This window comes from Marmota monax, unplaced genomic scaffold, assembly GCF_021218885.2.
Source record: "Marmota monax isolate L192 unplaced genomic scaffold, Marmota_monax_Labrador192_F-V1.1 WCK01_AAM20220418_F8-fsc00132, whole genome shotgun sequence".
In the NCBI taxonomy this organism is placed as follows: domain Eukaryota; kingdom Metazoa; phylum Chordata; class Mammalia; order Rodentia; family Sciuridae; genus Marmota; species Marmota monax.
This window is the reverse complement of record NW_026695199.1, coordinates 4,809,771-4,881,859: the sequence shown is the minus strand read 5'-3', so window position 1 is coordinate 4,881,859 and position 72,089 is coordinate 4,809,771. Positions and strand designations below refer to the sequence as shown.

The following is a 72,089-nucleotide window of genomic DNA, read 5'->3' as shown; positions in this document are numbered from 1 at the left end:
TTGAAACAATTTATCATGTAGCTCAGTGCTCACTGTCACAGTCAATTAAACATCTGGCCATTTTCTTACTATGTGAATGGGTAAAGAGACAAGGTCACACTTTAAAATCAGCTTACAGTTTAGAGTGTACCTTGCAGTTGTTCTCCCAGAACAACTTCTCTTAGAAATAAGGTCAGTTGGTAGATGTGTCTTCAGGAGACAAGGTGATGGATTCTTCTCTAATTGTTCTATTCCTAGGGAATTTTAGTTTGGTATTTGTAAATATTAGAGTCTTCAAGTAGCATAGATATCCTCGTTTTCCGAGACAATTTTTCAAGACATTTTTGAGAAGCATATCATGTAACACAATGCTGTGTCAATTACAGGAATTTCTCTGTATTCCAAGAGGCAATTTTGTGTAATAGTTCAGTGTTCAATTTAAGACTATCCTTCCTGTGTTGAAATACATACTATCACACATTTATTGTGAGATATTTCAAAAATATCTAAATCTCCATGCTTCGTTCCCCTTCTCTAAATTGAGGGATAGGAGTGCCCACATTCATAATTTAAAGTTTTATTAAATCTCTTCCTTCAGCTCTCTTTTCCAACAAATCTTAAAATCCTATGCATCCTTTCTTTGTTAGTCATAATATTAATTATATCCAACCTAACCTCTTAATTACCTTCTAGTTCTACATAATCTTTCCATTTTCTGCATAGAAAGGTCCATCCACACAAAATTGCACCTGATTACACATTGAAAACAATAATAGTTTCTTTTGTTTGCAATGAATTCATTTGTTTGTTTGTTTGTTTTTGTGGGATGTTATGTAGTGGGGATTGAACTTAGGGGCACTTGACCACTGAGCCACATCCCCAGCCCAATTTTGTATTTTATGTAGAGACAGGGTCTCACTGAGTTGATTAGCTCCTCACTTTTGCTGAGACTGGCTTTGAATTCTGTATCCTCCTGCCTCAGCCTCAAGAGCTGCTAGGATTACAGGAATGCACCACCCTGCCCAGCTGCAATAATTTCTCATATAGGTTAAAAGTCTCTCAGTTGCCATTATGACATTCTCTTCACGTATTCTGTATGATACATATTTGTGTTTAAATTTGTTTACTTCCATGTTTACTGTCTGTTCCCATATCTTCTTTTAATCCTCATCCTGAAAGACACATAATACAATGTAAATTTTAGCAGAGCAGGTAAGTGACTGGTTTTCTTCACCAAGGGATTCCAGTAGAACAGAGTGAACAGCACATGATTAGCACTAAGAAGAACCGTGTTATGTCAATAAAAATAGGATCGGCAGAAGCAAGATGCCCAGTTAAATCACAACTTTATATAAAAAAAATGATCTTATTTACTTAAATATCTCCTATGCAATAATGGTCACTTTTCAGAATTTTCAATTTAATGGAGTTTCTTGTATGTTTTCTGAAAACATTAACAATAGATGTATAAAATTCCACCAGAAATTTTATTATACTTCTTATATGGTTACAGTCACTTTATCCAGCACAGACAAATGAAAAATTGTAATTTTTCATAATTCACTCTTCCAAAATGCCCATGAAATGAACTTCCTTTTGTTATTTCTGTGAAGTCTTCCCCATATCTGTTTTTCCAAGTCTCTCCCTCAGGTTTACTATAAAAATTTTTTCCCTTCTCTATCTTACAATCATTTTGAAATCAATCTCTTTAAATGAGCCCTTTATACCCAGAAATATGAATGCTAAGAAGACACAAAGATAGCACAATAATCTCCTTTCAGGCTCCAGAGGGCCAGAGTTTACCCTCATCTTTTATTTGAACAATTGTTTTCTCTCAGGCAGCCCTACCCAGCTTGCCTCAAATTCGAACCCTGCTTCATACCAATGATCCTTGACTCTTGTCTGTGAGGACAAGTTGCATGGAGTACTGCATATGTGGCATACTTTAAAGGCATATGAGTGGCAAACCACTCCCTTTGTGCTAGGTGCAGCAGCAAACTGCTTACCCCATAGACACAGCCCTGGGCATGAGTCCACGTATTGTAGTCCCTGAACTTGCTCCACAGCCCGCTCCTTGATTGGTCACTACAAGGACAATTGGCAAGAAATTGCATTAGTGGTTGTCTGTAATGTGCTTAGACACTGCCCGAGTGTATATACACGGTAACTGAGCAATAAAATCAGACTTGCTTATTGCTTGGTCTCTGGAGGTCTTGATTAGTGACTCAGCAGCCACACTCTCCACTACCCTCTTCCATGGACCTCCTCTCTGGATGAAAGAGATCCCATGCAGTGGTGCAAACATGGACCTAAGGTAAGCCTATATGAAAGGGTGTGGCCCCTCACAGAGTGGTGAGGAAGGGGACATAGGGAACCTACCAAGTTCCGCCAAAGACATGCAGCTGCAAGTGCTACACACTCTCTTAGATTCTAGAGATTTAACCCTGAATAAGAGAGAAGCCCAGTGGTTCTAGGATGTAATAATAAACACTAGCCCTTGGAATGCTGCTCATGTTTTTGATCCCAGGATATGGGACAAGATAATGGCAAATACAGCAAGCTGAAATGAGACAGGGATATACTTTAACCACTACATTTTTTTTTCTATTGTGACAGCCATTTAGCAAAGTTTAGGGGGTCCTGCAACAGGCCCTTTTCATATAATGATGGCCCTGAGGGAAGATGAGGCTCTGAGAGACAAGGGGAAAAAGTGGGAGTGAGAATCTACTTTGAAGCAAGCAACCACAACAGGTGCAGGAGGGAGAGAGACAGGAACTGGTACCCCTAGACTTCATGGTGCAGGAAGAGGTGACCACAAATTGCACAAGTGCGCCTTCTACTGACAGGCAAAAATTATATCTTTCCCTAAGTCCATGGCAAGTACCTCCTTATGGGGCAATGCCAAAGCCAGCAAGGGACTATGACAGCTTAGAAATGACCAGACTGCCAGACAGACCCAAGCCATAGTCTTTCAGAAACCCATTCCAATAGTCCAGAGATCCTTTTGAAGATCTATGTATGATAATGGATAAAAAATAAAGTAAGGGAAGACAAGTCTTCCTGGTCAACATGGCCCCTGCACCACAGCACCCTGCCACTTGGTATCCACATGCATTGGGTACCCTGATGGAGTTAAAGAAGGAAGTAAAAGAGGATGGGCCCTGGGGGCTGTTTAAAGAGCAAATGCTCTAATCACCCAGTCTTGAACTTAATTGCCCTCAAGATTGGAAAGACCTAGCCAGAGCTGCTCTTGAGTCTGCAACATGTTTGAAGTGGAAGGCATTCTTCTATGATGAATGTGGACAGCAGAGATATCATAACCACATCACAAATGTTAACCTCCCAGCTGAATGCTTGCAGTGAGAAGTAATCTTCATTTCCCATGCAGGAAAAGCTACAGGCCCACCAAATTATTTTGATCAGGTGTGCCTCTGTGCTCAGAGCCTGGAGGAAGTTACCAGCTGGAGCATGTACAGTGTCTATACAGGGTGTAAGGCAGAAAGCCATTGAAGACTTGCCACAGTTTATTGACAATATAAAGAAGGAAGTGGAAGGGAATGTGTCTCATGAAGGAGCTAGGTAAGCTCTAGCCAAGGGATTGACATGGGAAGAATTAAATGAGGAACATAAAGCAGCAGTGGCACCAGTACAAAAGGGCACACTGGATGACTTGATTTTGGCCATCCAGGATAGAAAGACACAGGAAACTCAAGCCTCTCTGCTGACCCCAACTATGGCAGTTGCAGAAAAGCAGGACTAAAGAGGCTTGCGGATATCTAGTCAGAGACTATAAAAAACATGTACTTTTTTTTTTCCCACTGGCCCTTTATAACCTGCTGGAGTGAATCCCTGAGTGTTAAAATATAAGCTTTATGGCAAATGAATGTCACTTATTATGTACCTTTTGGAAATATAAATTTATTCATGTAGTCATTGATACCTATTTAGGCTGTGTAATGTCCACAGCCTTCACAGGAGAAACCACAAAAAAATGTAATCTCCCATATACTTAAATGTTTTGGAATTATAGATGTTCCTATGTCTATTAAAACTGAAAATGGGCCAGCCTATACTAGCAAGACATTTCAAGCAGTTTGCAATAGTTGGCATATATAGCACTTGACTGGGATCCCCTATAACCCTCAGGCTCAAGGCATCCTAGAAGAACACACAAGGAATTAAAGACTATGCTACAAAACAGAGGGGGGGGAGGGACTATAACAAGTCTCCTTGTGATGCCTTGAACAAAACCTTATTTGCTTTAAATTTTCTTTCAGTGTCAAAATTTTCCACAGAAAGAGCAGTTCATAAACATTGGGACGCCCTCATGGGGCCCTACCATTTACCTATGGACTCATGGAAGGATCTCATAACAAATGCATGGGGTGGTCCACGGCCCCTTCTAACCATGGATCAAGGGTTTGCTTATGTTAACAGGAGCCTCACCCTATCTGAGTGCCTGCCAGAAAAGTCAAACCCTGGACCCCGAGAACCACTAACCACAAAGATGAAGGAACTAACTCTGGAGGAGAAACATCTCAAGCAAAGGACTCAACAACACAAATAGACCTCACATAAAGTAACCTGGAGTCATCTTAAAGGTCTTGTTGAACATACCACCAGATTGGCCTCTTTGCCTGGTGGCAACCTCATCCCAGGGCTTATGATGGTGGCCCTATTGGGTGTAATACTAACTGCTAACAGTGAAGCCTCCCATCAGGTAAATTGGGCTTTGGTCACTAGGCCAGTCCCTTTAGCAGTTGCTAATTGGGAAGGTGCCCTACCTAAGCTCTTTCCCAATGATTCCAACCTTATTGATCCTGAGTTATCCGTCCAGGAGTTAACTGTACCCTGGAATACCAGCATTTCCATACCTACTCTGCCTATTTGTTTCTCCATAGTAGATAATGAAACCTGTAATCCAGATAGTCCCTTCTGTTTTGTTCTTGCCAATGAAACTATTGTAGATAACTATAGTAAGTCGTATGTTGGGCTATCTCTCACTGACCTTAGAGTTAGAGTTAATACTACCTATAGCTATAGACTCCCTCATGGCAAATGCAAGAAACCCTTGCTGCCAACATTCCCAACAACACTTTTGGAAAGCCTCTCTCAGATGATAGCATCCCATGGAATCAATGTTTCACAGTCATACCTTTTCTCCTTGATAAGAGGAATTTCTCCAGGGAAGAATAACATCTATGTGCCTGGACAGGTGCAGCACGCTGGAATGTAACTGATATGCCCCCAAAAACACATGGGCTACTGCAGTACCTGCTACACTGTACAAGCCATTACCAACCGTTTTGCAGGAAAGCAGTATAGCATGATGGATATCATGCCAATATTGCTGGCTGCTAGACTTATCAAATGGGCAGCAGCTGGCTAGATGAATGGGTTTATATTGAGTACAGACCCTGACCATGGATTGCCTCCATGCCAAATTATACCCATACCCACTATACACAAGCTTGTGTTATACCATCCTTTGCTATACTGATAATCAATGATACTAATGTCATAAATATTACTCATACAGAGATCCCTTGTAGAGTCAATTCATCCTGATGACCCAAAAATTGTATAACCCCTGCTATGAAAGTGAAACATATATTTATCCTTGCAGTGCCCCTAGCAATCTGCCTCCAGTGAACTTGTCCAGAGAGTGGAGGAGTCCATGGGACATGGAGATGAATAATCTTCTGAATAAGACCTACACTGGACAAGGTGTGCAGTTAGCCTCATCATTGCTGGGATTATTGCCCTGGTAACCACCATCGCCTCCACAGCCACTGCCGCTGCTTTGCTCACTCAGTGTATCCACTCAGACTGTAAACTATTTGTCTACTGCCATGGCAGAAGCTTTGTCCCATTCAAAATGACTTAAATACTGTCCTGAGCTACTATTTTAGTTATTCAGCAGGAACTAGAGCTCCACCAGTAACAACTAGATGTTCTGTTTATGTTGCAAAGGCTCACTTGTGACCCTGAATTCTATTCAATTTGTGTCACCCAATATGTTGTATCTGAAAAGGTAGCCTTCCTCTTCTCCAGTTTTTCTCAGTATATTAAGGGTGCTTGGAATACTAAATATGTTATGATTATGCATAACCTTACTAAGGCAACTTTCAAAATCTATGAGACTAAGGTGTTTATCTTAACAACCTCCTCTTTCTTCTGGGGATTAACTGAACATTGGGAAAACCTGATAGTCAATTAACTAATCCTTATAATGCTATTACCCTGGCCCTACTGTTTATACTAATGATATATTTTTTTCTTGTGTTGTGAGATGCTTATGAAACCATGTAAAAGCCACCAAATAAAAAACAGCAATGCTGGCTGAGGTCCTTGCAGCACAGTCAGTGTTGGGAGATGTGAGGAAAAGTAAAATATAAAAAGAATTACCTTTTCCCTCACCTCATATTTTAAATCAGTGCAATTTTAATGACAAGAAAACTAAACCTAAAGGACAGAAGAAAAATGCATGAAGCAAAAATGAGAAAAACATCAATAAGATAAAGTTTCTGTAATTACTGTAGTAACATTAATCTTAATGTTAGAATACATTATACTGATAATCAGTGATACTGATGTCATAAATATTACTCATACAGAGAATAAATCACATCTAATAAGCTTAGGCTAGGAATTTAGTGTTAGAACACTTGCCTAACATGAACGAGGCCCTCAGTTTGACAATCCCCAGTACTGCAAAAATAAGAATCAATAAAAGGTTAAAAAAACAAACAAATAAATAAAACTTGTGAAAGCTTTCAAAATCAAAATGGAGTTGTTCATGTCAGGACCAACAACAACAAAAGCTGGGAAGTTATGAAAGAGGTGATGTCATGCACCTTTGCCTGATAGTAACAACTATCACAAATACTGTAGAACCACAACCATGAATAAAAGATACCACAGCAAACTTTTGCATTATGTATATATAGAAAGTACAAATACAGATACATAAGTGAAAGAAAAATCAGTAGATTAGAGAATGGAGAATAAAAGGAAGGAAGAGAGGAGGGAAAGTGGGGAACAGAGAATGGAATAAGTAAAATTCCATTGATACCACCTGTTTCACTCTGCCTGCTTAGAATTGCTTTAGCTATTCTGGGTCTCTTATTTTTCCAGATGAATTTCATGATTGTTTTTTCTGTTTCTGTGAGGAATGCTGTTGGGATTTTGATCGGAATTACACTGAATCTGTAAAGTGCTTTTGGTAATTTGGCCATTTTAATAATATTAATTCTGCCTATCCATGAGCAAGGTATATCTTTACATCTTCTAAAGTCTTCTTCTATTTCTTTCTTTAGGTTCTGTAGTTTTCATTGTATAGATCTTTCACCTCTTTTGTTCAATTGATTCACAAGTATTTTATTTTTTTGAAGATATTGTGAATGGGGTGGTTGTCCTCATTTCCATTTCAGAAGATTTGTCACTGATATACAGGAATGCCTTTGATTTATGGGTGTTGATTTTATATCCTGCCACTTTGCTGAATTCATTTACTAGTTCTAGATGTTTCTTGGTAGAAATTTTGGGTCTGCTAGGTATAGGATCATGTCATCAGCAAATAGTGCTAATATAAGTTCTTATTTTTCTATAGTTATACCTTTAATTTCTTTCATCTGTCTAATCGCTCTGGCTAGTGCTTCCAGAACTATGTTGAATAGAAGTGGTGAGAGAAGGCATCCCTTTCTTGTTCCAAACTTTAGAGGGAATGCCTTCAATTTTTCTCAGTTTAGAATGATGCTGGCCTGAGCTTAGCATAGATAGCTTTTACAATGTTGAGATAAGTTCCTGTTATCCCTAGTTTTTCTAGTGTTTTGAACATAACATTTTGTCAAATGTTTTTTATGCCTCTATCAAGATGATCATATAGTTCTTATTTTTAAGCCTATTGATGTGGTGAATTACATTTATTGATTTCCGTATATTGAACCAGCCTTGCATCCCAGGGATGAATCCCACTTGATCATGGTGCATGATCTTTTTAATATGTTTTTGTATCCTATTTGCCAGAATTTTATTGAGGATTTTTGGATCTATGTTCATTAGAGATATTAGTCTGTAGTTTTCTTTCTTTGAAGTGTCTTTGTCTGGTTTTGGAATCAGGGTGATGTTGGCCTCTTAGAGTAAATTTGGAAGTACTCCCTCTTTTTTCTATTTCCTGAAATATCTTGAAAAGTATTGGTATTAGTTCTTCTTTAAAGGTTTTGTAAAACTCTGCTATATATCCATCCATCCCTGGGCTTTCCTTGGTTGGTAATCTTTTGATGGCTTCTTCTATTTCCTCACTTGATACTGGTCTGTTTAAGTTGTGTATATCCTCCTGACTCAATCTGGGCAGATCATATGACTTAAGAAATTTATTGATGCCTTCACTATCTTCTATTTTATTGGAGTATAAAGTTCCAAAATAATTTCTAATTATCTTCTGTATTTCTGTAGTGTCTGTTATGATATTGCCTTTTTCATCCCTCATGCTAGTAATTTGAGTTCTCTCTCTTCTTCTCTTCATTAGCATGGCTAAGCGTCTGTTGATCTTATTTAGTTTTTCAAAGAAACATCTTTTAGTTTTGACAAATTTTTCAATTGTTTCTTTTATTTCGATTTCATTGATTTCAGCTCTGATTTTAATTATTTCTTGCCTTCTACTGAATTTGCTGTTGATTTGCTCTTCTTTTTCTAGGGCTTTGAGATGTAGTGTGAGATCATTTATTTGTGGCACTTGATCATGGTGCATGATCTTTTTGATATGTTTTTGTATTCAATTTGCCAGAATTCTATTGAGAATTTTTTAATGCAGCCATTATGAAGTCAAACAACAACAAGTACTGGCAAGGATGCAGGGAAAAAGATACACTCATACCTTGCTGGTGGTACTGCAAATTGGTGCAGCCAATTTGGAAAGCAGTATGGAGGTTTCTTGGAAAGCTGAGAATGGAATCACCATTTGACCCAGCTATTCCCCTTCTTGTACTATACCCAAAAGACCTAAAAACAGCATACTACAGGGACACAGCCACATCAATGTTTATAGCAGCACAATTCACAATAGCTAGACTGTGGAACCAAACTAGATGCCCTTCAATGGATAGAAAAAAAATGTGGCATTTATACACAATGGAATATTACTCAGCACTAAAAAATAACAAGATCATAGAATTTGCAGGGAAATGGATGGCATTAGAGCAGATTATACTAAGTGAAGTTAGCCAATCTCTAAAACAAAGGCTGAATGTCTTCTCTGATATAAGGGGGGTGACTCAAAATGGGAGAGCATGAGAAGAAGATTACCACTAAATAGGGAAGAGAGGTGGGAGGGAAAGGGAGGGAGAAGGGGAATCGCACAGAAGATTGAAGGAGACCCTCATCGTTATAGAGATTACGTGTATGATGATGTGAGGGGAAAAAAATAAAAAGAAGTGTGTCACATTAGATTGGGTAGAGAGAAGTGATGGGAGGGGAGGGGAGGAGAAGGGGGGATAGGAAGGAAAGCAGAATAAAATAGACACTAGTATTGCTGTATGCATATATGTGACTGTATGACCAATGTGATTCTGCAACCTGTTCACTCAGAAATAGGAGAAATTATACCCCATTTGATTCAAATGTATGATATGTCAAGATCACTGTACTGTCATGTGTAACTAATTAAAACAAATAAAAAAATAAATGAATAAAAATTCCATGTATGTATGATTTTGTGAAAATGAACACAATTTCTATGTATAACTAATGCTTTAATTTAAAGAAACTATATGTGATTTCATAAGAAAGAAAGAAGAAAGAAAGAAAGAAAGAAAGAAAGAAAGAAAGAAAGAAAGAAAGAAAGAAAAAGAAAAGACTTTTGCAAGAATACCTGTCAATGACTATTCAACTTGGGATTGTGTCACCCTAGTTGTTGCTCATTGAGGACACTATAATTATGGTTTCAAAATAACTTTTGTAATCTTACTTATTTTGCCTTTTAAAGGTTTCCCTTTACCCTGTGATTTTTTAAAAATGCTTATGGTTTTCTGTGGTGATCATATTTCACATTAAATTGGTCTCTGCTTACTCTCAAATAAATGTTTGTATTTTACAGAGTCTCTAATTATTGTTTAGGTTAAAAGTCTCTATATGAAGGTGTAGAAAACACAGAAGGGGAAGGTTAGAATGTACTTAAACATGCTAATGTATCTGTCTATTTATCAAATCACTTTTAATATTGATAAAATAAAATAACATTTGAATGGGTGCTGCAAAATTTAAGGGTCAACATTAAATGTATAGAAATATTACTTGCACTTTACAGATAGAAAAAGGAAATATAAACTCTTTAAAAAATAGAAGACCACAGGAAATGGAAAAATAGAATAAATGAGTTTTATAAAACTGCTATAAGCCATGTTTTGTCATTATAGTTCCTAGGTAGGCAATACAACAAATAATAACACAAAATACAACAGCAAAGAGGATAGGTGAATAAGGGATCGGTATCTATTGGGACAGTGAAACTAGCTTTTTCTTTTTGATGCGATTATAAAGTAGCAAAATGTAAAGGGTAAATTGAATGGGAAAAGACATTATGATCTAATCATCTTGAATGATTGTTACAAACTTATAAACTTTCTTAAGTCATAGAGGAACTTAGTAAGAAAAAGATAAAGATGTATACCTGTAAGGATAGTTGTGGAATGATAAAATATTCTGTCAGTGTGTTAATTTCTAGGCTTTTAAAAACAATATTTTAACATTTACCCCCTATTCTTTAAATAAAAAATCATTGGTAAGTATTAGATCTTTCCTTAAAGTATCATCTCTCTTGGGTAGGCCAACCCCAAGCCCTAATTTATGGTTAGGATTACTTCTGGAATTAACAAGTTATACCTTAATAATTTACTGAGCTAGACTGTGGTTCACAAGTTATTCATGGATACACAACTTTTACAAGTTGACTCAAAGTATCAACATAGTTTTTCACATATTCAGCATGCTTTAATTTCATTTGGATGCAAAACTTTTTATTTTTAATTTTTTTCTTAATAAGGTATTCAATATTAGAACTGTGTGACAAGGTTTGTCTTTGTATTTGGTTCTGGGAGACTGGTAGTGCTGCTTATACATTCAACATCAGCATCACTTCTCTTCTCTAGGACATGAGAAATGCTTACTTTCTTTCACCTAAAGTCATTTCCCAGTAGACTGTGTGTGGAGTTTAAAATATAATTATCCATACATGCTTAATTACACAAAATTGAACTATATGAAAATATTTCATCAGTCTGTAAAACATTTGGCATTTCTCTAATCCCAGTTGCTAGAAAATCTGAGGGAGGTGAATTGCACGTTCAATGCCAACTTTGGCAGTTTAGCAAAAACAAAAAGTAAAAAGAGTTGGGAATGTAGATCAGTGGAAGAGCACTGCTTGCCATGCACAAGGCCCTGTATTCAATCTCCAGTATAGATGGATAAATGATAGATATATGATACATACATAGATAGTTGGATATATAGATGAGAGATAGATAGATAGATATCAACCACAATTACAATTAGGGAAAGACCTGATTAGATATTTCTCAAAAGAAAATATACAAATGGCCAATAAGTAACACTCATCATTGAAAATCATCGGGAAACTGCAAATTATACCAAAATTAGATATCAATCATCTCACCTCAGTAAGACTGTGCTTTATCAAAAGACCACAAAAAAAATTGCTGGCAAGAATGCAGAGAAAAGGAATGCTTATACTCCATTTCCAAGAATGGAAATTGGTATAGTATTGGAAAACATTATGGAAATTCCCAAAAAAGGAAAGAAAAATCCAGAAACAGTAATATCACTTGATCCAGCAATTTCACTACTGGTATATATTCAAATGAAAGGAAATTCGTATGTCAAAAAAAAAAATCTATACTCCCATATTTCTCACATCACTATTCACAATAGCCAAAATATGAAATAAAACTAAGTTCCCATCAATGGATAAATAAGTATAGGAAATGTGTTTTGTAAACACAATCAAATATTACTTGTCCACAAGAAATTGTGATGTCCTGCCTTTTGCACCAACATAAACAGAACTGGAGCACATTATATTAAGTGAAATAAAGCAAACACAAAAAAACAAATACCATATGTTCTCATTTGTAGAAGCACAAAAGATTAATCTCACAGAAGTAGAAAAAGGTAGGAAGAAGGGGAAAGAATAATGGTAAAAAGAGAGAGGTGTGGCTATACTTGAGTCATAATTCTAATGTTCTTTTACATAGTAGAATAAGTAACATTGACAACAGTTAATTGCATATTTTATATAGCTAGTAGAGAAGATTTTGAATGTTTCAACAAGAAATGACTAATGTTTCAGGTGATGGATCTGTTGTTACTCTGATCTGACAATTAAATATTATATATGAATTGAAATATCATAATTTACCCCATAAATATGCACAATTATTATGTGTCAATTAATTTTTTTAAACTTTACATGCTTCAAAAAAACTAATATGTAGGAAACAGAAATGAAATCAAGACTTTTTTTCATAAAAGACTCATAACCTATAATACTAGGAGTCAACTATTTCTAAGAAAACACAATGTGGGGTAACATTTTTAAATCAAATTAAAAAGTCATCTTGCTATTGAAATTTTATATTTAGGAATCACAAGAAGAAATAACCCACACATCATCAAATTTGTTTATGGGATATTTTCTTTGGAACTCGATGGCTAACAGTCAGTGAAAACACTCTTACAATTAATGTTATAAAGTACTAAACCATGCTGTTCTTGTCAAATTGACTTTCTTAAAGTTCAGAAATTTGAAAAGCACTTTGAAATGAAGTAAAATATATGTGAACTTGTACAAACACTGTGTAAATAATTTGCAAAAATACATAGAATTTCAAGGTAAATAATTTTAATGTTAAATCTCTGTACTTCTGTGACATTTGACTTTCCACAATAATAAATTGCAATTAACCATGTGGCTTAAAACTAATTTGTAAAACAAACATTGATTTAACATAGCTAGCTATAAGATTTGATATCAAATTAACAGTTTGTTAGACTCATTCAGAATACTTCCTGGACCAGGAAGTATGACACTTGTTTCATATTTAAAATCTCTATGGTGCAGGTGGCAAAGATTTTCTTCCATTCTGTAGTCCGTCTATTCACATTCTTGTTTTCTTTGCTATGAGGACACTTTTTACTTTGACACCACCCATTTATTGAATCTGGATTTTTCTTCTTATGCTTTAGGAGACTTGTGGAAGAATTCAGGTTCTAAGCTGACATGATGGAGGGTTGGACCTAAATTTTCTTCAACTAGGCACAGTGTCTCTGGTGTAATGCCTATGGTCTTGATCCACTAGGAGTTGAGTTTTGTGTAAGGTGAGAGATATGGTTCAATTTCATTCTGCTGCATATGGATTTCCAGTTTTCCCAGTACCACTTGAGAAGAGGCTATCTTTTCCACAATGCATGTTTATGGTGCCTTTGTCTAGTATGAGATAACTGTATTTATGTGGGTTTGTCGCTGTGTCAGATAGAGCATCAATCTCCAAGATATACAAAAAACCAAACATCCCAATGAATAAATGGGCAAAGGAACTGAACACACACTTTAAAGGAAAAAAAATACATTTGGTCAACAAACACATGAAAAATGTTGAACATCTCTAGAAACTGAAGACATGCAAATTAAAACTATATTGAGATTCCATCTCACTCCAGTCAGAATAGTAATTATCAAGAATGCAAGTAACAATGTTGGCAAGGATGTGGGAGAAAAGGTTCACTCATACATTGCTGGTGGGACTGCAAATTGGTGGGACTGCAAATTGGTGCGACCACTCCAGAAAGCACTATAAATATTACTCAGAAAACTTGGAATGGATGGCACTAGAGCAGATTATGCTAAGTGAAGCTAGCCAATCCCTAAAAAACAAATGCCATATGTCTTCTTTGATATAATGAGAGCAACTAAGAACAGAGCAGGGAGGAAGAGCAGGAGGAAAAGATTAACATTAAACAGAGACATGAGGTGGGAGGGAAAAGGAGAGAAAAGGGATATTGCATGGAAATGGAAGGAGACCCTCATTGTTATACAAAATTACATATAAGAGGTTGTGAGGGGAATGGGAAAATAAACAAGGAGAGAAATGAATTACAGTAGATGGGGTAGAGAGAGAAGATGGGAGGGGAAGGGAAGGGGGATAGTAGGGGATAGAAAAGGTAGCAGAATACAACAGTCACTAATATGGCATTATGTAAAAATGTGGATGTGTAACTGATGTGATTCTGCAATCTGTATTTGGGGTAAAAATGGGAGTTCATAACCCACTTGAATCTAATGTATGAAATATGATATGTCAAGAGCTTTGTAATGTTTTGAACAACCAATAAAAAAAAACTTAAAAAAAACTTGGAATAAAACCACCATTTGACCTGCCTATATCACTCTTTATTATAAACCCAAAGTACTTAAAATTAGCATACTGCAGTGATGCAGCCACATTAATGTTTATAGCAGCTCGACTAACAATAGAAATCTAGGGAACCAAGCAAAGTGCCCTTCAACAGATGAGTGGATAAAGAAAATGTAGCATATATACACAATGAAATATTACTCAGCCATAAAGAAAAATGGAATTATGGCATTTGCCATTAAATGGATGGAACTGCAGACTATCATCCTAAGTGAAATAAACAAATCCCCACACACCAAAGGCTAAATGTTATAATATACAATGTTAACACAAAACAAGCTGGGGGAGGAAAGAAAAGAAGTTCATTGGAATGAAGGGGAGGGAGGAGAGATGGGAATAGGAAAGACAATAGAATGAATTAGAGACAACTTTCCTATGTTCATATAGGAATACATGACCAGTGAAACTCCACATCATGTGCAACCCACAATAATGGGATCTTAATTAGAATAAGTTATACTCCATGTATGTCAAAATACATTCTATCATTATGTATATCTATAAAAAAACAAATAAAAAATACAAAAAGTATGAATAAATATATTATTAAATTTCTATATAGTAAAAACTAATGTCACACATTTTTGTGAAATTACTTAGCATTTAATATTAATATGTAATGAATTTTATAGTAAGTTAGTGACCTTTGTTAATGACTTCAAAAAATTGTGGTGATTGACATATGATTTCAAATACTCTGACAATCTTAACAAGCTATGTTCCCTCTGGGTGACCTCTCTGGCTGAATTTCAGCAAGCCTTATAGCTCCCTGAACAAAGACAATACAGTAGAAGTGACATAGTTTATTTTCAAAAACTATTAGAAAAGACAACACATTCTCTCTCTCTCTCTCTCTCTCTCTCTCTCTCTCTCTCTCTCTCTCTCTCTCTCTCTCTCTCTCTCTCTCTCTTATCCCTGTGTCCTTTTTCTATCTCTTCCTTTCTCTCTTATGAATCTGAATCAGTACAGAAGCCTCCAAGATAAACTTTTAGTGGAGAGAGAGAATTGTCCCACTTGTTCCAACCCAAAAAGTCAGTTTGACTTTTTTTGACATTGACTAGAGAAGTGGATGAATGACCTTCCATGATTATATACCCGCCACCACAGGACCACATCCATCTAAGAAAGCCTGTGTAAAAACCACCTTGCTGAGTGCACTCAACACACCAAATTATGAAAGAAGATACCAAAACAAATGTTGCTGTTCTAGTCCTCTACATTTGAGAGCAATTTGTTAAACAGTGATAGATAACTGGAACATTAAATTGACATATTTTTAATTTTACTAATGTAATACTCTTTCAGTTAATACAGAGGTATATAAAGGAGAGACTAAAAATGTAACACTTTGAAACTAAATATTACACAGGAAATGGAGTCAGTATAACAGAGGCAAATGGTTCATATTCTGTACCTAGTAGCTTTTGTACTAGTCCCTACAAAGTGATATAAAGAGACAACGTATATTAGACATTCTTAGGAGTGTAGCAAAGAGAATAAGTAGAGGGATAGGGCTTATTTCCAGATTGTTAAATGCCCTAAACTTGATTGCAGTGATGGTTTTACAATTCTGAGATTGTACTATGTACCACTGAGCTTTATGTTTATTGCTGCATTGTATGATATGTGATTTACATGAAAACAAAGTTGACACTTCCCCCCCAAAAAAATCATTGAAGGAAGTTATCCTTAAATGTTGATTCACCAGGATTATGACTATATTTCTGCTTCTGTACAAAGAAGCTGCAAACAAAAGTAATATGTCACATGCCACTGTTCTTGACATTATTCGAAAACATCAAGTATAACATAAGAGACATATACATGTAAGGTCATCAACTCTTAACTACAGGAAAGAACACAGAAAGGAATTATGGCACATTTTCATTAGGACATGAGGTCATCTACCATTTGCTTTTCCCACTTGGCAGTCAGACACTCTGTCTATTAGTGTATGTATTTACTTAGGTGGGTACAAGTTATATTTTAACTAATGATTTCTGCTTGGATATCAACAAGAGCAGAGGGAATCCAGTGTGAAAGGAAGCCTTGCATCTCACCAGGATGTCTACAAAAATGACTGCAGTTCTACTCCTGTTACAGCTGAGTAGTCACTTTAGTTCTGGAAGTTGTGGGAAGGTGCTTGTGTGGCCAATGGAATACAGCCATTGGATCAACATAAAGACAATATTGGATGAACTAGTTCAGAAAGGTCACGAAGTGACTGTTCTGATATCCTCAGCTTCCGTTTCTTTTTATGTTGAAGAAGGATCTGCTATTAAATTTGAGACTTACCCTTCAGCAATGTCTAAAACTGACATGGAAGATTTTTACATTGAAGCAATCAGGAAGCTGATTTATGAGCTGCCAAAACAATCAATTTGGACATACTTTTCACTGTTGCAAGAACTGCTATGGGAAGGTTTTGAAAACTTTTTGACACTCTGTCAAGAGGTAGTTTTTAACAAGAATCTTATGACAAAACTACGTGAATCCAAGTTTGATGTCATTCTTGCAGATGCATTTGGTCCCTGTGGTGAGCTGCTAGCTGAGCTATTTGAAATACCACTTGTGTATACTCTTCGCTTTTTGTATGGCTACACGTATGAAAAATATAGTGCAGGACTTTCATTCCCTCCTTCCTATGTGCCTATTCTTATGTCAGAATTAAGTGATCAAATGACATTCATGGAGCGGATAAAAAATATGCTGTATGTGCTGTATTTTGATTTTTGGTTCCAAACATTTGATGAGAAGAAGTGGAATCAGTTTTACAGTGAAATTTTAGGTAAGTCCTATTTTCTAATGGCAATAAAAATTCCAAAATTAGTCATGTCTCTGAGGGTGAGCCTGCGGGAGTATGAAGTCAGAGAAGTTAATCTTTTAAATGTATGGTGATAAAATAAAAAATATTTTATCACAATAATACATCAAACTCAAAACACTATGGAAAAGCTTCAGTTGTAAAGTTAGTTTGAAATGTTTGGATACAGCAGGAAGTCACACACACAAAATAAGCCACTGGGGACTTCCCTAGGAAGTCAAACACATTTATTACCCTTTTAGTATCCATTAAATTTCATCTTCAAAACAATAATTTTTAATGTTACTCAATGTCTTCATGAGTCTAGAATGTAGTTGGATGACTCCTACAAATATTTCTAGAACAATTATCTATGTAGCTTTGAGTAAATCAGCTCTGTATCTGTAGATTAGTTTCCACATTTATAAATTCAAATATTCTGTCACTTAATTCATCTCTCACATTGTGCCTTTCATGTATGTCCACATAAATATGAGCAACATATATGTTTTTTATATATGCACATATGCACACACACACATTAGCTTTATTAAATCACAGAAACTCTTAAACATGTTTGGCTTCATTATTAAAAGGTTTTTCAGATATTTACCAGACATATTCATTTCCACATGATAGCTTTCTAATGTCCTATAGCTTTTGTATTCCTTTTCCTGTTCAGGACGACCCACTACATTACTAGAGACAATGTCAAAAGCAGATATCTGGCTCATTAGAACCTACTGGGATTTGGAATTTCCTCGCCCAACCCTACCAAATGTTGATTTCGTTGGAGGACTCCACTGCAGACCTGCCAAACCTCTGCCTAAGGTAAACCTATTCCCATTTAGTTGGTTCTGTTGTCCTTGCATTTTCACCAAGAATGATTCTCTGTTCTCACTCAGAATGTCTCATTCACTGTGGAAAAAAAAAAAGTTATAGGAAATGGGACAAAGAGATCTGTAGATAGAAATTCTTACATATCTATGCATATTCACATAACTATGTGAATTTTATTTTTTTAATAGTAGAAAAGCAAAACCTAGGGACTTTTGAGAGCTACACAAAGCTTCAGTTAAATTGAGGTCTTTATTTCTCAACATACAAGACAATATCAGTCATTAATTCAAAGAAATGCCTAGCATGTACCATAGGAAAATTCTTTATATGCAGAGAAACAAAGAAACACAGTCTCTTCTCCCAAATACCTTACATTCTACATTGAAAGACAGACTGTGAACACGACAGAGAAATTTTGTGAGAAATATTATAATAGGGAAGGACCACAGGCATTTCCTGTCTACCCAAGGCTATCAGGGAACCTCAGGAAAACTCCCTGTGGCAAAGTGGGTCACCACACTTTAGTTGTCTTAAAGTAAAAGACAGAGAGATATACTGCAGAGTTATCAATGACCATAAATTTTGCATATTTGAAGAATAAATATTAACTTGTACTACTTGTATCTGTAGGATGCTCTTAGCTTTTAATTATAAAATAATTCGGTAAGTATTTAGAATAATACTGCTTATGAAAAACCATAAGAATCTGATGTATTTTTTTTTAACAAATATTGCACTTTTATCATTCCAACAAACTGGAAGGATAATAAAAAGAGACACAGAGAAAAGATGCAGAGGCAGAATGGCCAAGTTGCCAGCTTTATTTATATCAATAGGTTACATTAGGTCACTGGCATCAGTAATACATTATTGTTCATTGTGTCATTAGGCAGGATACAGAGTTAGCAACATTATGCAGCTTTTTTCTCAGTTACACACTATAGTTGCAGTGTACAATGTTAGCAGCTTTGTATAGCTCTCAAGAAAATCCATTGTTTAAAGTTACTATTATGTGGGCAGGTTCAGGCAGCAGAGTTTGGTGAAACATTGTGGTTGTTTAACAAGAGAATTTCTTTATTCCCATGAGCTATGTGCCTAAGATGAAAATTGAGAATGGTAAGACTCTACCACAGAGACTCCTCATGCAGGTCATTGATACAGCAGCTAGGCATTCTGTGTCTTTGCACAGAAACTTCCTAGCCACCAAGCATGCCAAAGTCATAAAGCCATCAGAGACCCAATCCTGTAAGGAATAATAATAAAGAGGAGACAGAGTCAAAGTGCAGAAGCAGGGAAGGTGGAAGATTGGCTCTTTGTCCAAGTGGCCACATTTATTTATACCAATAGGTTACATCAGGTCATTAGTACCATAACCACATTATTGTTTAGAGTATCAGTAAGGTTGCTTATTCTGCAGTAACATTTCACAATTGCAATAAGCAGTGTTAGGAGCTTTGTGCAGTTCTCAAGAAAAGCCACTGTCTGAATGTTAGGCGGGCAGCTCCAAGGGCACAGAAGCTTGATGAAACGTTGTAGTTATCTATCAAACAAGTTTTTCTATTCCCAGGAGTATGTGCCTGCAATCAAGGTTGAGGCTTGATGAGGGTCTAACACAGAGGTCTCAGGGCATTGCCACACAAGCTGGACATAGCATATAAATTAGCTGTATTATTAAATCCTCAGAAAAATTATTGGGCATTCTAAGGGTGGGAAGCAGAGTGCCTGCTATCCCACTTCCCCCTTGTGCTTTCTCACCATGGGAATGCTGCTCTTTACATTTTCAGGGCCAGAATCCCTATACAATCCCAAACACAGAGCTGTTACATTAAACAGCAATCATTTATTTCACTATTAAGCGATCACTTAAGAGATTTTTTTGTCTACTCTTTTATTAGCAGTATGATTGTATGTGATCTCATTGAATATTTAAAATCCAAATATAGGTACTTAAAGCCAAACTTTGAGCCTACATGTTGCAATTCAATTTCAAAAGCACACCTAAGAGTAATGGAAGTTCTGGGTAGTTCAATCCTATTTTAAAAAGATTTCTCCATTTGTGTTAAATGGAAATGACAGTGTCAATACAGAAGGAAAGAGAGGATATCCAGAAAAAGAATGAGAAAGATGAAGTTCAGCCTAAGTGCAGGGTGACGGTCAGTGGATGAAAGATTACTAAGAACAAACATCAGAAGTCAAGGAAATTTTGGCCAAAACAATAATTCTTGCTGAAGATAGAACATAGTACTCAGATATCACAACTGACAAATTTCCTGATGTGCAATTTAAGTGCTTTTAGTGATGGCACAGATATCAAGGTCACAGTTGAGATGATTTCTTAGAACAAAGCATGAAACCACCCAGCTTCAATTTGTGGGAAATCTTTAGAGAGTCACACACACACAAAAAAAAAAAAAAACAGTCACAATTTTGTTCCTGGTAGCCTACACCAGGAAGATAGCAGAAACAATGAATACTTTAGTTTGATGAGGAACCTAGAATTGAAAATTTAGTGAGGATGGACACAACATGACACTGTCCAATTTACAGGTTAAAATAACACAAAATAGTGTGTCATGGTATTCCTCTGTGACATGAAATTTACCTACAACCACTCAACTCCATTTCTGAAAAATGATAGGTAAAGTAAAGTAATTCTTCCTGGCCAAATATGTTTAATTTCATTGTATTGCGTGGATTATTTTCACCAATGAAGCAAGAATGGAAATTGATCATAATGCTTTGGAGGTTTCCTTTGCCAGATCTTTCCAAAAGAAATCTCAGATAGACTTCTAAAAGCCTCCTGAGGCTGGGAAACCTGGGAAGCCAAGTTAGGAAACAGAGTTAAACGTCTAATGGCAAGAGCATCTAGTATGTTGTTTCCAAATTCTGTAGAGATTAGAAAAAGGGAAGCCAATAAATGATTAATTTCTATAAAAAAATGTAAATTACAAATTTGTTATTTGGAAAAATTCTGTACGGGAAAAGAAAAAACGGTGCCTTGAATCATGAAAACAAAACATCAAATTCCAGCAAAATCTCAAACTTAATGTCAAAAATATTATAATCCTTCTTTATCAGATCATTCATTTCCATGTCTACTTTAGGCAGGTTCATCAAACTGCAGTAGTTAAAGATGTGATGAAAGTCCATTTGACAAGCAAATGTTTTAGTGACACGTTTTCTTATAGGACTGTTATATCATTCAATAATTCCTTATATTTCTTAACAGACACAAATATAATTATGCTTAAAAGCCACATGTAAAAATTAAATGAATGCATACTTAAGTGTTTTAGTCTTATGTAGAAATGGGCTACACATCTAATAAACAAATATCCCTTAATTTAACTTAGTATATAACTAAGGTATCAAATTAACAAAAAGATTTTGGAAACTGGTTTTAGGAAAACATACTTTTCACACTTAACAGCAAAAATACTAGACCTCATCTCAAATTATTTCCTTGATAACTAATTGCAACCATAGGTGACTGGTAAACCCAGGTGGAATAAAAATATAAGCTCATTTTATACTTATGATGATAACTGAGTCACACATCTGTTTTTAGTAAACCAATAACATCAAACTAGTCATATTTTCCAAAGACTTACTAAGCCATGTGAATATTGAAAGTATTTGATTTTTTCTACATTTCTGGTAATTTTAGGTATGTTTAATTTATGTAAGTGCTCATTTATATCACAGTGGGTAGGAATAGAAAGCCATTCAGAGATTTTATATATTCCATTAGGCATATCATCTAGAGCTGAGAAAATATCAAATATATGTAACATGTAACACATACACACATACATACACACATACAGGCATAAACATGCAGACACACAGATCTCCAGCTTCCATTCTAAAATTTTAGGCATGAATCGGGCAACACTGTAATACAAAACTTACTGCTATTATCTCCATATAATATTTCATCTAAATTGTGTTTCTGATAAAATGCAAAAAGGTGAGATTATATATTCAATATGGAGTAAAGATTCTTGGAATTAAAATATGTGTGAAGAAGGCTTTTAAGGGAGTCTTCATTTTAGGTGAGGGAGACAAGACATCTTGTGTCCCTCTAAATGTCTTTGAAGCCCATCTAAGTGGACAACATATTCAGTTTATGTCTAATTAGCCTTTTCCCTTTCAACCTCAAGTAGTTGCTTTTGGAGGATCCTGAGTTCCTTGAGAGCCCTTGCTTGAGGCAGAGGAACAAGTGACTGTCAATGCAGGAACAGAGGCGCTAAAGAGGGAAGTGAAAAGTGCAGCTCTGGGCGGGGGATATGGCTCAAGTGGTAGCATGCTCGCCTGGCATGCGTGCGGTCCGGGTTCGATCCTCAGCACCACATACAAACAAAGATGTTGTGTCCGCCGAAAACTAAAAAATAAATATTAAAAATTAAAAAAAAAGTGCAGCTCTGTGCACAGGCAGAGGGAAGAGATAGGACCTAGAAGGAGACATAGCAAAGGGTGCAAGGGACCTGAGGAGAACAATGACATGTTAAAGGAAGAAGAAACAGGAGATGGAAAGGGAGAGTCCACCAAGGAGCATGTTTGGGGATATCTAAAGTTTCCCTAAGTAACCTTAAAGATCCAAAATATCTGTTCTGAAATTATACCAACAAGAAAGCAGAGACAGTTGTCAGAACACAAAGTTGTCAGGGGCTTGAAAAGAGCTTTCATTTGATTGATGTGTTCCCATGGGAAAATTAATAAATAGGCCTCAGGACTAGCCAAGCAAAAAGGAATTTTAGAGCCCAGATGTCAGGGAATTATCTCCACTCCAGAGAGACAGCCAGTAAGGTACCCAGCTATCTTTCCATCAAAGATGCCTGTCACTGTAAACAGCTTTTGCTTGCCTAGAACTCTAATCTTGCCACTCAAAACTGAGACTCCTAGGAGACTAGCGTAGCCTCCAATTTCTTGGACTTTAGATCAGCTTACAGAGAATAGTGAGGTTCTTGAAAAACATGATCTGCCCTTACCAATGTCAGCAGATGTTTCTTCAGGACAAAGTTTCAGGAGTTTTACTCCCCAATAGGTAGCCAATCAACCAGTGAGAAGTGAAGGCACAGGCTTTAAAGATGCACATTTACAATCCTGAATGAAAGATTAAGCAGTTTAGAAATGAATATGACCTTCTCTGGGGTTAAAGAAAAAAAATTTAATGATAAACATTAAATACAGTAAGGCGAACTGCATTTTGCATCTACACAGTAAGTGTAGACACCACTGCAATTGAATTTTGTAGAAAAGGGAGATAAATTAAGTTCAGTTATGAACACAAGGAAAAAGATAGATTTAGAGAAAAGGTTTAAGGTGAGGGTCAGTGGATAGAAAGTTATTAAGATAAAACATAAGGGGCTGCAGGGATTCTGGCCAAACTAATCTAACAAGATAGTTGCTGAAGGCAGGTCAGTGGGATATCTGGGGAAGGAGGAGTTTGAGAGACCTGAAAATATCTTAAATCAGATATAAAATATTAGATATAAGTGTTGGCAGATTCTAGTTAAGCTAATTTAACAAGACTCAAATTTAGAAGATTCGGGACAATGCAAAGAAGAATACCCAAATACTAAATGCAAAGAGGAAACACAAAAGCCAGCTTTTATAGGAGATGCAATTTTAGATAGGACAACAAGCATTTGGTCAAGGAGAAAAAAAAATTCTCACTAGTCTATAGTGATTATTTCATTTCTTGCTAGAACACACACACACACACACATATACATACACACACGTGTACACACACAGAGAGAGACAGAGAGATGCATACACATGCATATATGCATAATAAAGGGAATGTATTTCATATAAGAAATCTCCAACTAAACTAAGTGATTAAGTTTTTTAAAAAGAAGGATAACATGGGCTGGGGATGTAGCTCACTGGTAAAGCACTTGATTGGCATGTATAAGGCCCTAGATTCAACTTCTGGCAACACACACAGTTACACACACACACACACACACACACATGCCAATACTGAATGGTTTTACCAGTTCCACTTCTGGCTAGATTGTAGAAGAATTGATTGAAGGATCTTCACAAGGTTTTGGCCCAAGGTCAATCACAAAACTCCATTCCTGGAAATGAAGAGATGCAAATTACCTAGGTATATGTTAATGAATTTTTGATAAAATGTTCATAAATATCACTAAACCTTAAAAAAAATAGGGAATTGGGATAGATGCTACAATATTAAGAAAACATTACACTAAGTAATATGTCTGTCCAAAAAAAAGAAAGAAATTACTATGAATCCACTTACATGAATACCTGACTAGCCAATTTCAGAGAAGCAGAAAGTAGAAGTAAGGTAGACAATGAACCAGGGGAGGAGGAAACCAGGAGTTCTTGCTTAACTTATATAGATTTCCTGTGTAAAAATAAAAATGTTCTGGATGTTGTTCACATAAAAAATGTGAAATATATGCATGTGTAATACAGAATTTTATACCATTAGAAATTGTTATAACTATATATTATATTGTATATATTATAACTTAATTTTTAATACAGCCCAACATAATTTCCTTAAATTCTTATTTATTTCCTTAAATGGTTGTACAAACCTTACAATACTCCGTGTTCTGTATTTTCTCTTTTGTGATGGAACAAATTCTTTCCTTTACAGGAAATGGAAGACTTTGTCCAGAGCTCTGGAGAGTATGGTGTTGTGGTGTTTTCTCTGGGGTCAATGGTCAATAACATGACCGAAGAAAGGGCCAATGTGATTGCATCAGCCCTTGCCCAGATTCCACAAAAGGTTAGATAAAGTGCCCTAATGGTAGATAACTACTAAATATATAAACAAAAATATATACAGCAAATTCTGAAATAGCACAAAGGATATTTTTGATTAATAATACATTAACATTGTGCTCAGGATGAAATACATTATTCAGGTGCAGTATGAACTTGGTATCAAAAGAGTGTTACATGCAGATACACAGTAATCTCCAAATTCTGATCTTTCATTTCCTTGTTTTGCTTGCAGAACTCCTGAGGACACTGTGCACACTACAGATATCAGAAGCATGGAGTTAAATATTAGTCATTTATTGCATCAGTGCAATAGCAATAGCAGGCAATAAAAAGTCTGAATAGCATCATACAGCATCATCATCCTATATAATCCTGGCCTTGATACTCCCCCTAAATGTTAGAAGGGGCCTAGTTATGATGATTTTTTGTGCTGCTAGTTAGAGAAAGGAAGGCCAGGCTCACCAACCCTGAGTGCAGGTATCCATCAAAACAAGGAGACTTAGTTTGTCATGGTGGACATGGCCCTATTATGGATTTCTCAAGAAGGAAGGTATAAGAGAAAAGGTGGAGATGGAATCCTGTGAATTAGAAACTGTGACCCTACAAGGACAAAACACTAGTAACCCATGGAGAAAGTGGTTATACTAATCTTCGCATATCAGGACAAAGGTTAATATTAAATTTAGTAGATAAGAACTAGTATAAAATACAAATTTCTAAAACAAAATGAATATAAATAGTAATTTTTACACATTATGCTCTAGATCTATAATTATCAATTTCTTAAATATTTGTATTTGATATTGATAAACTCATTTGTCTAAGCTACTACTTATATGAAGCTACTATTTATATGACCTTGATTAAATATAAAAATGAATGCAGGAAAATTATGTCTCTATTTATATACCATTTCAATAGTTATTATTATTTATTGTTTCTTGATCTCATTTCTTTATCTTGCATAGGATAGGTATTTAAGTATGTGATTTCTTTCTTAATTGCATTCAAATTTTAATATCCTATAATTTGAAATTTAACTCAACTAATAAGAGGCTTGCTTTACCCTAACAGGTCATATGGAGATATGATGGCAAGAAACCAGCTACCTTAGGACCCAATACTCGACTTTACAGATGGATTCCTCAGAATGACCTTCTTGGTAAAACTCAGAATAAATCTCAAAAACATGAGTCATAGCCAATTAGAAAAATAATAATTAAAAATGTTTTGAAAATTTATTAAGAAAATTTCAAAATAATCTGACTTTTAAAGTTCTCTATTAAGTCCTAGGAGAAAGTGAATAAAGAACAACTGTGGGCATTTTATTATACAAAGTCATATTGTTGGTGGTCGTAGTCCAAGTATCCTTATTTTAGGGGTATTACCTCTCACAAAGAATTTTTTGGTCACTTCCTGGATTGTCCCTTATCTCCTATTTCTACAATTTTACACCTACCATTTGACATACAATAGTGCTATCTGAAATGCTGATAAAAAACAGCCCTCTCTCTGTTATTACAACTGACTCTGCATGTTCCATATCCTAAAAAAAAATCCATAATCTTTAGAAAAAAATTAGGAAAAGGATGGAATTTAATCCTTATTTATAGGACACTGTAAAATATAAAATTTCACATAGTAATAGGAAACCCATTTAGAAGACAATCTTTATACATATATACAGTTTGCAACTGTTCTAGTACAGTTGGGTTGTAAAAAGTGCTATAATGACAAACCACATTTACAAAGAGTTTTAGCAGAAAAACAGTAAGACAAATTTATTCCAAACACACTACACAATAAAATTTATGCCTCAGCTGTATAGCATATAAGTTAAAAGTCCCAGGAGTGCTGTCCTGAACTTGGAAGGTACAGCCTTCAGAGGCAGTTTCTGGCACAACATTCTGATCATCCTCTTTCTCTACTGAAAAACACTTCTCAATCAAGTTTAAGATCTTAATCATGAAGTTGTACTTCCTAATGAAGTATAGCCAATCCTACCTCTGGTTTCATAACCACCAACAACCCACTCCCTGCTGCATTGGACACCCTTCATAGCATGCTCAGGGACATCATTGTTGTTTTAATTGAACACATATATCCAGGTCCCCTCTTATGTTTGCACAGGTTGGTTGTTCTACCCAGCATGTCCTCCTTCCGTTTGTCTAGGTAGCAAACTTGTTTTCATTTTTCAGATCTCAGGTAACATACCAACTCTTCCCTGTAATCTTCACTTACCTCGCCAGTGGACACAGGTGCCTCTTGCCCCAAGAATTGAAAGTAATTGTGATATGAATTCATCATTATAAGAGATATATCAAGAACTATGTAATGTTTTGAACAACCAACAATAAAAAATAAAAAAATAAAAATAAAAAAGAATCTATTACCTAGAAAACAATTTATCTTTATTGCTTTACATTACATATTTGACAATTTATTTCTGACATGAATAATTTCCCTTCATTTGTTTCAATCCTAGGTCATCCAAAAACCAAAGCTTTTATAACTCATGGTGGAACCAATGGCATCTATGAGGCCATCTATCATGGGATCCCTCTGGTGGGCATTCCCTTGTTTGCGGATCAACCTGATAATGTCATGCACATGAAAGCCAAAGGAGCAGCTCTTAGACTGAATTTTATTACAATGTCAAGTATGGATTTACTCAGTGCGTTGAATACAGTCATTAATGAACCTTCGTAAGTATAACAAATTTTTCAGTAAAGTAATATTTATATTTAGGTACCTTTGAAAATGAGAAAAGATTTATTCCTCTTTGAGTCTAATGTTAATAACTAAAATTATTGAACTCTTTGAAATGTGCTTTTATTCTCAACCAATCATATTTACATTGCAAATTAGCCTTACAAATTTACTTAATTAGCAGTACTAGTTATTAGTAAAATAATGTGATACTAAAAATTTTTTACTATAAAGCTAAATATAAAGAAGACAGTTTTTGCTAATATGACAAGAGAACAGAGGGACAATGCAGTTGAGAAATAATATATTTCCATTTGATACCTAAAATTTCCAAAACTACCAACATTTTTTAAAAATTATATATACTTATTTGGTATGGCAGAATAATTTGATACATGTATATAATATGCAATGACCTGATCAGGGAAATTTTTATTTCCATATTTTTAAATATTCATAATGTTTTCTGCTAGGAACTGTCAAACTCTTCTCCTCTAATTCTTTATAATATATATAAAAAATTATAAACAATAGTAAACCTATTGTGCTACATACCAGTAGCACTTATTCCTTCTATCTAACTGTAGCGTGTTCTGTGTTTTTCAACTTCTCTTTAGACCCCCTTGCTCCTACAATTCCCAGCCTCTAATTACTCCTTTTCAATAATGTACTTCTATTAAGTCAGCTTTTTAGACTCCACATGAGAATGAGAAAATGCAGTATTTTTCTTTTGGTGCCAGTATATATGATTTAGCATAATTACTTCCACTTCCATCCTTGTAAGTAGAAATGACAATATTTCATTCTTTTTCATGGCTGAATAAAATCCAGCTGTGTGTATTTGTGTGTGTGTGTGTGTGTGTGTATTACCATGTTTGCTTTAGCCATCATCCAATAATGAACACCTCAGTAGATTTATAGCTTGACTATTGTGAATAGTGATGCAGGTAAACATGGAATTTCAGGGCCTCTTTGATAAACTGATTTCGTTTTCATTGTGTTAGTATACAGTAATGCGAAAGCTGAATCCTATGGTAGTTCTATTTGCATTATTTGAGGAAACTCCATGTTCTTTTTTTCCATAGTGGCTATACAAATTTGCATTCCTCTCAGTGGACTATAAGAGGTCCCCATCCTCTTGTACCTCACCAGCATTTGTTATTTTTTCACTTTTAGATTATGACCATTCTATTCAATGAAATTATCTCTCATTTTTGTTTTTGTTCTTATTGTTGCTGCTACTCTTTTTGGCATGCTGAAGATGGGTGTTTTTCAAAGTTTGAGTAGAAAACTACAAAAGAGTTCTGAATTCAACCTTGTGGATTGATTGTTGTTTGATTTACATCTCACTCCATGATTAGTAAAGTTGAGCACTTTGTCATATACAGTATCTTCTTTTGAAATCAAAATGTCTATTCTGATCATTTTCTGTTATTTACAGCAATAATTTGGATTTTGCTGCTGAGGTTTTAGAATTCCTCACATATTCTAGATATTCATCTTTTCTTACATTAATTATTTACAAGTATTACCTCCCAATTGTGCATGTTTTCTGTTTACTCTCTTGGTGTTAACTTTGCAGTGCAAAAGCTTCTCAATTTAACATAATCCTAATTGTCTATTTTTCCTTTTGTTGTATGTACTTTTGGAATCTCATGTAAAAAAAAAAAAGTCATTGACTATACTGATTTCTTCAAGTGTTTCCCCTCTACTGAAAAATATAAACTTTTCCCCAAAATTGATTTTTACTTTAACCGATTCTATTATATATAATTTGTATACCATATATTTCTTGTTTGAGCTGTAAAAGTCAAATAATTTGGGTTATGTTCACATAGTTCAGAATTCTTCTTCAAGAGATAATTTTATAACATTTTTGTTGTGCCAAAAAAGAAATTTCATATATCTTTCAAGTAAATCTCTGTTAACCTCCAGCTCTTCTCCACAACTAATATAGATTCAGTCTCTAAAAACTAGCCTCAGATGCACATTTCATACAAATAGAACCAGACATACAATTGCAGCCAGCTCCAACTGGGTTGTTTCACTTACTATATTGTTTTTTTTTTTAATTTTGTCCATGTTTAAACAAGTAACTATGTGATTTCTACTTATTACTGAATAATATTCTTTGGTGTGGATGGATATAACACATTTTATTTAACCATTTATTACATCATGGGCATTTGGGATTTTTTTCTAATTTCAAATATTTGAACATGGCTTGTTTTGTGTGGAAAAAGTTTTTTTTTTTTTCATTTCTTTTGTGTAGTGCCAAAGAGTGGCATTACTCCCTCACATGAGAATTTCATGTTAGTAATTAAATTCTCTTCTGTTTGCCAAATAATTGGCAAGATTTTACATTCCTAGAAGTAGTATAGGAGACTTCTAACTTTTCCACACCATTGCTAAAAGATGCTATCATCTGTCTTCTTTTTATAATGCCAATCCTAGTGGTTATGAACTGACAACTAATTGTGTCCTTGATTTGCACCCTACAGGTTGTTTAAAATGATGAATTGTTGTTCACATGCATACTAGATAGTCATGTTTATTCCCTGTACAAATAATTATCCAAGTCTTTAAATCCTTTGTTAATTAGGTTACTTGTCTTAATATTGAATTATCAGTAGTCTTTATTATAGAGACACGTTTATATTGAGATATTTGATTTGCATATATTTTCTTCTATTCTGAATGGATGAGTTCATCATTTTTATAATGGCGTACTTTGGAAAGCAAATAATTTCAATGTTTATAAAATATCTTTTATAATCAAATTTTCTCTTGATACAACAAAAATTGTTCTGTAAAATGTATAGTGCTTAGATTTCTACCATCAAGTCAGCATTGATCATGACTACCAATACTCATTATTTACGGAAGGTATGACCTATCGGAATACTTTGACAATGTATTACCAAAAAAAAAAATTGTTACAATTTTGAATGCTAAAATACTTTAAAATTAGATGAGAAGGAATAAAAAAACATAATGCAAGTAGGAAAAATGGTAACAAAAATATGGAATAAGTTGGTAGATTTATATAGTACTATATCAATATCTATCATAATTATTAATCACATCATTAAAAGATAATCAGATTGGATTTTAAAAACCCATCATATACTATTTTTCTGAGATATGTTTAACTTAATTACATAGAAATTATATGAGAAAAGACATAAAATATTTTAAGTGTCAATCAAGGTGTTGCAGCTGGGCATGGTGGTGCAAGCCTGTAACTCAGCGATTTCTGAAGCAGAGACATGATTGTGACCTCAAGGCAAGCCTCAGCAACTTAAAGAGACCCTGTCTCAAAGTAAAATATAAGAAGGATTAGAGTAGTGGAGGGCCCCTGAGTTCAATAATCACTAACACAAAATAAATAAATAAGCTCTTGTAGCTATATTACTATCAGAGAGTAGACAAAACTAAATATGAAAAGAATATTTCTTAATTTAGAAGTCATTCAATATAAAATAAACCTATTAATGAAATTTTACATAAAAATATAAAATGTAAATGCACAGGTCTATAGTCATAAAAGTTTTTAAAAACTTTTATCAATAACACAGATAATGATGGAAAATAATATTCATATTTGAAGAATCTGATATATTTGGGTATGCCATAAAACTGGTTTCATAAATTACAAATGATTTGAATCTAAAGAATATATTTTCCAGTCATATTGCAATTAAATCAGAAAAAAATTAAAGAAAATATTAACTAAAAAACCTCTACGTTTTGAAAATTAAGAAATATATGTCTAAGTAATTCATATTGCACAAAGAAATCACAATCATATTTTCATTTTTATATCAACAATACCACTCCCAGGCATATAAGCAATAGAATATATGAATATTTAAAATACTATGTATATTAATTAATATTGTCAAAATGGCCATACTACCAAAAGCATTATACAGATTTAATGCAATTCAAATTAAACTCCCAATGACATTCTTCATAGAAATATAAAAAGCAATCACTAAGTTTATTTGGGAAAATAAGAGATCCAGAATAGCCAAAGCAATCCTTAGCAAGAATAGTGAAGCAAGAGGAATCCAAATACCACATCTTAAACTATACTATAAAGATATAGTAACAAAAAGGCATGGTATTGGCACCAAAATAGACATGTAGACCAATGGTACAGATAGAAGACACAGAAACAAACCCACATAAATAAAGTTATCTCATTCAAGACAAAAGTGCCAAAAACAAACATTGGAAAATAGATAGCCTCTCCAACAAATGGTGCTAGGAAAACTGTAAATATATATGGAGTAAACTAAAACTAAATCCCTCCCACCATGCACAAAACTCAACTCAAAGTGGATGAAGTACCTCAGAATTAGATCAGAGACCCTGTGTTTTACAGAAGAAAAAGTAGGCCCAAATCATCAAGTCAGATTAGGCCTTGACATCTTTAACAAATCTCCTAAAGTGCAAGAAATAAAATTAAGAACCAATAAATAGGATGGATTAAAATGGAAAATCTTCTTCTCCATGAAAAGAAACAATTAATGAGTGAAGAGAGAGCCTATATTTTGGGAGCAAATTTTTGCCACACTCAAGATGGATAGAGCACCAATATCCAGGATATATAAAGAGCTCAAAAAACTTAACACCAACAAACAAACAACACAATCAATAAATGAGCTAGGGAGCTGAACAGACACTTCTCAGAAGAAGATATACAATCGATCAACAAATACATAAAAAATGTTCAACATATCTAGGAATTAGAGAAATGCGAAGCAAAACTACTCTAAGATTTAATCTCATGCCAGTCAGAATGGCAGTTATCAAGAATACAAGCAACAATAAGGGTTGGCAAGGATGTAAGAGAAAAGGCACACTCACACTTTGCTGGTGGGACTGCAAGTCTGTGCGACCAATCTGGAAAGCAGTATGGAAATTCCTTGGAAAACTTGAAGTGGAACCACCATTTGACTCAGCTATCCCCTTCCTTGGTCTATAACCAAAGAACTTAAAAACAGCATACTACAGTGGTGAAGCCACTTCAACGTTTATAGCAGCACATTTCACAATAACCAAACTGTGGAAACAACTTAGATGCCCTTCAATAGATGAATGGATAACAAAACTATGGAATATTATACACAATGGAATATTACTTAGAATTTAAAAAGAATGAAATTTTGGCATTTGCAGGTAAATGAATGGAGTTTGAGAATATCAAGATAAGCAAAATAAACAAATCCCCAAAAAATAGGCGCTGAAAGTTTTCTCTGATAATGATTGCTAATGCATAATAGATGGGGCATGGGATGAGTGCAGGAATTTGGGATGAGGCAAAGGAGAGGGGACAGGAAGAATCAGGGCAGAAAAGTTGGTGGACTGAGATGGACATTGTGGGCTTCAGGAGAAAACTGAAAACATAAAATTATGTCTGTAACATAATATGCACAGGAAGAATGATAGGAGAGAACATTTCCAGTATATGACTTTCTGTGGTCCAGTTGTGCTAGACCCAGTCTGATTTTCTCTTAAAATTGGGAGCCATCTTGCCACAAAGCCATGAAAAGATAATTTCGGCTTTACTGTAAATTACTGCAAATTCTAAACTAGCTTGGAATGCCTGCCCTTACCTTGAACTCATCCATGCCTGGCTCTCTCTGACCAGATAGCAGCCCTCTCTGAAACTTCAGGGACACCTCACAAATCTTGGCTTTCCCTGGCCAGATAAGGACCCTCTGAGAGTCTCTAATGACCTTCATAAATTCTGACAACGGGGACAGCAAAAATATAAACTAGCCTTTGTGTTATGCTCCTCAGAGTTTTGTTATCTATAACCTCCCTTTTGTAACTTTCTGGGCTATAAACCTAGGCTGCAAGAAATCTGCAGGGCTGTCTTATTCCCACGGTTTTTGGTGGGAGAGGCAGCCCAGCTGGTCGAAATAATAAGCTTGCTTTAATTTGATTTTAATTGGAGTCAGTGGTCTTTTCTGGTGTCCTAATCTAACAGTAATCCAAAGAGTATATCTGGATGTTATTCTAAATATGATTATGAGTGAAAATCTTTGAGCCAGTGTATAACCTGACATGGATACTAGATAGAAATTAGACAGTAGAGAGCAATAAAGAAGATTAAAAACAGAGAGACTGATTAAAAGTCATTTCACCCACTATGACAATTTCTCTTCAAAGACGTCAAGGTGATCATTTCAATTGCAATTAACTATCTTATTTATAGTGCTTAGAATGGCTTATTATCATTTTATCTGGGGCAAATGATTTATTTTTCTAATCAACCTTCCATTTTCTCTTTGAAAAATATTTGCCCAAAAGAAAATTCCAAATTAAAAGTTAAACTTTCTATGATGATCAAACATCTTTAACAACAACAACAGTCTATGGCTATTCTTTGCATTTGTGTGTAGTACTGAGAATTGAACTCAGGTGCATTGGTCATGATAGGCAAATTTTCTACCTCTGAGCTACATCCTCAGCCCACTTTGTTGAATTTTGAGACAATGTCTTGCTAAGTTGCCCAGACTTAGCATTGAACGTATTATTCTGCTTCAGCCTCCCAAAGAGCTGGGATACAGGCCTGTGTCACCAACCTGGCTCTTCTGTGGCTACCTAAGGCACTTGTTTAGATTCAGTTTTATGAACATTTCTAAAAGCCTTACATAGACTTAATATACTTATGCAAATTAAGCTGCTTTAAATGTTGGTGTCTTATGGTTTGTCCTTTAGATATAAAGAGAATGCTATGAGGCTATCAAGAATTCACCATGATCAGCCAGTGAAGCCTCTGGACCAAGCTGTCTTCTGGATCGAGTTTGTCATGCGCCACAAAGGAGCTAAACACCTCCGGGTTGCTGCCCATGACCTCTCCTGGTTCCAGTACTACTCTTTGGATGTGCTTGGGTTCCTGCTGGCCTGTGTGGCAACTGTGATATTTGTCATCACCAAATGCTGTCTGTTTTGTTGCCAGAAGTTTGCTAAAACAGGAAAGAAGAAGAAAAGGGCGTAGTTGTATTTAGACCCAAAGCTGGGAGTCCTGTCAGATGGACCTCCTCCAGTTCAATTTCACAAGAAGAGATTGTGAACCAGGCTCCTTCTTCTGCTTACAAAATCACTTTTCAAAATTTATCTCATCAAGACACAGCCCAGTTTTCCAAGATATACTGCTTGTTTAAGAGTTAGAACTATTTCAGGACAAAGGGAGATGGGAAAAAAATAATAATAATAAAATGATATAAGTGTCTATTGAAAATTACTGCTGGAATTTACAAGTTGTACAATATTAATTTACTGAGCTGGCCTGTGGTTCATAACTCATTCATGGATACAAGAACTTTCAAAAGTATACTCATAGTGTCAACATAGATTTGCAAACACTCAGCATGGTTTAATTTCACTTGGGTGTAGAGTTTTGTAGTGTTAACTTTTTCTGAATACGGTATTCAATACTTAAAATTGTGCATCAAGATTCACCCTTCTCTTTTGTTTTGGGAGACTGGTAGTGCTGGCTTGTACATCCAGCCTTAGCATCATTTCTCTTCAGGACCTGATAAGACTTTTATCTTCTTCTTGCTAAAGTCATTTCCAAGAAAGGTATGTCAAATAAGAAATATACTGTTTCCTACCTACACATTTATTCTGTTTTCTTTTAACCACATAAAAGTAATGATCTGGTTACACTGATTCTCATATTCAGTCTTTGGAAAGAGATGTAAGATATCAATTATAGGTTATGATAATATAGAACTGATAGTAGAATTAGTAAAAATACTTAACTGCTTTTTCATTTCTTCCCAATGTTTTTCCAAAACAAGACACAGGATACAAGTCCATTATGAGATACTTGATTTGCAAATATGTTTCCATTGCAGAATGAAAGACTCACCTACTATGAAATCACAGATTAATTTCTTCATAGTGCACTTTGAATCATGTAAATATTTAATTTTAGTTAAATAGTTCTTTAATTACCAAGATTTCCCTAATTCTAATGGAAGTGACAAAGTTAAGTACATTGTGCCATTTATATCTATATTCAAGTCAACATTCATTACAACTATTACACTAATCTCACTGTATAAGAAAGTCATCTCCTAAAGGAACACTTTAACAATGCATGAACAAAAAATAGTAATAAATTTCAGTGGAAAAGTACTTTAAAATTCAAGAAAACAATAGAATGGAATATATAATTCAGGTGAGAAAAACAGTAAGGGAATATAAAATAAAATGGTGAAATCAACTCTGAAGATATTAAAGATTACATTAATTATAAAAACTGGAATTACTATCAGACGAAGAATGTAAGACCATATTTTTTAAAACTAACTATCTACCCTGTTTATAAGACATGCTGAATTTAAGTATACAGGAAGGCCGTGCGTGAAAAAGTAAGAAAAGTTCTACTGAAACCATAACTAAAATAAGTAATTTTACCTCCAATAATACTACCATTATTTTCCAAAATAACAACTAAAATTAAATATTAATATTTTTACAATATTATTTGAAGTCATTTTAAAGTATACCATACTCAATTTTATGCACCTACTAAATAAACTTCAAATTAAAGAAGTCTAAATGAACAAAAAAAAGAATACACAGAATCTATTGACATAATAAAATGATATTGAATACCTTTACAATAAGACACAAATTATTTTAAAAATTAATAAATATGGGCTAGGATTATAGCTCAGTGATATAGTGCTTGCCTCACATCATGAGACCCTAGGTTCAATCCTCAGCATCACATAAAAATAAATAAATAAATGGTATAAAAAATTAATAAATATAAGTGCACATTAGACTGATAGAATGTAATAAATGTAACCTAAGTGATGAATGTATATTTATAACAACAAAACAGTAGATTTGAAAAGGTAGAAATCATAAATAATATACTGTGCAGATACACAGGATTTAAGTGAGGAAACAAAAAATATTTAACTAAAATAACCACATCTGGATATTAATCTAAATACATGAGGATCCATGTGGAAACTTTGGTCACACTAGTATCCAAAGCTGACATGTATTTAATCAAAAATGATCTTTCTGGCAAAAGGTAGAATAGAAGAGAAGAAACATAATTGTTAAAAGTCATTTCACCCACCCTGACAAAATGCCTCCTCAAAAAGGTCAAGATGATCATTTTCAAATAGCATTTAAACATTTCACTTACCACTCTGAGAATGGTTTACTACGACTTGATCTCTAGAAAAGATTAAGCTTCCCACTTGACATTCCATTTTAACTTTGGAAATATTTATGCACCAGAAATCTCCAACTTAAAGAGATTGTACTACTTTGAATTCACTCTTTTCAAGCACAATTTTTGTTTTCATTACATTTGAACTTGAAATGAAAGTAAAGAAATAAATAAACCTCCAACTTAGGAGCCAAGTTGTCCAAGTTCAAAGAACAATACTTTTAAGGCTGTTCTATGGCACTTATTTGACCCACTTTTGTAAACTCAAAGAACATTTTAGAGACTTGAAAAGTTCGACCAAATAACTGGCTTTAAAAATTGGTGTCTTATGATTTTCCTTTAGAGATAAAGAGAATTCTGTTAGATTATCAATAATTCACCATAAGCATCCAGTTGAGCTATCATCTGGATCAAGTTTGTCATGTGCCACAAAGAAACTAAACACCTTTGGTTGTTGCTCATGACCTCTCTTGGTTCCAGTACTACTCTTTAGATGTAGTTGTGTTTCTGCTGGCCTGTGTGGCAAATGTGATGTTCATCATCACTAAATTCTGTCTGTTTTGTTGCCAAAAGTTTGCTAAACCAGGCAAGAAGCAAAAAAAAGGAGAAGTTTATTCAGCCTGAACCTGGGAGTCCTAACAGATGGACTTCTTCTAGTGTATTCCAGCAAAAAGCTGTTACAATGCTAGACTCCCTACTGTTGTGAGAAATTTTCACAACTTACCATAATTAACTCAAAGTTTCTTTTCCAGAATTTTGATTCCTGGTTAAGGAGTATAAATGTTTCAGGTCAAAGAAAAATCAAACATTGGAGAAGAATAAGCTATATGAACCTATGTAGAAATTTAATAGTGTAATTTATTATTCATACTGATAAAACTATTGAGCTTAATTATAATTATTCTTTGTGATAAGACTAGAAAGGATTTACTCAGAGTATCAATATGGTTTCTCAAATTCTTGGCCTACTCTAACTTAATTTTAGTAAAGAATTTTGTACATTTAACTTTCTTAAAGAAAACACTCAATAATTTCAATTGTGTAAAAAGACTAAATCCTTCGATTGGATTTCAGAAACCAGTATTTCTGCTGTATTTTACTATAAACCCAGCCTCAGCATAACTTCTCTCCTGAGCATCTGGAAGTATGTTTGCCAAGTTTCAGCTAAGTCACTTCTCAATAGAATGTGTATGGAATTAGAAACATAAAGATTTTTATCTGCTTTCTATGGTTGAGCTATTGAAGAAAATATTTGGTTTTGTTAGCTCATTGTTATTTATTCTTAATCCTTCAAATAAATTCAGCTGGTTGCCCACTCTCATAATCATACTTTGGACATAGATACTAGGTCTCAATTATAGGTTGTGTTAATACAAAACAGGAACAGGAAAGAAACTTGCTCTCACCTCAAATAGGACACAATGCTACCTACATTTGTTACAGTTATATTGTGAAATGTACTAAATTTTGTAGACAGTTTGCAATTATGTTTACTGTTCTATAATTTGTAATTATGAAGAGCTTTCTAATTTTTCTCTTTTCTCAGTAGCTAATTGCCTCATCCCACCCATAACTCTAATAAGGGATCTAAATAATTTGGAATGACTGAAAATAAAACCTTCATACTTTTCCTTCAAACCTCAGCTTGTTATCTATTATAATAATTACTAACACTGAAAGCAATATAAAAAATATATAAATTGTGTGGAAAATAGATAATTAAAACCACTAGTAGTCCAAAGGCTGTCCTTTAAAGAAAACATCACAGAACATTTTGATGATCAAAGTGGACCAAAACTGAGGAATAGTTATTTTTTTAAGTCAGCTTTTTCACTGGCTCATTTCTTCTGTGCTCCAGGTGAGGCAGAACATCCTGTTGGAAGAGTGTGCTGGAGGGAAGCAGCTCACATCATGACCAGAAGAGAGAGAGAGAGAGAGAGAGAGAGAGAGACAGAGAGAGACAGAGAGAGACAGAGAGAGAGAGAATCCACTTGCTACATACAAAATATATACCCCAAAGCCAGGCTACCTACAACTACACACCACCTGCCTTCAATTGCTTCTCAATGAATCCCATCAGGTCATTATTTCACTGATTGGCTTAAGGATCTCACAGCCCAATCATTTCCCCTCTGAACCATCTCACATTGTCTCTCAAGTGAGCTTTTGGAGAACCTCTCATACCCAAACTACAACAGTTAATTCTCTCTTTTGATATGAAGACCACCATCCAAGCCTCACAAGAAACAATCTTTGTTATAAGCTATTAATTAAAATAAATATTAAAACCTATATTTATATCTTTTGTCACTTCTTTATTCATGCATTATAGTATACAAGCTGGTAGCATTTGATATGACATATTCGTACATGTACACAATGACACAATATGACAATATAAGTTGGCCAATATCACTTCCCAGCACTTTCTCCCACCCTTTTCTCCTCTGATCCTTTGGTTCCTTCCCTCTCCTGATCTCCCACTGATTTTCATGAGATTCACACCAGTCTTTCCTTTTCCTCTCTAGCTTTCACATATGAGAGAAAACATAAAACCCTTGATTTTCTGAGTTTGACTTATTTTGTCTAACACAATTATCTCCAATTCCATCCATTTTCATGCAAATGACATAATTTTATGTTTTCTTTATGGTTGAATAACACTTCATTATGTATATATACCACATTTTCTTTATCTATTCATTCATTGGCAGGCACCTAAGTTGATTCTATAATATGGATATTATGAATTGTGCTGCTTAAAATATGAGTATGAAGGTATCTCTGTAATAAGATGACTTTAATTCTTTGGGTAAATATTAAGAAGTTGTATAGCTGGGTAATATGATAGTTTCATGCCTAGCCTTTGAGAAACTTCCATCCTGACATGCATATGGTTGTACTAGTTGACAATCTCAACAACAGTGAAAAGTTGTTTCTTTTTTCCACATTTTATTCAGCATTTATTATTCTTTTTATTATTTTTTTGTTTTTAAATATATAATTTAATATTTGTATTTATAAAAAACATATTAGTCTCTTTGGAGGATGGTAAGGAGCCCATTATATGAAAACTGGTAAATAAATGCAGAAGGTTACAGATCTATTCTGCTTTTCCTACACACACTGGTAACAAAGGTAAACACTAGTTGATGTTGAAATTTTTCTTTTTATAGAAGTACTGCAGCTAATGAAGGAAGGAGGAATAATAAAATATAATGATTTTGTTGTTCCTAATGAAATCATGGATGTAGGTGAGGATCAAAAATGGCTACTTTTACAAAAAAAAAAAAAAAAGGTGAGAGACAGGTGTTCCCTGCATCTTTTTTTTTTTTTTAATTTTTTATTGTGGGTTGTTCAAAACATTACAAATTTCTTGACATATCATATTCTACACTTTGATTCAAGTGGGTTATGAACTCCCACCTTCACCCCATACACAGATTGCAGAATCACATCAGTTACACATCCATTGATTTACAAATTGCCATACTAGTGTCTGTTGTGCTCCGCTGCCTTTCCCATCCTCCAACCTCCCCCTCCCCACCTCTCCCCTCCCCTCCCATCCTCTCTCTCTACCCCCTCCACTGTATAACCCTGAGGGTCTCCTTCCATTACCATGCAATTTCCCTTCTCTCTCCCTTTCCCTCCCACCTCTCATCCCTGTTAAATGTTAATCTTCTTCTCCTGCTCTTCGTCCCTACTCTGATCTTAGTTACTCTCCTTATATCAAAGAAGACATTTGGCATTTGTTTTTTAGGGATTGGCTAGCTTCACTTAGCATAATCTGCTCTAATGCCATCCATTTCCCTGTAAATTCTATGATTTTGTCATTTTTTAATGCAGAGTAATACTCCATTGTGTATAAATGCCACATTTTTTTTATCCATTCGTCTATTGAAGGGCATCTAGGTTGGTTCCACAGTCTTGCTGTTGTGAACTGTGCTGCTATGAACATCGATGTAGCAGTGTCCCTGTAGCATGCTCTTTTTAGGTCTTTAGGGAATAGACCAAGAAGGGGAATAGCTGGGTCAAATGGTGGCTCCATTCCCAGCTTTCCAAGAAATCTCCATACTGCTTTCCAAATTGGCTGCACCAATCTGCAGTCCCACCAGCAATGTACAAGTGTACCCTTTTCCCCACATCCTCGCCAGCACTTGTTGTTGTTTGACTTCCTAATGGCTGCCAATCTTACTGGAGTGAGATGGTATCTTAGGGTGGTTTTGATTTGCATTTCTCTGACAGCTAGAGATGTTGAGCATTTTTTCATGTACTTGTTGATTGACTGTATGTCCTCCTCTGAGAAGTGTCTGTTCAGGTCCTTGGCCCATTTGTTGATTGGGTTGTTTGTTCTCTTATTGTCTAATTTTTTGAGTTCTTTGTATACTCTGGATATTAGGGCTCTATCTGAAGTGTGAGGAGTAAAGATTTGTTCCCAGGGTGTAGGCTCCCTATTTACCTCTCTTATTGTTTCATTTGCTGAGAAAAAACTTTTTAGTTTGAGTAAGTCCCATTTGTTGATTCTAGTTATTAACTTTTGTGCTATGGGTGTCCTATTGAGGAATTTGGAGCCCGACCCCACCGACTGTAGATCGTAGCCAACTTTTTCTTCTATCAGTCGGCGCGTCTCTGATTTGATATCAAGCTCCTTGATCCATTTTGAATTCACTTTTGTGCATGGCGAGAGAAAGGGATTCAGTTTCATTTTGTTGCACATGGATTTCCAGTTTTCCCAGCACCATTTGTTGAAGATGCTATCCTTCCTCCATTGCATGCTTTTAGCCCCTTTATCAAATATAAGATAGTTGTAGTTTTGTGGATTGGTTTCTGTGTCCTCTATTCTGTACCATTGGTCCACCCGCCTGTTTTGGTACCAGTACCATGCTGTTTTTGTTACTATTGCTCTGTAGTATAGTTTGAAGTCTGGTATCGCTATACCGCCTGATTCACACTTCTTGCTTAGCATTGTTTTTGCTATTCTGGGTCTTTTATTTTTCCATATGAATTTCATGATTGCTTTCTCTATTTCTACAAGAAATGCCGTTGGGATTTTGATTGGCATTGCATTAAACCTATAGAGAACTTTTGGTAATATCGCCATTTTGATGATGTTAGTTCTGCCTATCCATGAACAGGGTATATTTTTCCATCTTCTAAGATCTTCTTCTATTTCTCTCTTTAGGGTTCTGTAGTTTTCATTGTATAAGTCTTTCACCTCTTTTGTTAGGTTGATTCCCAAGTATTTTATTTTTTTTGAAGATATTGTGAATGGAGTGGTTGTCCTCATTTCCATTTCAGAGGATTTGTCGCTGATATACAGGAATGCCTTTGATTTATGCGTGTTGATTTTATATCCTGCCACTTTGCTGAATTCATTTATTAGCTCTAATAGTTTCTTTGTATACCCTTTTGGGTCTGCTAGGTATAGAATCATATCATCTGCAAATAGTGATAATTTAAGTTCTTCTTTTCCTATTTTGATGCCTTTAATTTCTTTCGTCTGTCTAATTGCTCTGGCCAGTGTTTCGAGAACTATGTTGAAGAGAAGTGGAGAGAGAGGGCATCCCTGTCTTGTTCCAGATTTTAGAGGGAATGCCTTCAGTTTTTCTCCATTCAGAATGATGCTAGCCTGAGGCTTAGCATAGATTGCTTTTACAATATTGAGGTATGTTCCTGTTATCCCTAGTTTTTCTAGAGTTTTGAACATAAAGGGATGCTGTACTTTGTCGAATGCTTTTTCCGCATCTATCGAGATGATCATATGGTTCTTATTTTTAAGTCTATTGATGTGGTGAATAACATTTATTGATTTCCGTATATTGAACCAGCCTTGCATCCCAGGGATGAATCCTACTTGATCATGGTGTACAATTTTTTTGATATGTTTTTGTATCCGATTCGCCAGAATTTTATTGAGGATTTTTGCATCTAGGTTCATTAGAGATATTGGTCTGTAGTTTTCTTTCTTTGAAGTGTCTTTGTCTGGTTTAGGTATCAGGGTGATGTTGGCCTCATAGAATGAATTTGGAAGTTCTCCCTCCTTTTCTATTTCCTGAAGTAGCTTGAAAAGTATTGGTATTAGTTCTTCTTTAAAGGTTTTGTAAAATTCTGCTGTATACCCATCCGGACCTGGGCTTTTCTTAGTTGGTAGTCTTTTGATGGTTTCTTCTATTTCCTCAATTGATATTGGTCTGTTTAGGTTTTCTATATCCTCCTGACTCAATCTGGGCAGATCATATGACTTAAGAAATTTATCTATGCCTTCACTATCTTCTAATTTATTGGAGTATAAGGATTCAAAATAGTTTTTGATTATCTTCTGTATTTCTGAAGTGTCTGTTGTGATATTGCCTTTTTCATCCCGTATGCTAGTAATTTGAGTTCTCTCTCTTCTTCTCTTCACTAGCATCGCTAAGGGTCTGTCGATTTTGTTTATTTTTTCAAAGAACCAACTTTTAGTTTTGTCAATTTTTTCAATTGTTTCTTTTGTTTCGATTTCATTAATTTCAGCTCTGATTTTAATTATTTCTTGCCTTCTACTTCTTTTGCTGTTGTTTTGCTCTTCTTTTTCAAGGATTTTGAGATGAAGTATGAGATCATTTATTTGTTGGTTTTTTTCTTTTTTTAAGGAATGAACTCCAAGCAATGAATTTTCCTCTTAGAACTGCTTTCAATGTGTCCCATAGATTCCGATATGTTGTGTCTGTGTTTTCATTTATCTCTAAGAATTTTTTAATTTCCTCCTTGATGTCTTCTATAACCCATTGATCATTCAGTAACCTATTGTTCATTCTCCAAGTGATGTATGCTTTTTCCTTCCTTCTTTTATCATTGATTTTCAGTTTCATTCCATTATGATCAGATAAGATGCATGGTATTATCTCTACTCCTTTATATTGTCTAAGAGTTGCCCTGTGACATAATATGTGATCTATTTTTGAGAAGGATCCATGTGCTGCTGAGAAAAAAGTGTAACTGCTTGATGTTGGGTGGTATACTCTATATATGTCAATTAGGTCTAGGTTATTAATAGTGTTATTGAGTTCTATAGTTTCCTTATTCAACTTTTGTTTGGAAGATCTGTCCAGTGGTGAGAGAGGTGTGTTGAAGTCTCCCATGATTATGGTGTGGTGGTCTATTAGACTCTTGAACTTGAGAAGAGTTTTTTTGACGAACATAGCTGCACCATTGTTTGGGGCATAAATATTTATGATTGTTATGTCTTGTTGGTGTATGGTTCCCTTAAGGAGTATGTAGTGTCCCTCTTTATCTCTTTTGATTAACTTTGGCTTGAAATCTATTTTATTTGATATGAGTATGGACACGCCTGCTTGTTTCCGAAGTCCATATGAGTGATATGATTTTTCCCAACCTTTCACCTTCAGCCTATGTATGTCTTTTCCTATCAAATGCGTCTCCTGTAGGCAGCATATTGTTGGGTCTTGTTTTGTGATCCATTCTACTAGCCTGTGTCTCTTAATTGGTGAGTTTAAGCCATTAACATTTAGGGTTATTATTGAGATATGGGTTGTTCTTCCAGCCATATTTGTTTATTTCTGTTACTAAACATGGTTTGTTTTCCTCTTTGATTATTTCCCCCCCCCTTTACTGTCCTACCTCCCACTGTTGGTTTTCATTGTTATTTTCCATTTCCTCTTCCTGTAATGCTTTGGCGAGGATGTTTTGAAGAGATGGTTTTCTAGCTGCGAATTCTTTAAACTTTTGTTTATCGTGGAAGGTTTTAATTTCATCTTCCATCCTGAAGCTTAATTTCGCTGGATACACAATTCTTGGTTGGAACCCATTTTCTTTCAGTGTTTGAAATATGTTATTCCAGGATCTTCTAGCTTTCAGAGTCTGTGTTGAAAGATCAGCTGTTATCCTGATTGGCTTACCCCTAAATGTGATCTGCTTCCTTTCTCTTGTAGCTTTTAAAATTCTCTCCTTATTCTGTATGTTGGGCATCTTCATTATAATGTGTCTAGGTGTGGATCTCTTATGATTTTGCACATTCGGCATCCTGTAGGCTTCTAGGATTTGGGATTCTGTCTCATTCTTCAAGTCTGGGAAGTTTTCTTGTATTATTTCATTGAATAGACTGCTCATTCCTTTGGTTTGGAGCTCTGTACCTTCCTGTATCCCAATGACTCTTAAGTTTGGTCTCTTAATGTTATCCCATATTTCTTGGATGTTCTGCTCATGGATTCTTAACAGTCTTGCTGAGCTGTCTATGTTCTTTTCCAGTTGAAATACTTTGTCTTCATTGTCTGATGTTCTATCTTCTAAGTGTTCTACTCTGCTGGTAGTATTCTCCATTGAGTTTTTAAGTTGGTTTATTGCTTCCTGCATTTCTAGGATTTCTGATTGCTTGTTTTTTATAACCTCTATCTCCCTGTATAGTTGATCCTTTGCTTCCTGGATTTGTTTGCGTAATTCGTTGTCGAAGTGATCTTTCATTGTCTGATTTTGCTGTTTAATGTCTTCCTTGATACTCCAGATCATCTGAAGCATGTATATCCTGAATTCTTTATCTGACATTCCATCTGCTGCAGCTGTTACCTCTTCTAAATTTGCGTTGACCTGCATTGCTTGTGGTCCTTTCTTTCCTTGTCTTTTCATACTGCTTGCGTATCTTTCCTGCAGGTGCGGGCGGCGGCTCTGCTCTCTCCTTATTCCAATTGGGGTGTCGTGGCTACCACGCCGGCAGGTCACTGGGCCTGTTCTAGGAGCTGGCAGTGGCTCTGTTCTGCCCCTACTCCAATTGGGGTGACGAGTGTACCACGCCGGCAGGCCACCGGGCCTGATCCGCCGGTCGGTTGCAGGTTTGCCTACCCTGCAGTCGCGGGCGGCGGCTCTACTCTGCCCCTACTCCAAATGGGGTGACGTGTCTGTCGTACCGGCAGGCCACTGGGCCTGTCCCGCTGGTCGGTCGCAGATCTGCCCACCTTTCGGGCACGGGTGGAGGCTCTGCTCTGCCCCTACTCCAATTGGGGTGTCGTGACTACCCCGCCTGCAGGACGCTGGGCCTGTTCCTGGCACGGGCGGCGACTCTGCTCTGTCACTACTCCAATTAGGGTGGTGTTTGTACCACTCCGGCAGGCTCCTGGGCCTGATCCGCAGGTCTGTTGTAGGTCTGCCTGCCTTGGAGGCGCGGGCAGCGGATCTGCCCTGCCCCTCCTACCTCGCCTGCGGACCCCTGGGCCTGATCTGCAGGTTGATCACTGGTCTGCTCACCCTGCGGGCACGGGTGGCGGTTCCGCTCCGCCTCCACTCCAATTGGGGTCACGTGACCACCACACTGGCAGGGCCTGATCCGGGCGTGGGAGAAGGATCTGCTCTGCCCCTACTCCAGTTGGGGTGACGTGTGTACCACACTGGCAGGCCACTGGGCCTGACCCGCCAGGCTGTCACAGGTCTGTTTACCTTGCAAGCGCGAAGGGCGGCTCTGCCCTGCCCCTCCTACCATGCCCATGTACCACTGGGTCACGGGTCTGCCCACCTTGTGGGTGTGGGTGGCGGCTCCGCTCCGCCCCCTCTCCAATTGGGGTCACGCGGTCACCACACTGGCGAGCCGCTGGGCCTGTTCCGGGCACTGGCGGCGGCCCGGCTCCTCCCCTCTGGCTCGAGGACAAATTGAGGAGACTCGGGTGACTGTGCCTCACCCCCCCTACCAGGAGACCAACTGCTTATGTCACCGCTGGTATTGATGAAGTTCTCTCCTCCGCCACTTTCTGCTGACATCAGATCTCTGCCATGTTGGTATCCTATGCGAATGGCAGCATTTCGTTCCCCTTGCCGGACAACCAAAACAACGGGTGAGTCCTGACCGGCCCTCAGCAGGACCCGGACCGAGACGCAGTTTCCGCGGGCTCCTAGCCCCGGTCCAGGGAAGTTCCGGGAGCCGGAACTCGGCCGCTCCGTGCTCGCTGTAAGCTCCTATAAGCGTAAGCTCCAAGAAGCAGTCCCCTCGGGCTCAGTTCCGGGAGCCAGAATTCGGCTGCTTAGTGCTTGGTGTATGCTCTGATAGTATCAGGGTCCAAGAAGCAGCCTCCGCAGGCTCCGCAGCCCTGGGCCAGGGCGGTTCCGGGACTGTTCCGGGAGCCGGAACTCGGCCGCCCCGCGCTCGGTGTTCGCTCCGATAAGATCAGATTCTAAGAAGCACCCAGGCGCTGAACCCTAGCAATCTGTCTGCAAGCCGCAGGCGAATTGCAGCCTGAAATTACCTGTTCTATGGCTGAATGAGCTGCGGTCAGTCGAAAACAGGGAAGGTGACGTCAGTTTACCAACATGGTGGCTGCTGGCCTTCTCTGTGGTCTGACCGGTGTGGAGAACCGAGATGGACCGCTTCCTTCCCCCGTCTCGAACCCAGAATTCAGCCCTGAGTACGGTGCTTGCGCGGCTGGCAGAAACTGTAGCGCTGTAACCCTGCGTCTCTATCCCAGCGCGCGCTGCAGACTCTAGCAGCGGGGCGATTTGCTGAATAAGCAGTGTTACCCTCCGTGCGACAAACCTCTCGCATTTGAGTCCCCGTAGCCGATCCTCGTGCGATGGAAATCCTTCCTCCAGGTTCCGGAGCACCCCACTATTGCTGGAAATTCCTAACAAGATATCCTTTAGCCGTCCTGACTTGTCATACTCCCGCACAGTGAAGCAGCACACGGGGGCATTGCACTCCCCTCGCCGCCATCTTCGAAACTCCTCTTTTTATTATTGATGACTACCATTCTGACTTGTTTGAAATGTAATCTCAGTGAAGTTTTGATTTGCATTTCCATGAAGGTTAAAAATGTCAAACATTCTTTTTCCATATTGTTGTTGGTCATTTACATGTCTTCTTTTAAGAAGTATATGTTTAATTCATTTGCTGATTTAATAATTTGGTTATTTGGTGTACATTTTGTTGAGTAATTTCTATATTTAGATATTAATCCTTTGTCAGAAGAGAGCTAGCAAAGATTTTTTCCCATTCTCTAGGTTCTCTTTTCACAATTCTAATGGTTCCTTTGTTGTGTGCAGAAGCTACCTAATTTGATACCTTCAAATTTATTAACTTTGGTATTATTTCCTGAGCTTTAGGGCTTCTATTGAGAAAGTTGTTCCCTATGCCTATACGGTGAAGTGTTGAGCCTTCATTTTCTTCAAGGAGTTCCATAGTTTCTGGTATAATTCCTAGGCCTCTGATCCACTTGTGGTTAATTTTTGTGTAGGGTGGGACAAATGGGTATAATTTCATTATTCTACACATGGATAAGTCATTTTCCCAAAATAATTTGTAGAAAAGGCAATCTTTTCTCCAATGTATAGTTTTGCAACCTTTGTCAAGGATTAGATGACTGTACATATGTGTGGTTTTCTCTGTATCTTCATCTCTGTACTAATGGTGTATGTGTTTTATGTTAATTCTGTGCAATTTTTGTTACTATAGCTCTGTAGTATAATTTGAAGTCAGACATTGTGTTGCTTTTAGTATTGCTTTCTGGGATCAGAATTACTTTGGGTATCCTAGGTCTTTGATAATGCCAAATAAATTTTAGGACTCTTTTTTTTTCTAGTTCTGTGAAGAATGCCATTGGTACTTTTATAGGGATTTCACTGAATCTGTATATTGCTTTTGGTTATATGGCTAAGATTAGTATTCATCAAATAGTTATAAATATTATAAATCACCAAACAAAAATATGAACAGTCATGTATACAAATAGATGAAAGAGATGGATAGGAAATTCACACAAGTGAAAATGGCTACTAATGTAAAAATAACAACTGTCACAAATGGAAATTGAAGGTACTCAATAAAATTCAGTAAATTTCAATAAATCCTGTAAGTACATTATAAGTACATGGAACATACCTCAACACAATTAAAGCTATATATTCAAAACACACAGATAACATGATATTGAATAGGAAAAAGTCAATTTTTTTCCTCTAAGTTTGGGAGTGAAAAAAGGATGTGACCTTTCATCACTCTTACCCAATATAATATTGGAAATTCAACCCAGAATGATTAATCAAAGAAAGAAATTTCATTGAAATTGGAAAAGAAGAAGTCAAAGTATCACCATTTTGATTCCACATGATCTTATGTAGAGAAAAACCTACTCACTCCACCAGAAATCTTTTGAATGCAAAAGATCAGATGAAGTACTCTTGGTAATGTTAGTGGATAAAAGATGAATATACAAGAGTGGCTAGTATTTCTAAACATCAATAAGAAACTACCTGAAAAATCAAGAAATCAATCCAATTTACAATAGTTTTAAAATATTATTATCAAGGAATGAATTTAACAAGAAAGATAAAATAATTATAAACTATAATCACAAAATAAAAACAAACCATATATAGAAAACAATTAGTAATGCATTGAGAATGAAAAAACAAAGTTGAGAAGTGAAGGAGCAGAAACATTGTAGAAAAAGCTGAATGTTAAAAAATAAGAAAACTAAAATTAAGAAAGAAAGAAGATGGGGAAATGAAACAGTAAAAGACAATAGACAGTAGTGAAAATACCTCACTGAAGTTTAATAAAAATCTGGTACAACTATGAAAAATTAACGTAATAAACAATAAAATGTGTGTAGGAAAAGAAAATGGAAAAAAAAAAGGAAATCAAGGAAAGTATTCCCCTTGAGGTGCTTGAATTCAAGAAGCTCCTTTCTAGGCCCTCTGATATTTGAACTTAACCAGGCATGGGTTATGAGGTAGGGTACTAGGCCACTGCTGAGCTCCCATCAAACACATTGTTGTATACGTAACCTGAGCCTGGCCACATGTTCTCTTCCAGGCTACTCATTGGTGTCTTGTCTGCTGTGGAACTCAGTTGATTCCCATGGATTTGAATGCATATCTAGAACTACTATTAGTCCTTATGAACTTCAGCATTATGTGTGCTAAGCAGACCTTCAAGCAATGCACTTGTGGGTATTGCAACTTCCCTAACTCTGGCATGGCCCTGCATTGTAGGAAAAGCTGGGAGACTAATGAATTCTGCACTCAAGGGAAAACATCTAAAGGTGCCAAGTAATATGCCAATACCAGTCTCGGTCCTTTAAGACCTGGTCCCCACAAATGAGGTATTCATTAATCAACAGAGAGAGTTAGGGTCACCAACCTTACACAGACCATGTCCCCATTTGTTAAATTCTTAGAACAGTTTTGAAACACCCTCCCCTTTACCAATACTGTTCCTTGTAACTCTCTCTGAATCTGTCATTGCAGCAGGATGTCCACAGGGACCCAGAATTAGTAGTGTACCTTGTTTTTCTGATTCATAGAGTAGTTACTTCTTAACAATGGGGCCCTTCTAAAGATGGCTCCTGGTTATAACACACTAAGAGATGGTGAGGGTCATATAAAATTCTTTTTATGCAGGAGGAGGCATTTTCAAATGAAACCCTTGTATTGAATATAAACATTTTAAGAACTCTGGGTTTCCTCTACATTTTTTATTACTAGTTTGTGGCTATCATTTTGGGTTGCCTGCTCTCTCCCAGTTTAACTGGTGCTTGCATGTCAGTTTTGCCTGCCCTGCCCTGGGAGGTTGGGTTGTTATTACAGATTGTTTCATACATTTTTCTGAAATGCCTTTCTGCTCCTATAGGGTTGTAGTTTTCCCAATGCAACTTCCAAGATTCCAGGATTTCTCTTCAGAATTTAACTTCTCCTTTGTTTATCTGACTCTTCTCTTTCTTTGGGTTCTTTCAAGGATACTTGTACCTCTTATGGGGACCTCTGTGACATTATAAAAACTAAGTGTTGTGTTCATAGTCTGGATTACTCTGGCAATATAACAAATATCCTTGAACACTGAAATTCTCAAATAGAGGCCATGACTTCATCGGCCTAGTCATGGGAAAAAAAATTAGTTTTACCCCTCCTGGTGTAAAATTACTGGTTTCTTTCATCATCGTGATATTCATTGACATGTTCCAGATGCTGCAACATTTATTTTGTATTAATCTCATTTCAGCACTCAAGTCTTATTTCTCTCATAGAAACACATACATCCAGATGACTTTACAACATGTTCTTTTTAAACCAGAATTTTACCATAGACCCCTCAAACAACCCAAATCATTCATTAAAGGGAAACCTGAACTGCTTGCCCCATGTCGCCAACTCTCAGCCTGAAACAGTCAGGGTAGTCATCATCCATTTCCCCTTATAGCAGTAAGGGTTCCCTTAATCAGAGGGATGGGGAAAATGAAAACAGGGCATACAGAGATAGTGTAATGTAGGGGCATGCTGCAACATGTGGAACATGTTGCATCAAGAAAGAGAAAGCCTTACTTGCTGGCTGCTATCTGCTTCTCAGTCCTGGGGCCACATGTAGTTAAGATGGCGCCTGGCAATCAGCTAAGAGGCAGTGCTATGGGTTGTGATAAAAAATCAGACCCCCTCCAGGATAGGTCCAGTGTTCTTCTGCCCTCGTGGACACCTCATGCCTTCCCTTACAAACCATGGAATGCGTGTACATGTGGACTCTCTCTGCCCCTCTGACCTTTATCCTGATTGGCTCCTGTGCATTACATTAGCTGTGTGTGCTTCCTCAATAAACAAGCTCCTGCCTTGATTGGTTTCCCTGATGTGTGTGATTGTCCTCCAGTCAGGGAGCCCTGGGTGCGGGTGGTCAGTAGGCCCTCTCCTTACTTGGCTCCTCCTGGTTGGGGCGTGCCCTCCCTATCTTTCCCACAGGTCAGGAGGAAATGGGGAGTGGGGGTGGGGAGTTAAAAACCCCCCGCCAGTGTAGGAGATAAATTATTATGTCAGGCAGATGGGAGCTAATTCAAAAGGAAATAAAATGCTAATTTCCAGAATACTTTCCCCTCTTCTCAGCCTATTTCCAAGACTACCTGGTCTCAAAGGAATTGTTCCTCATTGAAAGGAGTTGTACAAGAATATCCCCTGTGTAGTTCCTTTTCTGCCTCTGTCATTTCCACATTTTGGTCAATCTATAGGCAAGATTTGAGAAGGAGGGTGTGTGAGGTAAATGGAAATCCAAAATCTAGATATGAGCAGAACACCTCTACTCCCTTGGGCACCAGCTCCAGACGCCCCCTCATTGGGAAGTGGGAAGTCTCTCTGGCTCTCTCTCTCTCTCTCTCTCTCTCTCTCTCTCTCTCTCTCTCTCCCTCCTTCCTTCCCTCCCTCCCTTCCTCCCTTTCTGTGTGTGTGTGTGTGTGTCTGTACTATCATTTAAATAAAACTTGTTTTCTTGCCTCAGCATTTCTCGGGTTTTTAATCTTGAACACCAGGGAACACAAGGACTTTATTCTAATTTTTAAGACTAGTTTCAAAAGCATGCAATAAAAGAACCACATATTGGGGCTGATTAGAAATAAATAAATAAATATTAAAATATTTATGACTCTGAAGATGGTAATATGTGGTACAAATGCACAAATAAACTTCAATGGAAAAATTAGACTTCATGAAACTTAAAATTTTTCTACATGAAAGAGCACAATCAATAAAATAAATGAAAAAATGACTATTATTTCCAAATCATACATCTGGTAATGGATTTGCATCAAGAACATATAAAGAAAGTTAGCAACTCAATAATAAGTATATCACAAAATTTAAAAATGACCAAAAACTCTGAATAGACATATCTTCAAGAAAAATTTTCAAAATGTCAATGAAAACATATGCAAACACCTGGAAAAATATTATTACCAGTATTAAAAGGAAATTCACAAAGAACCATATTGAGATATCTGACTACATTACTCATAACATAGTTATAATAATATTAATAATAAAGTGTTAGCGATAATGTGAAATACTAAAACACTCATTCAATGCTGGTTAGAATGGAAATTAAAACACTCATTCAATGCTGGTTAGAGGAAGGAGTCATTCTGGCCCTCAAAGGATAAACAGAGTTTTCAAAAGACCCAAGAATTTGAATTTAACCTATATACCAAATAGAAATGAAAACGTGCAAATAAAACTATTAAATAAGTATTAATAAATAAGATCATTCATAATAGCCAAAAGTTGGGAAAAAAATTAGTGTGCAGAAACTTAGGAATGAAAAACAAATGTGATCTATTTTACACTATGAGTTGTTATTTGGCTTTGATATGAAGCACACAAACATTAACAGTGGGCACAAGAGTTTAAGGTAATAATTCTATAAAGTAGGACCATTGAGCTGATACCCACATACTTTCTTTTTTTTACACACACACACACACACACACACAATTTAACTGGTGGTTTAACTTAATAGATTATGCTATATTCCTCAGCAAAGAAGCTGTTATCTGCAAGAGAAATGCAGGTCCAAAATGCCAATAAGAATACAAGGTACCTTGTGGGAAGGGAGAGGTGGAAATTTATGAGCTTTACAAAGACCTGGTTACAAAACTTAAGGAGGTAAGGATAATTACCTGTAACCTTAAAATTTTTTTAGGAGCAGATTGCAACTAGAACAGGTCAGCATAGTTCAAAGTCACCTAGAATTGCCTTAGCATCCCTATTTCCTTTTTACTGTCCCTTCAATAAATGTATGTGTGCTACTCTGAGCAACATGTATAAAATATTTCCAGCATGACCATAAAAATCAGGAGAGAAAGGATTTCTATGGTTGCCTCAGTTCAGTGGCATAGCTCATGCCCTGTCACAGCATGAAAAGGAATGAAGTCTTGACACATGTTGGAATATCGATAAGTGACATAATTTTAAGTATTGATATGAATCACCAAAACCCATGACAATTATTTGAAAATATTGAAATCAATCATAATCCATATATTATATAACAATTATTTGAAATGCCACCAGAATAAGCTTATTTATAGAGAGAGGAAATTGATTACAGGTTACCTAGGAATGAGGGATGTGGAATGGTTAGAGGTACTGGGAAAGTTTGGATTGTTAAATGCCTCAACATTGAATATTAACTGAGGTTTACAATTCTGAGATTCTACTCTGAAATTAAACAATTGAAGTGTATACTTAAAAATAGTGAGTTTCATCCTATGTGAACTATAGGCAAACAATGATTTTACTTTAAAAAACAATCTGTTAAACAATGATCTATAAGAAATATTGATTCAACTATGTATTTACTTTAGTTCCAGCCAAGGAATCTATAGGAACAAGTCATCTCACTTGCAACCATTCCTCACACTATTCTAAAACTTTTAACATAAGATAGGTGTATTGCACATGCAGGATAATCCATTCTGAACTGCAGGAAAGCACATATAATCATGAAAGAGTCATTACACATACACAAGCAGGAAGTCACCTAATGATTTTTCAAAGTCACCTTTGATTTTTCTACTTGGCATCCAGGTATACTAAATGTTCACTTATGTATTCACTTTTATGCGTACAAGTTACTTTTTAACCAAATAATTATTTCTTCTTGGATATTTGCAAGAGCAGAGGGAATTCACTGTGAAAGGAAGCCTTGCATTTCATCAGGGTGTCTATGAAAATGACTGTAGTTCTGCTCCTGTTACAGCTATTACACTTTGGTTCTGGAAGTTGTGGAAAGGTGCTGGTGTGGGCAATGGAATACAACCATTAGATCAATATGAAGACAATACTGGAGGAGCTCACACAGAGGGGGCATGAGGTGACTGTTTTTAGACCTTCAGGTTCCATTTTTGTGGGTGATGACAAATCATCTGCCATTAAGTTTGAGAACTATGCTTCATCATTTTCAAGAGAATATATAGAGAATTTTTATACTCAATCACTTGGTATAATTATTTATGAAACAGTGAAAAATCCGTTTTGGAAATATTCAAGATTTCAAAAAATTATGGGTCAGTTATCTGATTAAGTAGAGACTATATGTAGAGATGCAGTTTTGAACAAGAAACTTATGGCAAAACTACAAGAATCAAGGTTTGATGTCATTCTTTCAGATGCCATTTGTCCCTGTGCTGAGCTGCTGGTGGAAATTCTTCAAAAAACATTTGTTTAGAGTCTCTGCTTATCACCTGGTTACAAAATTAAAAAGTATAGTAGGGTACTACTTTTTCCTCCTTCCTATATGCCTGTTATATTTTCAGGATTAAGCAATCAAATGACATTTGTTGAGCGGGTAAAATATATGCTCTACGTTCTTTATTTTGATTCTTGGTTCAAATTATTTAATGAGAAGAGATGGAATCAGTTTTACAGTGAGATACTGGGTGATTTGCAAACATGTTCTTCCATTTCAAAGTGGAAAATCCATCTACTATAGAGGGATCCATCAATTTCTTCATAGTGCACTTTGAAGCATGAAAATGTTTAATTTTAGTTAAATAATTCTTTAATTTTCAAAATTTCCCCAATTCAAATGGAAATGCAATGTAAAGTACAAAGTGCCTAGCATATCTACAATCAATTCAACATTCATCACAATGATCAGTAATATTACTGTATAAAGAAAACATCACCTAAAGGAACACTTTAATAATGCGTGAACAAAAACAAAATAGTAATAAGATTCAATGGAATAGTGCTTTTAAAGCATCAAGAAGTAAATAGAATGGGAATGAAACACAGGTCAGAAAAACAGAAAATGAATCTAACATTAAATAGTTAGTTCAAATGTGAAGGTATTAATGTTTACCTTAATTATAAAAACCAGAATTATTATCAAAGACCATATTTTTAAAACTAACTTAACTAACTAAACCTTGTTTATAAGACATAATAAATTTAAGTATACAATAAAAACATGAGTGAAAATATAAGACAAGTCCCAATGAAGCCATATCAATGTAAGCTATTTTACTTCTACTACTATTACCAAAATAGTTCAAAATAACCGCTAAAAATAAATACTAATAATTATTCAAATATTATTTCATAAGCCATTCCAAACAATACCATTCTAAATTTTATGCATCTACTAAATAAGAGTAAACAAGTCTAAATTAAAAAAGAAAGTACACACAGAATGTGTAATAATAAATGATTTTGAATACTTTGTAATAACTCAGAAATTATTTTTAAAATTAATAAATATTAATTAATACAAGTGCATATAAAATTTGTAGAACTTGATAAATGTAGCTTAAGTGATGAATGTATATTTATGCCATAAAACCTACTCACTACATTTTTAAAAAACAAAATAGTAAATAATATATTGTTCAAACATGCAGTAATTAAGTGAGGAAACAAGTATATAAATATTGAACTGTATATTAATCTAAATACATGGGGAGCCATATGAAAATTTTGGTCACATCAGTATTAGAAGCTGACATGTGTTTAATCAAAAAGGATCTTTCTGGGTATTGAGTGAAAATACACAGCCACAGGTAGAATAGAAGAGCAAAATAGAATTGATCGATGTCATTTCACCCAACATGACCCAATACTTCTTCAAAAACATCAAGATGATCATTTTTAAATAGTGTTTAACCATATCACTTACCACACTGAAAATTGCATACTTCCAGTTGGTCCACTAGGTAATATTACCTTTCCCACCTGACCTTCCATTTTCACTTTGGAAAATATTTGTCCAACACAAATCTCCAACTTAAGGAGCTTGAATGACTTCAAACCCATTCTATACAATCACCATTTTAATTACATTTGAACTTTGAAATGGAAGTAAATAAATAAATCACCATCTTAGAATTATTTCTGAATTATTTCTCAGTCTGTTCAGCATGGTTGTATTGAAAAAAACTAACATTTTTTGTAGCAGGGAAATACTGAATTTACCAGATGAATTTGGAAGGATTCCTTCTCTTTTATAAAGGATGATTTTTTTTTTCCAAATCTGAAGAAGTTAACAACAAATCAGTACATTTCTGGGTTTCTCTTTTTTGGGAGACATCGTAGCTACTTCAGTCTCATTGCTTATAGTTGACTTCACAGGATTTGAATGTTTTTGAAGAATGGTGGGTCATATGTGTCTCAACATGTTCACTTATTAAATAATTTCCAATTGATTGTTTTTCTAGCCACTTAATAATTATCGTAGAGCCAGTTGAATTTTAATATTAAAATAACTAATTTTTAAAGGTTTACCATGTTAATAAATTCATTTCTTTTAAATGAAGTTATGACTTAGTTAAGGCATTTACTTTCATTTTCATTTTATCATAAGTAATAATTATCAAAAGTGAATTTATCAAAAGTGAAGCAGGTAGGTTAAGTAACCCCGCCAACCTCATACTACTCTAGTGCTTTGTAGGAAGTAGTATTAATGTTATCTGGGTATTTACCACCATGTTATGCTGATTCCCCTTTCTTATTAAGAGTTATTTTCAAAATGTAACATGTATAGTCTTCCATCTTTATACCTACATGTTAATAGAAAGAGTATTGTGTGTGTGTATAATCAAAGATATGTCAAATTATGATTGCAATTATCTATTGCAGCATAACAAATTATTCTCAGATGCAGTTATTATTCAGTCTCAGCTCTTATGTTGGCAAGAGCTATAATCATTTGAAGGTCATTCATTCAACATACCTGAGAATTGGTATCAAGAATCAAACTGCTGATGTGCTAGAAGAACTGGAACTTCTTTCCACATTTTTATCTCTCCAACAAGTGATTATTTATTATGGAAGCTCATTTCTTCTTTAGTGTTCCAAAGGGAATAGAAGAATAAATAATAGATAAAGAGACAGAAATACACAGAAAATGACTCAGGCAGAGGGATTAAAGATAAACAGAATACATTGCTTTCTTGGAATGGAACCACCATTTGACCCACCTATCCACTCCTTGGTTTATGCCAAAGGAATTAAAGTCAGCATACTACAGTGATGTAGCCACATCAATGTTTATAGTAGTTCAACTCATAATAGCTAAACTATGGAACTAAATTAGATACCCTTCAACAGATTAATAAATAAAACATGTGATATATATATATATATATATATATATATATACACACACACACACACACACACACACACAATGGAATATTACTCAACCTTACAGAAAAATGAAATTATGGCATTTGCAGGTAAATGGATGAAACTAGCATACATCATGCTAAGTGAAATAAGCCAATCCCCCAAAACCAAAGGCCAAATGTTTTCTCTGATAAGCAATGCTTATCTATGGGGATTGGGGTAGGAATGAAGGAACTTTGGATTTTGCAGAGAGGACTGAGGGGAGGAGTAGGACAGTTAGGATGGGAAGAATGGTAGAATGAGACAGACATTATTACCCTATATATATGTATTACTATGCTAGTGGTGTAATCTGCACCACCTACAGCCAGAGGAATGAAAAGCTGTGCTCTATTTGTGTAAAGTGTATCAAAATGCATTCTACTGTCATGTGTAACCAATTAGAACAAATTTTAAAAAAATAGAAGGGAGACCAGTAGAATAAAAGTAGGGGATTGGGGGAGGGGCAGGGTGGGAAACCAGTGATACTGGGAATGAAATTGTTAAAACTATATTGTTTTATTATGTGTGCACATGGATATATTATAATAGATCCCACTGTTATGTGAAAATATAACGTATCAATAAAAAGAAAAATAAATTAAAAATACAGATGTAACAGCAATTTAATAAAGAGAGAATGTGGCCAGAAGGAAGGAGGAAGATGGCCGCTGCGTACGGGGGTTGCTGAAGTGCTGAGCGTGGTGCTCAAAGCAGCGGCTTTAATAGAGATTTCGCACAGTCTGTTAAAGCTCCTTTCACCGTTAATCTGTAGTGGACCACTTTGCCAAGGAGCAGGAAGAACAAAGAAATCGAAAAAGAGACGCTTGGCTGCTCAGAGCCGCGGGCGCTTTGCTCCCATCTGCTTCCTCTTTCGCTTCGCTCCGGGCGGAGAAGCTGAATGTGTAATCAGCAGTGGATTGTAAGTACCCGAGGCAAAGAAAGCTCAGTGCGCCCCGCCTTTTTTTTTCTTTTTTTTTTGAATATTTTTTATACAGGGAGAGTTTGTGGATTGGGATTGCTGGCGGGGCTGTGGTTTCTGTGCCGAAAATCCACTCCGCGGGAGCCGCCATTTGCTTTCTTCTTGCTGTCTTGATGGCTCTGTATACACTGTCCGGCAGCCGCACCTAGAGGTTGGAGCTGGGCTGCGTGCCGAGCCCTGTCCTCCGAAGGCTGGACTGCAGCCTCGAGTGTCTCTGTGGCCTGTTCGCCGCTGCACCTTCGGGCAGAGCCTGCTCTGGGGTCGTTGTGCACCCCCCTGCCAGGGGACCCGTGCTCCGGAGGAGGGGGACGGAGAGCCGCGGCGGCAGCTGCTTGGGCCCCTGGGGCCTGGCACCGGGCTGAAGAGCTGCGGAGGCCAGGGCGGCTCTGCTACAGTCGCAGACAAGCGCGGACGCTCGTCAGCGCGGCCCAGAGTTTCATTTCTAGAAATCTGGACTGGAAACAGAAGCAGCAGTTTGTATAATCCCAAGAACTTGCTTATACCAGGAAGCTGTAAGGGCAACATGAATATTACTGAGGAGATGTAACATGGTGGCAGGCGCAGAGAGATCAAGTCTCTGACATCTTCAACTGCGCGGGCATAGGGAGCCGTAAACTGTCTAAATGCTGTTTGCTCAGGATCACTAGGCAATGCTGAGCTGCCGTGGATCTGGGGTGTACAGGCTGGGCCCTCAGAACACACACATAGAGCCCGAATCGGAGGCAATTAAGCTCCGGTTCGCCTGCTTCGTGTGACTCAGCACTAACGATCCCGCTGAAATAATTGGCCGGCCCTTAGGAACTTACAGAGGTAAAAGCCAACCGAGCCTTCATAGGCAGTGGCCACAGGACTGAAACGGGGATTGGGAGAAACAGTCAGGACCCACCCGTTGCATTGGTCATCTGGCAAAGGGAACAAACGGTCACCATTTGCATGGGATATCACCATGGCAGAGAAATGGCGTCACGGGCGGAGGAGATAACTGCATTGAAACCAGCGCGACAGGTGTGTAATCCCCTAGCCATCTCTCTCCACACAGCGGGGAAACCTGAAGGGCCACTCCCAGCTCTCCTGTGAACGCAATAACCAGACCGAGGGAATCAGGAGTGGCGCGGGACTCACAGCGCGGAACTCCCGGCTACTGCTCCCACCAGTGCTGACAACTGAGGGCTCTTGCACCAGCTACCGGGGGCGTGGCTACAGGAGGGCAAGCAAATTTGCTGGGGGATCTCAGCCCCAAGCTCTACAAACTTAGGGTCTGAGGGAGGCAAACAGGGAGAGTGAGCCCAGGTGTTCATGAAAACAGGGCTCCCAGGAGCAGCAGACCTGGCGTGTAGCCAGTATTGTGGTGAGCGCCACAGGTGAGCACGGCCTGGCTTGAGGAAACACAAGACAAGGCCCTAGACACTCAGGATTGGAGAACCGCCCAGTCTAGGAGAAAGAGCTGCTGCACAGTGAATGGTTCCCACCTATTGAGAGGAGAAGCTTGGCCCAGTGGGCACAGCTCCACCTACTGGAAGAGAAGTTAATAGAACTCTAGGACTGCATTTATTATTATTATTATTATCATTTTTTTTTCTTTTTTTTCTTTTTTTTTCTTTTTTTTTTTTCTTTTTCTTTCTTTTTCATTTTTTTTTTTTTGTTGTTCTTTAATTTTTTTTTCAATGTTTCTATTTTTTTTATTTTATTATTATTATTTTTTTTAATTTTAATTTTAATTTTTTATTATCACTATTATTTTTGTTAAAATTTTTTTTTCGTCTTTTCTTTCTTTCTTTATTATCTAATCTTTGTTATTCTTGTTTCTTTTGTCTTTTCATTTCTTTTCAATCTTCTTATTCCCCCTTCCTTGAATTCTACCTGCCTACTCTCATTCTCTTTAGTGACTTCTTCCCTTCCCTTCTAATATCTTTCCTCTCAAGCATCAAATAAATCTATAAGAGTAAACAGTAACTCAGCAGTCAAACAGAACAAGAAGTAACATGAGCAGCATAAAAAAGCAAGGAAGAAAAGGAGTACAAACAATGAAGGACAGCCTAAATATTCAGGAGGACCTAGAGTCAGCAGAAAAATGGTCATATAAAGAACTCAAGGAATACCTTAGACAGATGGAATGGAACCTTAAAGAAGATACGAGACAGCAAATCCAAACAGTGAAAGAACACTTTGAAAATGAATTACATAGACAGATAAAAGAAGAAGTTAAGCATCTTTACCAGGAGATTGAGATTATAAAAAAAAAAAACAAACAATAATTCTAGAAATGAAGGAAACTATAAACCAAATTAAAAACTCAAATGAGAGTATCACTAACAGAGTGGAGCAAGTAGAAGCCAGAATGTCAGATAATGAAGACAAAATATATCATCTTGAAAAGAGTCTAGCCAACTCAGAAATGCTGGTAAAAAATCACAAGAAAAACATCCAAGAGATATGGGATAACATAAAAAAACCAAACTTAAGAGTCATCGGGATAGAGGAAGGTATAGAAGTTCAAACCAAGGGAATGAGCAACCTGCTGAATGAAATAATTATAGAAAACTTTCCAGAAATAAAAAAGGAAACGGAAATACAAATTGTAGATGCATACAGGACACCGAGCACACAAAATCACAGTAGACCAATGCCAAGACACATTGTTATGAAGATATCCAATACACAGAACAAAGAGAAAATATTAAAAGCTATAAGAGAAAGGAGGCAGATTACATTCAGGGGTAAACCAATAAGGTTAACAATGGATTTTTCATCACATATGCTGAAAGCGAGAAGATCCTGGAACAATATATTTCAAACACTGAAAGACAATGGATGCCAACCAAGAATTTTGTATCCAGAAAAATTAAGCTTCAACAACAAAATAAAAATCTTTCATGATAAACAAAAGTTAAAAGAATTTGCAGCCAGAAAACCAGCATTGCAAAGCATCTTGAGCAAAACACTACACGAGGAAGAAATGAAAAACAATAACCAAAACCAACAGTGGGAAGTACCTCAGTAAAGACAGAGGGCGGGGGGAAAGCTAATCATGGAGAAACAAACTAAATTTAAAAAATAAAGATAAATAATCAAACATGGCTGGAAGTACAAACCATATATCAATAGTAACTCTAAACGTTAATGGCTTAAACTCTCCAATAAAGCGACATAGGCTGGTAACATGGATTAAAAAAACAAATCCAACAATATGCTGCCTCCAGGAGACACATCTGATTGCAAAAGACATACACAGGCTGAAGGTGAAAGGTTGGGAAAAAATATACCATGCACACGGTCCTCGTAAGCAAGCAGGGGTGGCCATCCTCATATCGAATAAAATTGACTTCAAGACTAAATTAATCAAAAGGGATAAGGAAGGACATTATATACTGTTAAAAGGAACCATTCACCAACAAGACATAACAATTATCAATATTTATGCACCAAATAATGGTGCTACGACGTTCATAAAACAAATTCTCCTCAAGTTCAAGAATCAAATAGACCACAACACAATAATTATGGGTGACTTCAACACACCTCTCTCACAATTGGACAGATCCTCCAAACAAAAGCTGAATAAAGAAACTATAGAACTCAATATCGCAATCAACAACCTAGACTTAACTGACATATATAGAATATATCAACCATCATCAAGTGGATATACTTTTTTCTCAGCAGCACATGGATCCTTCTCAAAAATAGACCATATATTATGCCATAGGGCAACCCTCAGTAAATATACAGGGGTGGAGATAATACCATGCATTTTATCTGATCATAATGGAATGAAACTGGAAATCAATGATAAAAGACGGAAGGAAAAATCCTACATCACATGGAAAATGAACAATATGTTACTGAATGATCAATGGGTTACAGAAGACATAAAGGAAGAAATCAAAAAATTCTTAGAGATAAATGAAAATACAGACACAACATATTGGAATCTATGGGACACAATGAAAGCAGTTTTAAGAGGGAAATTCATCGCTTGGAGGTCATTCCTCAAAAAAAGGAAAAACCAACAAATAAATGAGCTCACACTTCATCTCAAAGCCCTAGAAAAGGAAGAGCAAAACAACAGCAAATGTAGCAGAAGGCAAGAAATAATTAAAATCAGAGCGGAAATCAATGAAATTGAAACAAAAGAAACTATTGAAAAAATTAACAAAACTAAAAGTTCGTTCTTTGAAAAAATAAATAAGATCGACAGACCCTTAGCCATGCTAACGAAGAGAAGAAGAGAGAGAACTCAAATCACTAACATACGGGATGAAAAAGGCAATATCACAACAGACACTACAGAAATACAGAAGACAATTAGAAATTATTTTGAAAACCTATATTCCAATAAAATAGAAGATAGTAAAGACATTGATAAATTCCTTAAGTCATATGATTTGCCCAGACTGAGTCAGGAGGATACTCACAACTTAAACAGACCAATAACAATAGATGAAATAGAAGAAGCAATCAAAAGACTTCCAACCAAGAAAAGCCCAGGACCGGATGGGTATACAGCAGAGTTTTACAAAACCTTTAAGGAAGAATTAATACCAATACTTTTCAAGTTATTTCAGGAAATAGAAAAAGAAGGAGCTCTGCCAAATTCATTCTATGAGGCCAACATCACCCTGATTCCGAAACCAGACAAAGACACCTCAAAGAAAGAAAACTACAGACCAATATCTCTGATGAACATAGATGCAAAAATCCTCAATAAAATTCTGGCGAATCGGATACAAAGGCACATCAAAAAATTGTGCACCATGATCAAGTAGGATTCATCCCTGGGATGCAAGGATGGTTCAATATACGGAAATCAATAAATGTTATTCACCACATCAATAGACTTAAAAATAAGAACCATATGATCATCTCAATAGACGCAGAAAAAGCATTCGACAAAGTACAGCATCCCATTATGTTCAAAACATTAGAAAAACTAGGGATAACAGGAACTTACCTCGACATTGTAAAAGCTATCTATGCTAAGCCTCAGGCTAGCATCATTCTCAATGGAGAAAAATTGAAGGCATTCCCCCTAAAATCTGGAACAAGACAGGGATGCCCTCTATCACCACTTCTATTCAATATAGTTCTCGAAACACTGGCCAGAGCAATTAGACAGACGAAAGAAATTAAAGGCATAAAAATAGGAAAGGAAGAACTTAAATTATCACTATTTGCAGATGACATGATTCTATACCTAGAAGACCCAAAAGGGTCTACAAAAAAACTACTAGAACTAATAAATGAATTCAGCAAAGTGGCAGGATATAAAATCAACACGCATAAATCAAAGGCATTTCTGTATATCAGCGACAAAACTTCTGAAACGGAAATGAGGAAAAACACTCCATTCACAATATCCTCAAAAAAAATAAAATACTTGGGAATCAACATAACAAAAGAGGTGAAAGATTTATATAATGAAAACTACAAAACCCTAAAAAGAGAAGTAGAAGAAGATCTTAGAAGATGGAAAAATATACCCTGTTCATGGATAGGCAGAACTAACATCATCAAAATGGCGATATTACCAAAAGTTCTCTATAGGTTTAATGCAATGCCAATCAAAATCCCAACGGCATTTCTTGTAGAAATGGATAAAGCAATCATGAAATTCATATGGAAAAATAAAAGACCCAGAATAGCAAAAGAAATTCTAAGCAGGAAGTGCGAATCAGGCGGTATAGCGATACCAGACTTAAAACTATATTACAGAGCAATAGTAACAAAAACAGCATGGTACTGGTACCAAAACAGGCGGGTGGACCAATGGTACAGAATAGAGGACACAGAGACTAATCCACAAAGCTACAACTATCTTATATTTGATAAAGGAGCTAAAAGCATGCAATGGAGGGAGGATAGCATCTTCAACAAATGGTGCTGGGAAAACTGGAAATCCATATGCAACAAAATGAAACTGAATCCCCTCCTCTCGCCATGCACAAAAGTTAACTCAAAGTGGATCAAGGAGCTAGATATCAAATCAGAGACTCTGCGTCTGACAGAAGAAAAAGTTGGCTCCGATCTACATATTGTAGGGTCGGGCTCCAAATTCCTTAATAGGACACCCATAGCACAAAAGTTAATAACTAGAATCAACAAATGGGACTTACTTAAACTGAAAAGTTTTCTCTCAGCAAGAGAAACAATAAAAGAGGTAAATAGGGAGCCTACATCATGGGAACAAATTTTTACTCCTCACACTTCAGATAGAGCCCTAATATCCAGAGTATACAAAGAACTCAAAAAATTAAACAATAAGAAAACAAATAACCCAATGAACAAATGGGCCAAAGACCTGAACAGACACTTCTCAGAGGAGGACATACAATCAATCAACAAGTACATGAAAAAATGCTCACCATCTCTAGCAGTCAGAGAAATGCAAATCAAAACCACCCTAAGATACCATCTCACTCCAGTAAGATTGGCAGCCATTATGAAGTCAAACAACAACAAGTGCTGGAGAGGATGTGGGGAAAAGGGTACTCTTGTACATTGCTGGTGGGACTGCAAACTGGTGCGGCCAATCTGGAAAACAGTATGCAGACTCCTGGGAAAGCTGGGAATGGAACCACCATTTGACCCAGCTATTCCCCTTCTTGGACTTTTCCCTGAAGACCTTAAAAGAGCGTACTACAGGGATACTGCTACATCGATGTTCATAGCAGCACAATTCACAATTGCTAGACTGTGGAACCAACCCAGATGCCCTTCAATAGATGAATGGATAAAAAAAAATGTGGCATTTATACACCATGGAGTATTACGCAGCAATAAAAAATGACAAAATCATAGAATTTGCAGGGAAATGGATGGCACTAGAGCAGATTATGCTTAGTGAAGCTAGCCAATCCCTAAAAAACAAATACCAAATGTCTTCTTTGATATAATGAGAGCAACTAAGAACAGAGCAGGGAGGAAGAGCAGGAAGAAAAGATTAACATTAAACAGATACATGAGGTGGGATGGAAAGGGAGAGAAAAGGGAAATTGCATGGTAATGGAGGGAGACCCTCATTGTTATACAAAATTACATATAAGAGGTTGTGAGGGCAATGGGAAAATAAACAAGGAGAGATATGAATTACAGTGGATGGGGTAGAGAGAGAAGATGGGAGGGGAGGGAGGGGGGATGGTAGAGGATAGGAAAGGTAGCAGAATACAACAGTTACTAATAGGGCATTATGTAAAAATGTGGATGTGTAACCGATGTGATTCTGCAATCTGTATTTGGGGTAAAATTGGGAGTTCATAACCAACTTGAATCTAATGTATGAAATATGATATGTCAAGAGCTTTATAATGTTTTGAACAACCAATAAAAAAAATTTTAAAAAAATAAAATAAAACAACAAAAAAATAAAAATAAAGAGAGAATGTGGAAAAATAAACAAAACAATTCTTGAGAAAAAATAATAAAATCAAATAAAAATCACTAGTAGGCTGGATATATCTCAGTTGGTAAAGGGCTTGCCTCACATGCACAAAACTCTGGGTTCAGTCACCAGTACCACAAAAGAAAGAATAAATAAATAAATCATTCCCAATTCTGTAAACATCATTTCTCTAAAATGAAAAAGAGAGAAAGAAATGAACAGAGATATTATTTGAAGCAATCAGAAGAAAAAACAAAAAAATTATAAGTGTTAGTATATATATTTGAAAAAATACCATTCACATAAAAGTTTCTGTTTTTCAAATTAGAAGATATACAACAGCTGACTGGATTAAAAGGTAAGAACCAACAGTTTGGTGCCTTGGAGAAACTAACCTCACAGGCAAAGAAACACACAAAGTGAAATTATCTGGAATTTTATCCCAATCAAATAGAATCCAAAAGTAAGCATTAGTGATTAATCATTTGAGACAAAGGACACTTGAAGCCAAAATCAGTCAGAAGAGGTAGAAGTCACTACATTTGGATAAAGAGAACAATTTATCAAAAGCATTTAACAATGGCATACACACAAAGAGAGAGAGAGAGAGAGAGAGAGAGAGAGAGAGAGAGAGAGAGAGAGAAACACATACAAGACACACTGATGTGGTTGCACACAATTTTTTTTAAACAAACACTGCTGGACATAAAGGGAGAAAGAGGCCCCTTAAAATGGTAGTGGTGGATTCACAGCCCTACTTTCATGAGATCAATCACTCCCCCCAAAATAAAAATCTTTAGAATTAATTCACACTAAAGATCAAATGGACTTTATAGATAGCTATAAATTATTACATCCATTAGCTGTAGAAGACACACTCTTTGTATCAGTTAATGAAACTTTTCCCCAAACTGAATGAATGTAGGTCATAAAGAATGCCTTTTCTTGTCCAAAAATTTGAAACTTTTTCCTCATCTCACCAGACTTTAATGGAATGAAACTAAAAATCAACAGCAAGAGAAAATAAAGAAATGGGAAAACTGAACACATTCCCTCTAAAAACTGGAACATGACAGGGATGTCCTCTTTCACCACTTCTATTTAACACAGTTCTTGAAACATTGGCCACAGCAATTAGACAGATGAAAAAAATTAAAGGGATACACATAGGAAAAGAAGAACTCAAATTGGCACTATTTGCTAATGATATGATTCAATATCTGTAAGACCCTAAAAGTTCCACAAGAAAATTTCTAGAACTAGTAAATGAATTCAGCAAAGTAGCAAAATATAAAATCAACACCCATAAACCAAAGGCATTTCTGTATATCAGTAACACATCCTCAGAAAGGGAAACGAGGAAAACTACCCCATTCTCAATAGCTTCAATAAATAAATAAATAAATAAATAAATAAAATGGTTGGGAATCAACAAAAGAGGTGAAAGATCTATATAATGAAAATTACAGAACCCTAAAGAAAGAAATCAAAGAAGACTTTAGAAGATGAAAAGATCTACCTTGCTCTTGGATAAGCAGAATTAATATTATCAAAATGACTATACTTCCAAAAGCACTATACAGATTTAATGCAATTCCAATCAAAATTCCAATGACATCCCTCATGGAAATAGAAAAAGTCATCATGAAATTTATCTGGAAAATAAGAGACCCAGAATAGCTAAAGCAATCTTTAGTAGGAAGAGTGAAGCAAGTGGCATTACTATACCAGATCTTAAACTATATTATGAAGCAATAGTAACAAAAACAGCATGGTATTGGCACGAAAACAGACTGGCAGACCAATGGTACAGAATAGAGGGCACAGAGACTAACCCACTAAACTACAATTATCTTATATTAGACAAAGTTTTCAAGAACATGCATTGGAGAAAAGATAGCCTCTTCAACAAATGGTGCTGGGAAAACTGGAAATCCATATGCAACATAATAAAATTAAACCCCTATCTCTCACCATGCACAAAACTTAACTCAAAATGGATCAAGGACTTAGGAATACAACCAGAGACCCTGTGTCTAATAAAAGAAAAAGTAGGCATCATCTCCATCATCTGGGATTAGGCACCAACTTTCTTAATAAGACACCTCTGGTGCAAGAATTAAAAATCAAGAATCAATAAATGGGATGGACTCAAACTAAAGTTTCTTCTCAGCAAAAGAAACAATCTGTGAGACAAATAGAGAGCCTACATCTTGGGAACAAATATTTACCCCTCAAACATCAAATAGAGCACTAATCTCTAGGGTATATAAAGAATTCAAAAAGCTAAATATTAAAACAAATCACAAATAATCAATAAATGGGCAAAGGACCTTAAGAGACACTTCTCATAAGATGATGTACAATCAATCAACAAATAGATGAAAAAATGTTCATCATCACTAGCAATTAGAGAAATGCAAATCAAAACCACTCTAAGATTTCATCTCACTCCTGTCAGAATGGCAGCTATTATGCATACAAACAACAAAAAGTGTTGGTGAGGATGTGGGGGAAAAGGTACACTCATACACTGCTGTTGGGACTGCAAATTGGTTCATCCAATATGGAAAGCAGTATGGATATTTCTTGAAAAATTGGGAAGGAACCACCATTTGACCCAGCTATCCCTCTCCTTGGTCTATACCCAAAGAACTTAAAAACAGCATACTACAGGGACACAATCACATCAATGTTTATAGCAGCACAATTCACAATAGCTAAACTGTGGAACCAACCTAGATGTCCTTCAATAGATGAATAGATAAAAAATGTGGCATATAAACAAAATGGAATATTACTCAGCAATAAAAGAGAATAAAATCATGGCAATCACAGGTAAATGGATGGAGTTAGAGAAGATAATGCTAAGTGAAGTTAGACAATCCCAAAAAAACAAATACCGAATATTTTCTTTGATATAAGGAGGCTGATTCATAGTGAGATAGGGAGCAGGAGCATAGGAGGAATAAACAAACTCTAGATAAGGCAGAGGGTTGGAGGGGAAGAGAAGGAGCATAGGGTTATTAATGATGGTGGAATGTGATGATCATTATTATCCAAAGTGCAGGTATGAAGAAATGAATTGCTGTGAATATACTGTGTATACAACCACAGATATGAAAAATTCTGCTCTATATGTGTAATAAGAATTGTAATGCATTCCACTGTCATATATAAATAAAAAAACACATTTATTAAAGTCAGCATTTTAACCAATGTAAAGTATACAATTAATTGGCATCTATATATATCCATGTTTTGTAACCAACCACTTTCCAGATCCACAGAGCATATACCAAGCATGCTCAAGGTTCTTGGTTTTATCCTCAGCACTGAAAAAGCAAAGAAGAGTAATTTCTAAAACTGATGGGGGACATCTATGGTTTATATTGTACTTGATGGAGAAAGAATGAACTAAAAAATATCTTCTTTCTAATATAAGGCAGAGGATGAGAAGATCCAATTTTACCACTTTTATTCAACATAATTTTTTTATGATTATAACTAAGGCAACTGCCAACAACATGAAATTTAAGATAAATGTATCTGAAAGAATGAAGTCTTCCTGTTAGTAGACAGCAAAATTTAGAAAATATCTTAAAGAATCATCTAGAAAAACAGAGAAAAGCAAGTTTTCAGGATACAAGACCAAAATTACAATATTTATATGGTTGCAATGAACGATTCTAAATACACTTTACAAAATGATCCTATTTAAAATACTATCAGAATAGATCTGAATGCAATAAGTGTGATAGATCTTCCTAGCATTCATTTACTCAACTCAAAAGAATCATGGAAACATATTAACTGCAGGACAAAGAAAAAATTTATTTCATGAGGAAATCTATTAAAATGATTGCAGTACTGCTGCTGCTGCTACAGCTGAATAGTGACTTTGGTTCTGGCAGTTGTGGAAAGGTGCTGGTGTAACCAATGGAAACAAATATAAGATCAATTTAAAGATAATGCTTAATGAACTTGTCCAGATGGATCACAAGGTGGAGATGATGACCTGTTCTCTGGAAACTAGTCAGCCCCTTTCTTTAGAAAACTGCAGATTATTCAGTGGGCTCATGACAAATAATGACATATCCATCATAATCAGAAACATGTATTTCCATTCACCAAGGGCAAACTTAATCTGACCAAAATTAAGTCCCCCAATCTCCAAGCATCCATGACAATCACAGAGTTCCTTATGTAGCAACAACCTGTGGTGATCTGAAAGCTATCTGCTCACAGATTGATTTCTTGGACTGCTCCCATTGTGGAGGGGGCACCCTTTTGTTCTTCTTGGAATAGAAACTTTTTGTCTGGAAATAGATGTGCCTCTCTGGTATGAGATGTTCCTACTGAAACTACCATCTGTAAACTTACAGAAGGCCTTCTCCACCATCATACTATCCCATACAGTATTACCTCTAATCAAGAAACCGATTTCACAGCAAATGGAGTTTGAGAATTGGCCCATGTTCATATGTTAATGTTAAATATGTTAACATATTTACCACTACCCTGAAGCAGTTTACTTGATGGTACAAGGGGACTTGTCTTTTAAAACTACTTACATTGCCAATTAGATGGCAATAACTTGCAGGACTATGGCAAGATTCTTTGGAAGACTGAACAGTCTCTGAGTCAATGTCTAATATGTAATATGTTCCTACCATTGGCATATTCACAGACCAGAAATCACAGATTTGAAATGAGAGTGGTACCACTCACTAATACTCCTAGTGATCTACTAGCAATATTTTTGCTTCCTGTTCAAACAGCCTTATCTGTGCTTACCCAAGGCTTAATTTCAAGTGGACAAATGATTCTATCAGGAAACACAACAATGTTTAGATACTTGGAGGATGTCTTACTATTACTATGCCATATTAGATAAAAAAAAAAAATCAATGGCTCACTACTATGACCCTGTTTAGGCAGAACTGATAATGACTCAGACTCTATAGAAATGACTTTTTTTTAGAGAGAGAGAGAGAGAGAGAATATTTTAATATTTATTTTTTAGTTTTCGGTGGACACAACATCTTTAATTTTTTTTTTAATTTTTATGTGGTGCTGAGGATCAAACTCAGCGCCCCGCACATACCAGGCGAGCGCACTACCACTTGAGCCACATCCCCAGCCCCTAGAAATGACATTTTAAGTCACTCTTGTGAAGTAAAGAATGACAACTAGATGAGGTGTTTGCCAAAAGCAAAGGAAATACATAATGGAAAATATAGTTAGAAAATTACCTATGATCAAAGACCACTTAAAGAAAATAATACTGCAATTATTATAAATATTTCTCCCTTCTTAATGTTCTGAAAATATTTGTTCATGCCTCTCCCTCTCTCTTTATTTCTCTCTCTAATATTTTTTTCTTCCCATTTCTGGTCATATAACATGAAGTATCCTGATTGTATACTATGGTATTCATGTATCATTCTTTTTACCTCACAGCATTTATGTTAAAAGCTATCAAGGAGAAGAGTAAACAATCAGACTTTACTTCCTATTTGTGGGAAGGTTAAATGTGAATTTTGCTTTACACAACTTAGTTCTATCATGGTAAGTGGAATTATGACCTTGTTTTTTTTTTCCCTTTATTAGGATAAGAATATAGTTTATGGCCATATAGTGAAAGGCAAGTTGGCAGGGATTGACTAAGGATAACTAATATTATGGGTCCTCTTCACCAGATCTTGGAACTCTCATACAATTGATTCAACATTATTTTATGTTTGTTAGGGCATTCCTGAATCTCAGGCCTTCATAACTCAACTGAAATTGACAGTTACTAGCTTAACCTAGGGACCCTGCTTATCTTGGCTGGCTTAATTTGGCCATTTGCCAGCTGTATACAAAATAGGCAAAAATGACAAAAGGAAAAATGAATTTTATGCAGTTTGATCAAACTGTAAAAAGAGGCTGGATTGTTTCTCCCCTCAATTCCCACAAAAGAGGTTACAATTTACAGAAACAAAAGCCAGGTGTTGTACATATTCAGGTTTAGTTTACCTGAAGAGGAG

The 72,089-nt window shown here is 36.1% G+C and overlaps 1 protein-coding gene, 1 long non-coding RNA gene and 1 pseudogene across 3 annotated transcripts; 2 read left to right on the top strand and 1 right to left on the bottom strand.

Moving 5' to 3' along the window:
* The first annotated feature begins 16,483 nt into the window (after nucleotides 1-16,483).
* On the top strand, nucleotides 16,484-35,230 carry LOC124082281 (UDP-glucuronosyltransferase 2B31). Its single transcript, XM_046428746.2, has 6 exons — nucleotides 16,484-17,256; nucleotides 17,954-18,102; nucleotides 24,755-24,886; nucleotides 25,960-26,047; nucleotides 27,371-27,590; nucleotides 34,330-35,230. Exons 1-6 carry the CDS (start codon nucleotides 16,533-16,535, stop codon nucleotides 34,607-34,609), a joined length of 1,593 nt encoding a protein of 530 aa, XP_046284702.1. The 5' UTR covers nucleotides 16,484-16,532; the 3' UTR covers nucleotides 34,610-35,230.
* Nucleotides 18,902-24,813, bottom strand: LOC124082284 (uncharacterized). Of its 2 annotated transcripts, XR_006848316.2 has the most exons (5): nucleotides 24,693-24,813; nucleotides 24,389-24,496; nucleotides 24,117-24,203; nucleotides 23,103-23,217; nucleotides 18,902-22,495 (listed from the first exon to the last, which is right to left on the bottom strand). It is a non-coding gene; the product is annotated as an uncharacterized LOC124082284 (long non-coding RNA). The 2 variants fall into 2 exon arrangements; XR_009225331.1 differs by lacking the exon at nucleotides 24,389-24,496 and having other exon boundaries at nucleotides 24,693-24,810.
* A 14,273-nt stretch (nucleotides 35,231-49,503) lies between the features above and the next one.
* LOC124082254 (UDP-glucuronosyltransferase 2B31-like) lies at nucleotides 49,504-55,025 on the top strand (annotated as a pseudogene).
* The last annotated feature ends 17,064 nt before the right edge of the window (nucleotides 55,026-72,089 follow it).

Excerpts from the sequence above, each read along its gene's own strand:
- LOC124082281 (XM_046428746.2), top strand. The coding sequence starts at position 16,533 with ATGTCTACAAAAATGACTGCAGTTCTACTCCTGTTACAGCTGAGTAGT. Across the intron at positions 17,257-17,953 it reads GTTTTACAGTGAAATTTTAG|GACGACCCACTACATTACTA; the intron begins GTAAGTCCTATT and ends TTTCCTGTTCAG. Across the intron at positions 27,591-34,329 it reads ACAGTCATTAATGAACCTTC|ATATAAAGAGAATGCTATGA; the intron begins GTAAGTATAACA and ends TTTGTCCTTTAG.